The following is a 63,021-nucleotide window of genomic DNA, read 5'->3' on the forward strand; positions in this document are numbered from 1 at the left end:
ATATTTTTTAATAATAATATCCATAATAGTTGCTGCAGGTCAGCGATCTGTCTCATGAAGTTATCTTATCTGTTCTTCATACATCCACTTCCAGAGGGAAACAATATGAATTTTAAATATTAATTGAATTTATTCACCTTTAAATTTGATTAAATTTCATGAAGAAACAGCTTCATCCTATTTCCTATTATTCTTATTTAATGTGTTTCTATGCAGATTCTTAGGATCGAGAGACAACCAGTAAATCCAAACAATGAACTTAAAATTTAGCAGTTTCCTTGTTGATGGTACCGTGGAACAGAATTTTGACAATCACAAAGTGGAAGGACAAAACTCAGCACCTAGCAACCAACAATGAGAGACATAAGATCATGATTAAGAGCCCCAAAGAAGCAGATTTTCCATTAAAACAGGAGGGTCATTCTCAATCAATTACTGATCCTGAAAAGGCAAAGGCTTCAGCGAGCTCAGTAGCACAATGGCCAAGATTGAAAGATCCAAGGATTGTGCGAGTATCTAGAGCCTTTGGAGGAAAAGACAGGCACAGCAAGGTTTTCACAATAAGAGGGTTAAGAGACAGACGGGTGAGGCTATCAGTACCAACTGCCATCCAACTCTATGATCTTCAAGATAGGCTAGGGCTCAGTCAACCTAGCAAGGTTGTTGATTGGTTGCTCGATGCAGCTAAGCATGAAATTGATGAACTTCCACCACTTCCTGTTGTTCCTTCAGTGAATAACTTCACCCTTGGTCATCCATCTGCTGTTACCTCTAATGAAGCTACCACCTCAAATTCTCAGCCTAATGAGCAACTTCTTAATATCAACAGAAGCATTCAGTGGGAAGGTTCAAACCAGAATTCTACATGGAAATTAAAGCCTAAAGAAGTTTCACGAGAAATGATTAGCACTGATAAACCAAATTGGATAAGTAGAAGTGAAGAGGATAAGCAAGGAAGCAATAATGAAGGTCCTAGCACACGTGTTATACCAAATATTAATCTCTTACCAAGAGCAAATCTTAATCATCCTTCATTCTTGGGCTTGCTGAATACTATGCCACATGGTTACCAATGGGAACCTTCTGCTGGTGATGTTTCTCATCAGTTGGGAAACAATGGATTTGCAAACCAAACAGATATGCACAGCATTAACGTTGTACCTTTCCCAACATCAACATTGTCATTATCAACTGGGAATTCTCAAATTCTGCTATGTCCTCCAGGAACAGCACAACCATATTTCCCTTCACATGTTACAATGGACATGGATCCGAGACAAATCAACCACTATCAGATGTTGAGTTCAGGTTCTCAAAATCCATTGGCGAATTATCTCAATCATTCTTTCAGCTTGGCTATGATGACTCATAAACCTCTTCATTCACCCAACAGCAGCAAAAGCCCCTCCCACAAAGACCAAGATTTCCCTTCCAACTGATACACAAAATACAAAGTATGTCTCAATTCTCCTCTCGCAATTTGCATGGATCATGAAGACTGTGAGAAAGATTCTTCAGTTACAAGATATTCCACGGTTACCACGGGTTTGAATAATCATTTTGTTTGTGAATGCATGTTTGGATTTCCTTTTATTTTTTTCAATTATATAGGTAAACCTTAAATTTTCCCTTCAGTTTTTTGAGTTTATATATGTATTCCCTGAATCGATCTAACATGAATAGCTTTCTAAGGGTATAATGTAAGAGCTCTCCTTTAAGTGACAATGAATAGCTTAAGAACTATAAGGGAATGTGCATAACTGCATATATTGTGCGTATCTTTTACTCTTATATACGGTGAGAATTGTTCTACTTGGATTATGTTAAAGGAGTTGGATTTTAGAGGGAAACAGAACCGAGAAGACAAATTTTTCATTTATATATCATAAATATGCCTTATCTTTTTAAAACTTAAGACATAAAATAACATATTAACATAAATTTAATGTCTTAATGTTTTATTCATTTTAATAACATTACTTAAATCTCTTAATTTAAAAATAAAAAACCTTATCCTCGCTTCTCTTGTCATCCAAAATCTCCCTTACAAACACATGCAAACCTTTAATCAAGTACCATCTGTTATGTCTTGTTGTCTTATCATCCAACCTTTAATTTGTTTGTGTTGTTATTCCATGAGATGACATAAAACGAAATACAATACCTAATTTCTTGTTCATGAGCGGTCACCAGAACATTGATCAACCACGGGTTATTGTCTCAAATTAAACCGTGATTATGACTTTCCCCGCCAGTCACTAAAAGGTGGTGACACATGAAAATAACATATCTCTAAAATTGCTGCACAAAGCAAGGAAATTCAAAGAGGACATTGGTCTGCATGATTAGGGAATATTTTGATACTAATCACATTTTTTATGGTACTATGTACTTAAAGAAAAACTGAACAAGAAAACAGAAGTTCAGAGTACTTGCACAGCTTCAGAATAAAGCTTAGTGATGTCTTTCAAAAAAAGTCAACTTTGGAAATGAAAGAATAAATTATTAATTAGAAAAGACGATAAATAATCTCAATCGAAGGATAAAACAGAATACAAGGACGAGTGTTATGGCTATACACTACTTTATTTAAACGTATGGTGGGGATAGTTTTGCAGAATACAACAACCATTTGCTCTGGTTATTTCAAAATCGGTAATTAGGAGTTTCAATTAGCTTATATATAAATAGATAGATATGTGTTCACGTAAATGCTCCTTTATATTGTACACTTAATACTTTATGTTCTGGACGAAGAGTTCGAGCCCAATTTGATAAAATACAGTATAAGTCAATGAGTTTTCCCAACAAATTAATAGGGTAAGCACAGGTTCATAACTCATTTTGTCAGAAGTAGCAATTCTGTTACGATTAACTCAGATTGACACTTGTCAGTTGTCACTCCGTTTCACATAATTAAGAAACATCGCAATAGGCACAGAGGGAAATATTTCGTTTGAATATACCATCTATGAGGATTGAACACTTTAATTATTCAGTTCCATGGCTATTGTAAACAAAAAATTATTGTTGTTATGAATTTTAAAATATTCATTATAAAAGTTTATAAATTTACACTTTCTTTAAAGAATAAACTTACATATATATATAGCAATTTGTGATTAAATTATTGAGTAAAACTATTTTACATTATTATTATATATTCTATTTTCTCTTAATTATTACAAAAAAAAAACAATTAATTCTGCTCTCAAAGCACCTTTTAGTAGTGGTAGTATAAACTATTATAATTAAATAAAATGATTATAAGATATAATTATAAACATGTGAAATTAATTGAGAATAGTTGGGATTAGCTGTAAATTAAAAAAAATGGTGTGAATTAGGATTTCTGGTATATAAAATTAATAAAATAAACATTTATATATATATATATATATATATATATATATATATATATATATAATTTATGAGCAGTTGTGATTTTTTTTATCAAGCGTGTTTACTTTTTGCCTCATTAAAACTAAAAAAAAAGTCAAAATACCAAATTAGCAATTTTGCCTCCTTAAAAATAAATTAATTATTTTATATATTTTATTTCAATAAAAAACTATCAAATAAAATAATTTTTGCGTAATACAGTAATTTTTAAATTAAAATTTTCATAATTTTATAATATTTATAAATGAAATACTTGTTAATTACATTAAATTTTTCCAAAGAAACGTTATACATATGTTCTTGACACTTTAATGTTGTTTTCGAGCATTGGCATCATCATCGCGAAACGTCACCGTTATCATCGTTGGACATCCCTAAAGGTCACCAATTGTGTCAAATTGTCCTAATAGGATTTCTTTTACAAACAATTTCTCAGACCACAATCTGGTCTGTTACTAAATTTTCTCTTGAAGGGTGCTATTTTTACACATGCAAAACGCCATTTGGACGGATGACTTTGCTTTGGATCAACACGTGGAGGAAAACGCCATTATCATTGGCAATTTACGTTGATCCCTCCATTGTCATTGGCGATTTGACCAAGTTAGGTGGGAAACGCCAGTATGACTGGCGATTTGACCAAGCTAGGTGGGAAACGCCAGTATGACTGGCGATTTGGTCATGCATGGCAGACACTTTTTTCAGATATAGCTGGACGAACAACTTGGTCATACATTCGACGTATATTATATCAATCATCAATTATAATCGTATTTAATTTTTTTTCGTTAAAATCAATCATTCCTAATTTAACCACAATCAATTACAATTATATTTAATTTTTTCCGTCTAATTTTTTTTCATTAATATCAACATGCCTAATTTTTTTCCGTTAAAATCAATCATTTCTAATTTAACTACAATCAATTACAATCGTATTTAATTTATTCTGTTTAATTTTTTTCCGTTAAAATCAATCATTCCTAATTTAACTACAATCAATTACAATTGTATTTAATTTTTTTCCGTTAAAATCAACCATGCCTAATTTTTTCCGTTAAAATCAATTATCCCTAATTTAACTACAATCAATTACAATCGTATTTAATTTTTTCCGTCTAATTTTTTTTCATTCAAATCAACCATGTCAATGAACAAAAATAAAATAAGAAAGAAAAGTAGTTGAAAGCATAAACATATTGCATTAAAGTTTGGATAATGAAAAAATTGACATTGGATTTTTTTAATGTATTTACATGTACATAAATATAATTTTTCATTTTAAGAAGAATTTTACAATCCATGACAATCTTTTTATGATTCTTGAGTTAGAACCTCTTACTCCCATTTCTATCTTCAAACGATCCTCTTAACAATATTGATATCATGTGAATAATAAATTAATAATAGTGTGATTGATTAAAGAGAAATAAGGGGAAGTGTTCCTTTGAAAAAAATATCCATCCAAATATTCGATTATAGTCGAAATTGTATTGGCCAGGATATAGTGAATAATAACCACCCATCCCACTTAACCAAATAACTTTTCATTTCAATCATTAACAAACTCTATTATTATAAATACATGAGTACATTGCAAGTTATGGATCTTCCAATTACATATTATTCTAATGATTCACATATTGATTTGAACGTTGAATATTTGAGTAGGAGAATTGATTGTTCATAGAGATCAAACTAGAGAGTATTTTAGAATTTGATAAGAACATGAATCAATTATGTTTTATCTTTTTCAATTATCTAATGTCTTGTCATAGGGTTATTGTTATTAATTGACCCAATTTTGAGGAATTGACTGAGTTAAATTTTAGGAGAAAAAATGATTAAGACATTGATGATGATTAGTCCAAAATGACCCGTAAATATAATTTTTTGATTGTCTATTTAATCAATGTTAGAGTTAAGATTAGTTAAAAAGTTCATACTATCCTCTATTACTTCAAGTTTGAAAGATAAAATAGACTTTTATTAGAAGAAATAAAATTTATATTTATGTTTAAAAAGAAATTAATCTTCAATTATTAGCTAAGGATATCTTTGGTATGAATAAAAAGGGAAAAGAAAATAATATATTAATTAAACAATTTTCAATTATGTTTTAACAAAATTGATTTTATTTTTTCTTAAAAAAACTATTTTATTATAAAAAAGAAAAATTTATCATGATCAAAAACAGATTTGCATTCCATTGTTATGGTTTGCTTTCGAGAGGGATACTATATTTTGCACCGTTGCTTTCTCTCGTTGAAAACGACGCCGTTGCAAGGGAAACTTAACATTATTCTTTCTTCCCTTTCATGCCCCTCCCCCAATTAATCTTTGATTTATTAGAGGGTTCAAATCTCGAAACCGCATCGTGTCCGTAATCCTTCTTCCAAATTTCCAACCTCCCTCTGCCTCTTCTAATGGTATCTTATCTTTCGATCGAAGGGTTTGCAAGGGTTTAAGCTCAACCAAACCCTAAACCCTAAATTTCCCTATTTCTTTTCTCGATCTTCCACTCTATCTCTTTCCATCTCATAAATTTCGAATCCATATTCTCTCACCTCATGCACTCAGATCAAATCCGCACTCTTTTATCACTGGTAAGTGTTTTTTGTTTTTTGAAAGTTTTAATTTCCATTTATGAATCTTTATTACCGATTTCGCCTCCCTTTTTAAAGGACGAGTTAGGGTTTTTGCTTAGTTAATAAATATTGTTGGTGGGAAACGCGGAAAATTTGATCTTGGCATTGAGCTCAAGTTCTGTGTATTCTGAAGCCCGTTTTTTTGTTACAATTTTCTCAGAAGTGAGTGACTTTGTTGAGGTGTGGTTCTTGGTGTGGTATGATGAATGATAGTGATTTGGGGAATGTGTGCTGTTGGGTTTTCAAGTGATATGAAGTGCTGAATATGAGCAATGGCGGTGGGAAGACTGGAAGACAGCTTGAACAGCCTGGCACATGGAGGAGGAGGAAAGTTGGTGGTGGTGATGACTATGCCCGGGCTATAGCTAAGATTGCGGTAGCACAGGTGTGCGAAGGCGAGGGATTTCAGGCGTTTCAGCAGTCGGCTCTCGAGGCGTTGTCTGACGTTGTGGTTCGGTATATTTTGAACGTGGGGAAGTCTGCACATTGCCATGCTAATCTTTCAGGTAGAACTGAGTGCAATGCTTTTGATGTCATTCAAGGGTTGGAAGATATGGGATCAGTGCAGGGGTTTGCGGGCGCTGCAGATGTTGATCACTGCCTTGAAAGTTCAGGTGTTATTCGGGAAATTGTTCATTTTGTAAACGATGCTGAGCCGGTTATGTTTGCACACCCCATTCCTCGGTTTCCAGTTGTTAAAGAACGGGTGCCTAATCCAAGCTTTTTGCAAAAAGGAGAAGAGCCTCCTGGGGAGCATATTCCTGCTTGGTTGCCTGCATTCCCTGATCCACAAACTTATTCTCAGTCACCTGCAGTGAATGGAAGAGGGACAGAACCTCGTGCGGTCAAATTTGACCAAGAAAGAGAGAGTGGCAAGGGGGAGTGGCCTGCGTTGAATTTGCAGCAGCAGATGGTCTCAAATATGTTTGAAAAGTCTGCCTCGATTGACCCTGCAGATGCTAAGGCAAAAAGAGTAGCAGCAGAAGGTAACCCGTTCCTTGCTGCACCTTTGAAAATTGAGGACAAGGAAGTTGCTTCTGTTCCCCCTCCGGCTAAGCTTTTTAATGATGAAGCTCTTGATAATCCTGTTGTGGAAAATCTTGTTGAAAATGAACCGATTTCAGCATTGGAGACATTTGCTCCAGCAATTGAAGCAATGAAAAGCACAATCTGTGATTCCAAGGAAGATCAGACAAAATTTTGTGCCAATGAGAAGCCTACGGTGCGTTTTAAGATTGGGATTAAAAACAAATTATTAGGAAAATCCATTGGTTTGATCCCACAAAAAGAGGAGCATGAAAAGACTTTGCCATGGTTTGCAATGGAAGATGAGAAGGATGACAGAAAAAGAAGGGCTGAGAAAATTCTAAGGGAATCTTTGGAAAACCCAGATCAGCTTGTTCAGTTGTAAATTAGATTGCTTTAATTAGAATCTGTATACTTGATCAGGAGAATGTCAGGATAGCTAGTTCTGGGATATTCAAATTTAGGTAACTGTCTGTTTATGGGCATTATAGGATGGATATTACTATTTTGCTCTGACATTATCTCCCTTTAACAATCTTTCAGGTATGTGCATGTCAATTGTTTGGTAGATCAATTTATGATTCTTTCTATTGAAGTCTTTTGGCACTCTGTATGATCTTATGCTAAATATAGCCATATAAAAACATCTCAACTTCTGACTTGTGGCAGTTACTCTGAATTGTGTATTGAACACTTTTACTTTGTAGTTAATGCTACATCTACAACTAAATTCCTGCAAAAAATCACTTTCCTTTCTGGTTAACCTACACACACTTGTGTGTAAACATCCTGTCAATAACACTAAATTAGCTCCCACCATTTCAGATCACATGTTATATTAACTAACAGTTGAGAGGTTTCATTAAGTTAGTTAATGGTGGCAGATAATTCTCTGGGCATTTTCATTTTGCAGTATTCTTTTGTATAAATCATACCCGCTGTTTCAAATCACATGTTATATTAACTAACAGTTGAGGGGATGTTGCATAAGATTAGTCAATAGTTACAGATATTAATCCCTTGCGCTCATGTATAAACAAGTAGTTTCTGAGAATGTCCAGAGAGAACTTTAGTCATAACTTTTGTATTTTCCATTATTTCTTTCTTATTAGCATTAATTGTTTGTTATCTTGGAATGCCCACATTTTTGCTGGTACGAAGAAATTGAGGTTTGCACTGCTATTTTATCTTCATTTTACATTGTTTTTTTTTGGATTTGCTTTTAATTCTGGTGAGGGCAAGCCTGGTGCAGCAATAAAGTTGCACCTTGAAGACCAGTTGGTCATAGGTTTGAATTCAGAAACTGTCTCTTTGCATAAGGGTAACCCTCTTCTGTACCTTCGCATGGTGAGGAGTCTTGTGGCTTGGGTACATTAGTTTGCTTTTAATACTGATCATCTATAAAACCAGCTATACTCTATGCTCAGTTAAGCACTGACGAGAGCAAAAAAAAGTGTAAAGAAGACTATAATGTTGAGAGGAATAATTGGGCATGCAAGACAATTTTAGATGAGGTATGAATATTTTGGGCATGCAAGAAAATTTTAGAGGAGGTATGATTATTTTGGACATGTGACCTAATGATTTATGCCTTAGCTTTCATGTGCAAGTGACCTCATGATTTTTTAGTGCCGTGTGAAATATTTAATGGATATAATGGCAATATATGACGAAGTTTATGAATTTGCCTAAGGCTGCTTGGTTTTGATCATGTGAGAAGGTCAAGAAAGATTTTCTAGTGAGAAAAAACGAATCAGATGGAAGTTAGTTCAACTAAAATGGTACAGTAAGACCAAATAAAAACTTGGTAGAAGAAATCATTAAAAATGATCTTTATCAAAGTTTTTTGAAATGTGGTTTTTGCTAGAGTCCAATGACAATTTTACTTCATTGTTAACTTCATCTAATGTTTTATTAAGTTCTCGTAGCTAAGGCGTGGTTGTCAATACTGTTGTTGCGATTTTGTGTTTATCTTGTTCTCCTCGACATGTGTTGAGTTTGACTTCTCAATTTTTGGTTTGTTGCAATTTTGAGTGGTGTATTCAACTGCTGCTTTAGCTTGCAAAGATTTTTCGTTTATTCTTAAGAAACTTCATTTGTGTTCCCTTTCCCTGACCTTATATGGCCTTTTCTTGCCAAGTTTTTGATTAAAATATTTTCTTTAGATAACTAATTGACATGAAATGCATGACCAACATGTAAATGCAGCTTGATGACAAATTCTGAATTTGAGCAATTTGTTTTTGAAGTAACGTGCTAGTAACACAAATCCAATTGAAACATTTGTTTGTACTAAGCCTCGTCTGTTTCCGCGTATATATGTAGGATCTGATATGCTCGATTGGTCGTTCTGCATTGTGGAATTAAGGTTAGACATGAACTACCCCTCCCCCATTCTTTCTCACCTCTTCCCATTGTTCTGAAATCATTGTTAATCTTTTAACAGTATCTTTTTACTAATCTTCCTGCTTGCATTATAAGTATTGGATTTTTATTTGTATTTGCAACATATTATATATTTTTTCAATTATTACTTTTTTTTTATAAAGTAGTAAGCAGATTTGTTGAAGGATTTATATTCTTTTTTATGGTGGTGCTTCCTGGAATCAACGTTATCCTGTAGAATAAAAGATGTGTTGGCGTGGACAAGTGATTGAAGTAGTTCTGTACATTTTGCTGTCAAATTTATGGAATGACATCTTCTTATGGAATGCAAATTTATGGAATGACATCTTCTTATGGAATGCAAATTTAGGGCTGAAAAATGAGCCGAGTCTGTTCAATCCAACTCAAATTTTATACAATTTTGTTTTTCAGCTCAAAGTTTGACTTAATTTAAGCTTACAAAGTATCTGGCCCAGTTCGCAAGTTTTTGAAGTCTTTGAATTTAAAAAATCTCTTTTACTCTACCATTTTTTCTGTGTAAAAAGCAATAGTGGAAAACAAAATATAAAAGGATTAGAATGAAAGATTTTTTTTGTAAGATCATGAATATTTTTGGTAAAGTTAAAAGTAATTGAGGGTTACAACCTTAAGAAATAAAATGGAGTTTTATTCAATAATTTACACAACTCGCTCTTTTAATATATTTAGTATAAATATTTTATACAGTGTGCGCACACATTCTTGTTCACTTGTGTATCAAATTCATTAATAAATTAATCGCTTATAGTTAATTCAAGCGTAACTTATTTAGTTCTTAAGTCAAACTCATCATGTTAATTAACAAGTTGAGTTTTAAATCAATGAGTTGGTTCAATAATTATCAGTCTTAAGTGCAATAATATGAAAATGGTTGTAGGTATATGATTTTCCGTTTTCCCTTTCGGGTCTAGATAAGTATTGTTCAAACTCAAACTAATGCACAACCACTTTTGGACTGGGTTGCTTTGCAATTTTGTTTCAGATGACCTACGTGACTTAACCCAACATCATTCATCTTACCAAATTTATGAACTTTTTTTATTATATTTTTACAGTATTTTTTTTAATTTAATGCACATGCATGATAATGATGATTGCATTAAATGCTCATGAAGAAAATGAAGTGACAATAAAAGAACCGGTGCATCTTGAAGCTATGGCTGTTTATTGAAAAAACGAGACCATTTTTTTATACAATATTGATCATAAGATTTTGAAATTGAGATTTCATATAAATGATCCGAACTTCTATATTATTAGGATGGTTTTAGTAGGTTAAAATGAGGCCATTTTATTTTAAGACATAAGAATAAAAATCATAAGAGAGAAGATGTAACAAATTAATAAAATAAATTGAGATGAGGGAGGGCAGCGTTCTGGAAAGTGGAATGAAATTTTTAATTAAAATAAAAATGAAAATTGAGATAATTTGAGAAATTCATTTAATGAAGTTTTAGAATCACATCCTTGTATAAAATTATTTAAGTTGGATAAAAAATAATAATGTTATAATAAAGCTCGTGAAAAAATTAATAAATAATAATTTATCCCCCAAAATTAAATGGTTTAAAGGATAAGTATACTTAATAAAACTTTTCGTAATTCAAACAGAATTTTTGTTACCAATCGGACTTATATTGTTAATAGATTCTTTCATGGAGAATGAGTGGGTGTTTGATAAATCTACAACTCATGTAGATTTATTTGTTTATTTTACATGATTTTTGCATTAACTCAGAATTAAAGAGAAAACAACTCAAAACAATTTATAAATATTTTTTTTTTGCTGAAAAAAATAATAAAACGAAAAGGCACTTCCAATATTATCAGGTAAGACGACAAAGATCCATCTAGAGGATTATTGCATAGCTCCTGAACTACATGAGAAGAATTATCCACCAAACAAAAAAATGACATTAGGGGATTATAAATTATTGATTAAATTAGTAGTGTCACATATTGATGACGTAATTTAATTATATTAAATATTTGACAGAAAAGTTTATCACCTATAATGATTTTACTTGATTAAGATTGTCTCTTCTAACCGAGAAAGGTGGCATAGACCATAAATCAATAATTGAAGATTTTATATCACTATGATTTTTTTGTACATATCACTATGGTTTGTTAGGATTCAATTTGAATTAAAAAAGAAAGAAAAAAAAAGGACAAAGTGATTCGGTCCATAAATTAAACAGAATATACACAGAGGAAGTTGGATTCTACCTATGGAGATCGTGTTATGTTCGTGCAATATGTAAAACTCGTTGCAATATTTTCAACACCCTGTGAAAAACGATACTGATATACGTTTATCTGTGTATTTATTCATGTATTTATAAACATTGACTACAAATACATGAAGAAAGACAACAAAGATAAACATAAATGTGCAACAATTTATACAAAACACGTGAAACTGCCAATTAAGCAGCTTATTACCCATCAAACTATATCATGTGTAGCTAGATTAGAAGGGTGAAATATGAAAGCCTAGAACTAGAATATACTTTTTTTCTCCTCAAACTGCTTAGCCAAAATTCCTACTTGTAAAACACCAGTTGCCTGCAATGTGTACCAGGATGGTTTGCTACTTCACCTCTCACAACCTCAGTTATCAAATCTTTAAAGATCAAACGTTCAACATCCAACACAATATTTGGCATCTCATTGCAGCAGTTAGTCCAAATTGCTTGGTGATGCTTCAAATTCTCCTCCTCATGAACTAAACTGACATTCCTATTTTGAGGTTGCAACTGATCAATTTCTGTGCATAGCTCATCCAAAAGCTGCTTCCCTTTTAATGTTGTGCCTGCTAACTCATTTGGTTGGCACCACAATGCAGAAGAACTATCCAATATCAGCTTTTGAACTAAAATGTCATTGACAACATCAAATATGAGTTTTCTTTGCATTTGCTCAGGGTTAATATTCCTGGGAATCTTCTTGGCACTGCCTTCAATGTTCAAAGGCCTCTTTCTCTTCATTTGTTCAAGTGCAAAAAACAACTTTGGATTAATCAAATGACCCGGCGAATGAAATATCTGGCTATAGCTGTGGCCACTGAGCAGACCTGATGCTAACAGTATTTGCGCTATATACTTATGGTCAGGATCCCTATTATTATTGAAATTGAAGAGTTTCTCATCAATCCAGTCAATTTCTTGAAGAAGATCCACTGAGCTCTCTTCACTATCCTCATCAGTGCTTAGAGCTTCACCTGCAGCAGAAAATTTGAAGAAAATAAAAAATGTAACTTCAATCTTTTCCTTATTATTTTATAATGCCACTAAAATGAATGTATATTGGCTGCAGCAAGTTACTTGAATTTGATAAATTATTTTAGATTATCTAGGATTCAATCTTTGTTGCTTACCTAAATTTTTTGAGATGTCTGATTTATTTTTCACTGGAGATGGTGGGTCATCCTTATAGAATGCAGCATCAAGAACAGACACAGGGCTTGGTTGTTCTGCAGTAATCATGGTCTCAGCCTTCCTCAACTCTTCAAATGCATTCTGATCAACAAAAGAATGTTAAATGCATTCAGATCAACAAAAGAATGTTAAATGCATTCAGATCAACAAAAGAATGTTTAACCAATTGATATAGATGCAGAATCTTGCTATGCAAGGAAAAAAATTCTTACATTTTGACTCATGCCACTCAGCTGGATGGAGGAGCTAATGATCTTTCCAGATTGATCAATGCGAATGACTTCAATGTCACTATGACTGGCCGAGCTGCTTTTGTCATCAAAATCCGAAATGATGTTCACATGATGCTTAAAATCCCTCCAGTGACAGCTGATCTCACTGAAGCGTTCATTTCTTTGCTGCAAAGTGGAGAACTTATGTCTTGGTGTTGAACTTGGAGAAGACAATTCCACAGGTTGCCTATTGTGCTCTCTTCGGTTAATTCTGGAATCTGATGATGGACTGGTTGGTCGCGAACACCTCTCCAAACCAAACTTCTTTTGAGGTCTGGGGCTCCCAGTCACATTTATATAACCATAGTTGGTGGTGCATTCTCCATTGCTGTCTTGAGAAACTTTCATGGATTGCATCAACTTTGAAGTTCTCATGTTGTTTTTATCGGATGAACAAACTTCTTGTCCAAAAGGATCCTTGATATTTTTTGTTGTTGAACTGATACCTCTAGCAATTTGCTTGTCAACCAATCTTCCATTTGTGGGATTACTAGGGGAACACTTGCTGAGACCAGATTTACCATGAATTGACAATTCTGTAGACGACAGATTATTGGGTTTCCTAGTAACTTTTGCTGGTTTCATGATGACAATTGGCAATTTACTACCCTGGGTTGAATTTGACATCTCAGCCGTTACAGATGCTGTGTCTTTTTGTCTTACTCGTGGGCTTTGTATTTTTGAGCTTTCGTTGAGATTAGTATTATTCCTATTGTTAGATGGAGAATTTGAAGCCTGATCTCTAGCAATGTCTACTGAATACTTATGTCTCTGCATTGCTTCAAGAATCTGTTTAAGGGCTCTGAGATCCTTTCCAGACTTTTTGAACTCAAGTTCTGCTACCCTTTTCTCAATTTCCCCATACACAGTGAGAGAGGACTTTGAGGCTTTTATATCAGATTCACTTCCCTTGGAAGCTTGTAATTGAGAACTTTGAATCGTATCAGGTTGCCTCCATGGAGTTGATTCTATCGCAAATCGTGAATATGGCATCATATTTGTGATTGAATCAGCCTTTTTGGAGTGTGGCAAGGTGAATCTTTGGCGTTGCTTGTCTTCATCACTTGTACAAGATCTTGACAAGAGCTCATTCTTTTTGGTAGAACTACTAGAAGTTCCCTTTGGACTCCCACAAGTTTGTGTACACTCAGGGAGGGCTTCAAGTCCCATCAACTTAGCTACAACACTGGAAGACCTTTTGGAAGTTTCTGGTTCTTTCAATTGGTTAATCATTGTGCTGGAGGTTCTCCCGTACCATCTCGGTGAACCCTTCAACTGGTTCTGAGACTTGTTTCCTTCATTGAAACCTCTATTGGACCCTTCTCTGCTGTCCAAAGAAAGTCTTGGAAGTTCCTTATGCTTTGTGGCAGATTTGAATGTTTCATCATAAGAGAGCCGTGGTGAGTCCCAAGGTTTTTTTTTGGACTTGGCAAGAGAATGTAAAGGTTCATTGGCAACTGTTTCTCCTCCATTGACAGATTTGTGTGACCGCAAAGGCCGGGGGGAATCTATGTGTTTCAAGGCATTAGTCTGACCCTTCTTTTCCTCTTTAGCCCCAGTTTTCACTGACAATCGTCTAGCTTCTTTATGCATTGAGTCATTGACAATATGATGGAAATGAAGGGATTGCTGGTGCGGCTTATGAGGTTGCTTCTTTGCTGCTTTTGAATTTGTGTTTTCTGGAATTCTGGTTTGATTTCTTGACGGTGATTGTATCTGAATTGTTTTGTTAAACTCATGGGATGACATGCTAGATGAACAAGATGACGAAGACAAAGAAGTTATGGATGATTCTGTGGAGAATTGTTGCTTTTCTCTAGCAGACTTCAGATTCTTTGCCTGCATTCATACAAAACTTTAGATTGATTTTGCTGAAATTCCTCAAAGAGTTAAAACTACTGCTATAGTGCTATCTTACCTTAGCTTTCTGCATTGTACCATTGAGCTCTTGGATTTCATTACTGCTTCCACCTGAGAAGGGAAGGAAACTTTAGGTAGAAGTTATTAGAAGTAATACGGAATATTTTCTCAAAGGTTAACTTCAAATCCTGAGTACATTTTTTTAGAATTCTTTTTCAAATGTCTGTTGCCATGTTTACATGTTGAAGATTCATAGAAAAGTTAGAAATTAGTGATATAGCTTTCATGGATATGAGTCCAGCATAAACCTGGAAGATGTCAGTGAAAGAAATAAGGATGTTGAGACACAAAAATCTTCAAATATCCACGGAAAATCCAAAACATAGAATGATTCTATTGTAACTTCAAGCACCCATGTTGTATTTAATGAGGAAAATGCAATAATTCTAATTCTATGACTACAAGGTACATAAAAGATATATATTGATTGGTATCTCTGACTCTGAACGGTGTACCCCCATTCTAAAAGAATCGATTTTTCTTTCAAATATATATAAAACCTTATCTGAACATCCAATATAAAAAAATTCATATAAATTTTCAAGTTTCATGTCAATCTTCCATCTTTAGACATCAAAATGTGAAAAGTCAGATTCATATCTTGGAATTGATTATATAGATTACAGTAACTACAGAGGAAATTCCCAACGGAATTTTTACCAGCCAAATTAAAAAAATGTACATATAGAATATATTTTTGAAAAGCATAAGAAAAAAACTTCACTCCAAAATTAGTTACTGGCATGATCAAATTTAAAGTAGTGTACTAAATTTATAAATTCAATAGACAGATGAAATGTACGAAGTTTCATTAAAATGTGAATACTTACATCGGGAACCAAACAAATCCAAGTTAGGAAAACGGGATGGAAAAATTGCCACATTTATAAATTCGCTTTGTCTTATAACTACATGCAGTGGAAGAACTTTAACTGCCCCTCAACAAACCAAAATAACAATGAAGTTGAATGAAAAAAGAAAAAAGAAAAAGAAGATAACTCTGTGCGATGACAAGTTACTGACACGTTGAAATAGGTTAATTGTATCTGTACATTAATGTAGAAGAAAGCGAATTCTGATATAAAAAAAATGGTAATTCATACAACATTTTTCACACACATACTGATACTCCAGACATGACGAGAAGCAATTGAATCAGCAAGCCTACAAAATTTCTCTATCTCAATATATGAGAGATATCAGAGAAATTTGTACGCACAACTAACTCTTTTAATTTTAGGGTATGATTAAAAATCATTTAATATTTGTATTAAATACTTTTAATTATTTTTAAAAAAACCAAACTAAACAATTTGTGTTTTTTATATAGCAAAATCACTTTCTATGTTATTTAAAAAAAATTGTTTACTTGACCATAACTTTACATCTTAATTTTGATATGCATGACAATAATTTTTTCTCAATCAAACATACTTATCCCAAAATCTATCAGAAAATATTAAAAATATAGCAAAACTAAAAGTAGTACTAACACCCAAGGTTTTTAATTTGACTGCAAGGTCAAGTTTTTTTTTTTTTTTAAAGATTTCTTTTAGTATTATAACTGTGATTGCATCGGAAATGTGAATTGCGACTAAAACCGCAATTTAAAACCTTGTAACGCCATTATATCATTTTCAAAATGCTGAACAGAAACAAGTATATCGCAGAATACCTGAAGTAGGCCTGTGCTGAACGTAGGTGGCAGAGCGTTGGCCTGTGAGGAAACGATGGCGGTCAAAGAGCTGAAAAAATCCAGTGATGCAACCAATTTGCTTCTGCAAATCTGGGTTTTCATCCTTCAAGGATTTCAAAGCCTTTCCAGACATTTTTGCTTCCTCAAGCTTCAACTTTGCAGAGTCCAAAACTAAAAGGCTTTGAATCGTTAAGCAGTAACAACAAGAACCATGTTCCTAAGAAGAGAGAGATCTTCTGTTTCTTGGATTCAATGGAAGCAAAAAGGAATTTGAATGGTGAAGGTGACTCAGAGTCAGAACAAGACCTGGTCACAAGAATTAAAAGCTTCAAAACAAGATATAATGACAAGAATTTGCATGTTATGTGCTGGAATATGAAGACTTGGTCACGCAAATTTCATGATGTGGAGGTTATTTTGTGCGTTACATGCTTGTGCATGTGTGTACAAAAGAGAATGTCCTTGGACAGAATCAAAGAGAGAAGAATGAGATGCTGTGGAGAGAATATTATTATCTACTGCAGAAGCAGAGGGAACAAAAGAGAAGTGGAAACAAAGGAATCAGCTTGCTACCACTAGCATCCACCTTCTATTGTTGACTACTAACAATGCACAAACTGAAGAGAGAAAAATTGAGCAGCCCAAGAAGAAAGATGTGTCTTGTTAATTTTCTCTGGGTTTGCCTACAGAATGAAAGGATTGGTTTTTGTTTTTTTGTTATTATCTCAGCAGGTGCAGAGGCCAGAGTGTGCTGTGTTGGGTTAGAGAGGCGTTGAGGTGTTGTAATTATTATATATGTAAGGCAAATGTCGAAAAACAGGTTGCTTAGAATATAGTATAAGAAGTAGAGACAACCTTTTAATTACATTACGTAAGAGAGAGGGAAAATGGGTGGAATTTAGGGTGTCACAAATCTGAGTGTCTCAGAGAGAGAAAGAGAGTCGCTAAAAGTTAAAGGACAATACTCAATTTATGAGATTATTGTATATTGTGGGACTATTATGTTCTTAATTTTCATATGATATAAAACTGAAGTTCTATTAAAAAATTAAATTGAAAATTTCTATTTATGTAGAGATTAATTAAAATTATGGATATATGATAGCTTTGAATTATATAATAATTTGTCTTTTTTTAGAATGAATAAGGGGAAAAGAAGAGAGAAATAAAAAACTGATATAGGTGATATAATGAAAAGTAAAATAAAAAAATAAATACAATAAAAATGAGATAAAAAATGAATATATATTTATAATTTATAATAAATTAAAAGTTAAATTCTTAATATCTGTGTGACACAAGTAACAAATAATTTAGGCTTTTTTCTCCCTCTCATTATGACTAAGTGAATGAAATAATACATGTTGATCGAAGAATTTATACTTCCTCTAATATCAAATATAAGATAAAAAAAGATATGTTGACTAAAAAAATTAAATAATTATATTTAAATACATAAATCTCAATTGAAATTTGATACTAAGAATATAAAAGAGTCATTGACACTAAAATTTTAATTAAATCAAAATTATTTTAGAAATAATAATATTAAAGAAATAAAATTAATTAAAATTTTCTCATATTTATTTATATTTCTTATATTTAAAACCAATAATCTATTTTTTCAAGCGATTAGTCTTTCTGGTTGTAAAGAATACCTTTCTGTCAGAAAAAAAGGTTAAATCCTCAATAAAGAAACAGAAAGGAGAAGTGGGATAGGCGTGTGTGAATGTGTGGGGCAGGTAATCTGGTCTGCTCTTTGGTCATTTCCTACCACTTCCATGTGGACAAAACAACGTGGGTGGGACTGTGACTTGAACCTCTCTCCATGAGCATGTGGAGTTTGTCAGAGTTGAAAAGAAGAAGAAAAAAAAATGTTCAAGGAAGTGGATTTTGTACCAAAATAAAAAGAAATTTGTAGAAGAAAAGTGAATAGAGATACTCAATGAAAGCCTGCAGGATCTAAAGCGCTTGTTCAACCATTCCCATACACATTCCACTTTTCACCAAATTGCCCTTGATGGCTCCTCAGCTTTTTCTCCATACTTGGGACCTGGCCTCAAAATGGACCTGATATCATATTTATTCACTTTGCCATCCAAAATGCAACAAAAGAGCCTTAATTAAACTTTTGTTTAGATAGCCAAGTATTTATTACATGAATGTCACATATACATTTACCTTAGTCCTGGGGAATTGCACTTGCAAGCCACAGTGGCATAAATGAATATGTCTACATTGAATTCTCTGAAAGGGTCCTCACATATTTAACCTAACACCTTACACATCATCATGAAAATGGGAATTGAAGAACGTTATAGGAAATGGATTATTAATTTTATTATTATTCACTCTGTTGCATTTGCTAACCTAGAAAGTAACAAGACTGGTCACTCCCACTGCAATATGGTGGTTTCATGCTTTTTAGTTGATACATTTTCAGCACAAATGTGGTCCTGCTCTAATGTGTGTCACAAATATCATGCAAAGCTAGACAGTTACAAACTCTATGAATGCGTTTGGACCATTAACTATTCCAAAATAATGAATATGGGGAGATTAGGATAAAATCTTGAGGGGTTCCTTTTGGAAACTGTGTATTGTTTCCGCCGCAAAATTTTGGTGTCTTGCTGCCACATTGCTCTATAGGACCACGTTGTTAGTGCATCATCGCTGTCATTAAATTGGTACTAGATGAGTTGGATTTCACTTAGCTATATGCATATTTTCTTTGATGAATTAAAACACTATTGGTCAAGCTGCTGTTAGAATTAAAGAGTAATCACAAAGAAATAGTTCAGCCATCAAATGTATGAAATTGGTTTCCGTGTCTTTTTCAGTTATCCTGGTACTGTCCACTTAGTTTGTGTTAATATTTAATTTTGTAATTCAATTTAAAACTGTGAATTTTAAAAGACAGCACGAGAACAACTAAAAAAGAGACAACAGAAAGGTCAGGTCCTCAAATATATACATCAATTCATATAAAATTATTTTAATATAATTAATAATTTTATTGGAGGCTTAATTACATGGTTACATCAAGAGTATTTTATCATATTTTAATTGTGGTTTTATCTATCTCGAACAAAATTATGTGGTCTTTACCAAATGAAAAAAAATAGGTTAAACAGCTTATTGGGATTTTTCACTTCTAGGTTTCATGTTTTTTTTTTTCTGAAACTAGTACAAAGACTAGACATATTTTCTTCCCTGCGATGCTGAAGCAAATTTTATTTGCTAGTAAAATTAAACCATGAAAAAGAATAGGTCTATTGCTGAAAGAATTCATCCCTTCACTAAGATGGATTGCAGCAGTATCATGGAAATGCTAACGTGCATGTGATTATCCATTATCAAGATCTAAATCTGGGAAATATTCTATCTTTTAGTTTCTAAACTTGATAGGAACTGAAATGTTACGTCTTAATTCATCACTCTACTTAAAATAAAATTGGCATTAAGTGACCGACATATATAAATTAGGATGAATATAGGATAGATAATTAGGATGAATGCTATATTAGGATGGATTATTAGGATAGATTATTAGCATGAATGCTATGTTCCATATTTAATCTAGGATGTGGAGCTTCATGAAGTTCTGGAGAAAAATATAAATTGGTCCTCACAAGCTAATGGTATGCTCGATTTGAATATTTATAATGCGATAGATTACGTAACAACCTCTAGTTATATATGCATAACCTCCTCTCACATGCATCAAAGAAAAGTATAAGGTTTACATGGCCAATATGCCTTTTATTAACAGTAAGACCCATCCTATGCCTCACGAGCACAGTTGTACAATCGATGGTTCTCATATGTTAATTAGAAATATAGGAGGAATTCTTAGACGGCCTGATCAACGTCTTATCCCTTTGATAGATTTTATATATATATATATCATTATTAACTTTTATAATAATTATTTTAGAAATTATATTTTGGATATTTTTAATTAATTAATAGTATACAAATTTACACCATGATAATATATACAAATTAAACTCTATTATTTTTTATTATGAAACATCAAATACGTGAATTAACTAATAAAAAATTATTATAATTTAATTAGATATTTTGAGTTTGACTTTGAATCTTAGAGTTGGACTTTGAAAAAAAATTTATTTTTCTATTTTCTTCCTATAAATACTTAGGACAGAAAAATTTATCCAAACAATCTGAAAATGTATGAGTTCCCCATACGCTTATAAAGGTGCAGTGTATTTGGACAGCTTAGCTTTCCATAATTCTGCATAGTATAGACATTAATGCTTCATAGAGACTCTCAGCTCAAGCCCTTCTATTTGTGGTGTAGTTTATTTCTGGTCTTCAAATTTTGTCGCTGAACTAAAACTGCTGCTCGATCTGAATATTCGTCTTACGTATGTGATGGTAAATTTGGCTATCAAATAATCATAATGGAGTTGCACATTGATCGTTTTAGACTATTAGTGGTTGCATCCACCTAATTAACCACTGACCTATATGTTATAGGTTTTGGACCAAGCAAGTGCGTAGGATAACTATATAAGCTAAATTCTGCGTACCAGAGTGCTCTTCATCAAAAAAGCATATATTATATGTCCACGAATGGTATATTTTCCTGTAAATTATAAATGCTACTATAATAAATTTTAGTATCTAACTTTATTTTTAGCATTATTATAAATTAAAGGTGAGAGGGAAACTGTAGTTTTCCTTAGAAGTTTGAGTCATCCGGAATTCTAGATAAAGTAATTTATATGGTGATGATCATAATTTTGCACATATATAATCGACTATAATTAGGTTCTATTTTTAATTGGAGATCTGCACGCATGTATATCCGTGAAGGCAATAATTGTCCTCTTGAATCTTTAATTTGATGACGTCTAAAATTAAATGATAGTATTCTTCAATAATAAGTATATATATTATGGTGAAAGTCTCGTATCACGAAAGAGTTATAAGAAAAAATGAGGTATGTTAAAATCTCACATTAAATAAAGATAGTGTCGAAATAAATTATGTAAGAGTAAATATTATTTTAAAGATTAATTTTGTAGGGTTAAGTTAAATTCATAAAAATCTCATTATTTATATATATATATATATATAAAGTCAAGTTTTTACCTTTTAGCATTCATAGTTACCTCTTCTCTTCAATCCAAGATATAGCGTAAATAGATATAGGCGCCAATGCTCCATATATACTTATATAGGAATAGACTTATGACGACCAGGTAAGAAGAAATATCAAATGCTAGTATATATTTCACACACACACATAACCAATTCATAAACTAATTAAACAAATAGTTAAATAAATTCAGCCCATTTCTATCAATCTCGGTGTTCACTTTTCAAGTTCAACTGATTAATTTGATTGATGTATTAGTTGAATGAACTAATAAATTAATTGAGTCTTCAATTAATTTTGAGCTGGTTTGATTATTACCAATCCTAAATGCAAGAACTGTGACTTGTGATACACTTATTGTTCACATGACAATGTCTAGAGTCCAATTTACGGTAAACGGTGGTTGGGAACGCATAGTAATCATCTATGAAATGGGAGCCAATATATATTTATTATGCACGTAATGAAAAAAGAATTCAGCCAAATTTTTTCACCAACAAACCATGAAATCATATGCTGATATATATGTGCAAGAAAATTATATTAACGACATAGAAATCATATAACCAAAAGTCCAAAATGATAATGATCAATATATCTAAGCATGTCTTTTAAAAAAAAATATAAGCATGTGTGTGTATTTTGAACTGTTTTTAAAAATTGCAATTGACTCAAAATAAAGAAATGTAAGTATTTGTACCCATTAATAACATTTTCATACATTATTATGTTATTATTAGAAAAAATCCAAATTCAAATATCTCAATTAACATTGAGGTATACGATGGAAGATGGAAAATTTGGAGTATATTTTTTAATTGTATTATATCTTATAATTAACTATAAAGGATTTATCGATTTTGTCAATAAAAATCTTATTTAATGAATCTGAGTTTAATTCCACTAAAACATTTGCTTAAGGCTTAATATAAAATAACATTTTTTTAAAATAAAATATAAATACAACAAAAACACTTTTTATGGAAAACATGCTCATATATTTGACGAAAAATATTGTACGTGGTAATTACTAATCAGCATTTCTCTTAATTTTTTCAACTCCTTGTTCATATTAGGTTTTATATCTCTTTGTAGAGAGAGAAACGTGTAGATTCTTCAAATTTTATGATTCATTTTAATTTTATTATTAAATGCAAAAGAAATAAAAAAAAGTCGTGTGTTGTTATAAAATTCATATACTACAAGAAAAACCTAAACTAGTGATAAAAACAATTTATTATATTCTTAAAAATTCATCACACTAATATTGTTGTGAGTTGTGGGCTTGTGGCTCAAGAATTAGTAAGAAAAAAAATAATTCTGCCACTATTTTATTACTTTTTGTAGTAATTTTATAATATATTAATTCAGCATGACGATGACCGTGTGATGAGTTTGAAGTATAATATCTTGACAAAAATAGAATGGTTGAACAATATAATCGATTTAAAGATGCTGCAGCACACCACTTGCATGGAAAGATAAAAATTATTTGATTATTGCTGCATATACCTAAAGAAAAGGAGGTCAAGGAGTACGAGGGATGAAGTGTAAGTTTGAAAAGTGTTGCACAACCACATGGAAAAAGTGGAGCATCACGAGGTACCTTACTTTTCATTGGGGATGGGCTAACAAAGCAATCTACATCATCTTAATTCCCAAACCAAGGTTCCAAAAATCTTTACCCTCCCGTCATGCTGGCACATGATCGATGTTCCATCGAAGTCTCCACCAATTAATATGTTCTTAATTCAGCAAAAAAGTTAGTTCAATTTTAAGCTAATATGCTATATGGGGCTGACTTAAATATTTGAGGTTTGATTTCGATGGAGGTATTTATAAATATTATATAACTAATTATCAATGAGACATATATATGTTTTGAAACGTGGAATCCTCCTATACTATATTCTTTTCTTAATAAAATTATTAAGAAAGATGAATATATCCGAGTAGTCTAATTTATATAGGACATATTTTGTTGAGTATCAGCCAAGTACAGAGAATATGCGAAAGCGCATTTGGGAATCTGAGATAATTTTCTACAAGCTAAAATCCGGTAGAATATTTGTAAAGAATTTAATGTTCAAGTTAATGTTTGTAAGAATAAATGAAGATTGAAGAGTGTAGGTTAGAGAGTTTTTTCACCTAAGGCATGTTACTTGTTACTTGTTAGACTTACTTACAAGGCTCTTATTTAACCAAAGTAATATTTCTTGTGTAATGAAGCGCGGAGGTGCCTCTGAGACAAATCCTTTGATTTATGGTATTTGTTAATTATTAATGAATTATGTTCATGATTCCATATACTATGCGCCTATTCAGGTCATGATGCATAGTAGGAAGAGCTTGAGCTTTGAAGGGATTTAATTTAAACTATGATATTAGATTATTGGACAAGCTAGGTAGCATTGAGCTAAAATACTTGCTTATTTACTTGAGTCTCACATATATATATCTAATCAACTTAAAATCAAAGTACCCAACATCTTACATCTCTTTCAACTTTACTTCACATGTATATGAACAATGTTAAAAAATTAAGTATAAATGATAAAAAAATCATTAAATTCAAAAAAATTAACGGTCATAAATAATTAAAAAGGTTCATAGTCATTATCTTAATTATGAATAAGTGATAAAAGGAATTAATTTCACAATAAAAGAGGGCCGATTTAATTTTTATATGGATAATGGATAGTGTGAGTGATTTACTGATTTTTTTTTAAAGACATAGGTTAAGTAAAATTGAAATATGTTTTTTGTGCTTTTTATCAATGATAAATAAGAATTAGATAGGAGAGAATCACTCAGAAGAAAAGAAATCAGTCTCAAGAAAAAGGAAATTCAAAAGGGAGCTAAAACTAGAATCTTATTCCCATTTAAAGGCGTGCCCAAAAGGGTCCCTAGATGGTGTATCATTAAAAAAATGGACACACCATATTGTTAGAGATAGGCATATTGAATCCTTGATTCTATCTTATCTTATATCATATCACATGAGAGGACAGCCTTTCAAATCTACCATGTGGAAGATATATGCGTGGTTGACATTGAATTAGAACTCATAATTAATACTTATTTCTCTTACACGTTCATTAGACAATTCCAATAATTGAATCTTACTAGTTCCTTTTCCCAACATTTTAAGGGGAATAGGATGAAGATCGAAGAGAATGAGCTTGAGTACTTGACAAGTGGCAAAATAAATAGCAAAATTATCATAGGTGCATGGAGGATTCTGGACCTGGCCGGGTAATTTGATCACTTGCAGACGTAAAACTTCTGATTTTTTTTTTTTGACAAATTCTTTGTTTATGCAAAAAGAGAAAAGATCGAGAGCATGAAGTTGATCTCAATAATAGGTGTCACATGGACTAAGCATTATTTATATTGCGTTTAAACAAATGTTTCTATTTAACGCAATTTTTAATAAGAAATTAGAAATAAATAAAACTATACATTTCATAATAATATATGTTTGTAGTAAAAAGTTAAAAATAAATCATACTACCCAATCGACAGGTCATCAGAATCAAAAGTGCTCAGCTTCACATGCCCAATCGCAATATTTTTGGCTCAAAATAAGAAGATTCCATTCTGTTTCTGGTCTTGTCGTTTCGAATTTCAATTGTTCCCATGGGTAGCAATTTAATTCATTTCTGTACCAACTATTCAATATATTTTGTGTAAATTTAATTAATTCATTCAATTATAAAATAAAATTAATTAATTAAGTAGAGATGAAAAAAAAGATAAATTGAAGAGATATATAATTAAGAAGATAAAGTTCACATTTTTTTTTCTTCTGAGTTCACATCTAAAGATAAAAGGAGTGTGATGTGAAATAATTGAAAAAAAACTTGTTAGCTAGTTATTAGCAAAATCTAATATTAATCATGCCTTCAACTACTTATGCTAATATTAATCATGCTGAAAAATGTAACTGTTGTAAAAAAAAAAAAAAAAAAGTTACTGTGATAGTATTAATCATGTCTTCAACTAGTTCTGCAAAGTTTATGTTGCAAATTGCAATAATTATGTCAAAATGGATCGACTCTCTAGACTGGCTTCTTTTTGCACTACATCATCATCCATACTCAACTCCCATGCAAATGTGTCCACTGGTATATGGCATGATATCAGCTTAATAATATTGTCAATTTATGGCATGAAAGTTAATAACTACCTACCTCCTAATAGTAGTGGTTTTTCTTTTATCCAAATTTGAGATAATAATGTAGAATTTTGTTTTAAAAATAATAACGATACAGGAAAATAACAGCCAAAAATTGTATGTATCTTAAAAGTAGCCAAAGAATTGGTCTAAAACTAATGTATATATACTTGATGCCAGCCTGAACATGATTATGTGATTATATATGTATATGTAAACGACAAATATGATAACTTTCGTCAAGTCTGTATAGAAGTCAGGTTTGTTTGATTTTAAAGGGTACAACAAAGTTCAAACTTCAAAATAATTAAAATTAATTAATTTGATTTTATTTGGATTAATTTTTTTAAGAAATTCGACAAAGAATGAATTGATTTGTTTCGAATCATTTAAGATCTTAATTCAAGAATATGAAAACATTTATAAATCTATCACAAAAAATACCTAAACTTTAAAGGAAATTATATACATACATATACATATATAGTTGATTTAATTTATTGAATTCGTCCTGCTAACCAACTTTAACAAAAATTCCTAATTGTGAAAAATAGATTCAGTGACTTTGAGAGAGAAAAAATACTGTAAATTTTCTTCCTAAAAGATTCGTGTCTCTAATCACGGCTCATAAGTGTTAATGGTTTCATATTTTGAATTTATTAATGAAATATATGAAATATTTATTGAAGTGAAAATAGAGTATTAGCATCTTATTGATTCAAGTAAAATAGATTTATATTTCTTAAACAAAATCTTAACTTTGAATTTTGTGAACAATAATGATATAATTAAATGAAAAAAAACTCCACGAAATTCTTATTTTGTGAAAATTTCATTAAATTTAAATTAGTGAATATTTTATAAAAATGAAAGTGAGACTATGGTTATGGGAAATGATCCTAACACCGTAACAAAGTTAAGAGAGTCATCCCTAGTCTGCGGCAGGAAAACCGTACGAAGGCGTGCTCAAACTCAAAGGCAGCCATCAATTCCAGCTACAAGTTAAAACTGCCACTATGATGGCCAAGCAAGAAAGTCTTGTGTAGTCATTATCAATGCATTGTGAAATTAGTTTTAATAAATATACGATTCTGTGTTATCAAATTCGATTTTAGAAAGGAAGATTTTGCATTACCCTAGGCTTCCTCTGAATTCTTCCCTATTTTCATGACAAGGGTTGATTTTTCAGCTGTAATCCTGACATGACTAACTTCAATTCAATGAATTCATCATGACTCTGAAAGCTTCGGCATTTAGGTGTTAATAAGGGTAAAATCTGAACTAATTTGATACTAAATTTTAATTAAGAAAGATAATAATTTATTTATTTTATTATTATTTTTAATGAAATGATAAAGAAATTAACATTTTTATCATTTTTTTATTAGCAAACGTCAAAAGAAGATTTCAAACGCTTTAGAGGAAAATTGATAAAAAAAATTTGAAAGAAAAAGCCTGGAGAAAAAATTGGAAGAAGTAGACAATTTGCTCAAAGCATAATCCAGGCTTATCATTTAGACTTGGCGCGAGAAAGGCCCAACTACCTTAGGCCTATAAAAGGAAAGTAATAGGAAGTAGAAGGAAAAAATACATCTAGTCTCAAAACTCTCTAATAAAGAAATCCAAAGTCTGAGTCTCTCCCTTAAGGGAAATCCCTTTTCTTTAGTCATTCCCCCTTTCCTTTCTTCTAGTCATCCAATCCCTTTTTCTATCCTTATTAGTCCTTGAAGTGTGAAACCTCTCATAGCTATGAGAGAGGCTAAACCTCCATTGTTGGAATCCTAGAGGTCAAACTCTTGTTATATAATTCTCTATCTATTATTTATTTAATACAGTTCTGTTTCCATTATTCTTCTTTGTACTTTTATCTTATTATGGCATGATCATCCATATAAAGTTGAGAGGGTAATTCATCCAATAATAGTTATTTTCTAAAAAAATTGGGAAAGGGTATCCAAATAAATGCATTGCTAGTAATAGATTGTCATTTGATTTGCCTAAGAATTTTTGCATCTCTTATCTTAATGTGATTTGTTATTTTATTTTTGCAAAGGAATTTGGGAGAAAAGGATAAATAAATTAGATTCTTCGTGCGGGAAATCAAAAATAGAATAATTTAGTAGATGCAGGTGGAAATAAGAAATTAAATAGAGAAAATCTTTTACATTGCATTATAAGTAATTTTGACATGCTAGGACCCAACATCATCACATTCTGATTTCATTGTTTTGTATTTAAATTATTATTTATTTTTCTTGTTATCTTTCTCTTTGTCTTACTCTAAATTTTACACTTCTAATTCCTTATCTTTTCTTATTCTACTCTTTCTCATTGCTTAATAATTGAACTTGTATTACTTAAGTACAACCAAAGTCCATGTGGATTCGACACTTAGACTTTCATTTTAATCTTTACTTTTTTTATAAAATAGGTACATTGACCAATAAGTTAGCAATTGTAGTTAGCTAAACCTTTTTATTCATTCAAAAATTGCACCAAAATGAGTAAGAATGTGTAAAGGTGTTTGAAGATTGTAGATTAGTTTGGATCAAATTTGATTAAATTTAAGATTTAATTCAATCAAATTTGATTAGTTTGATTATGTTTAATTTTTATAATTTTATTTTTGAATCTCAACTTAATTCATTTATGAACGGTTTGGTTCAGTTCAACTTAATGGATTACCTATTTAAATTTAATTTTTTTCATCTCAAAATTACTATTTTATATCATGATTCATCCAAATATGAAAATACAATTAACACAATACTATCAAATGTCTAAAAGTAGTAAAATTGATTCATTTAATATCATTAATATAATATTATAAAATAGACTAATACAAATTAAAAAAAATATTTTCAACGAAATTTACTATAATAGTTTGAATCATAATTATTTCCTACAAACTAATTTATTCCAATAAATTTTGCAGATTTATTGAAACAAATAAACAAAATATGCATTAATATTATAAACATGATAGAAAAAATAAATATAAAAAAATGTATAACAAATAACAATTACTTGAAAATAATACCTTAAGAAACACTTGAGTCCTAATACAATTTTGATTGATGTAATTCGATTCGACTTTAACTCAAATACACAAATGACTCAACTCAACTCAACCTATTCGAATTAATTTGAATCAATTTGAGTTCAAGGATAACCCATTGCGGTGAACACCCTTAACAACAGTTTTAAAAAGATTTTCGCATGCACAATTTAACAACACTTTTAAAAACATTTTCACATGCACAATATAAATTAATGGTAAGACAAATACATGAAACAGGACCATTATTTAAGACTCATTAATCATAGTCACATTAACAGTGGAACTCGCCTCCTTTCTTAAGTATCTATCTTCTGCATTCGCGATCATATTTGGCATAAACTGATCAACATTAAATTGGAAATTCTGTGCTTCCGTCCTATAATTGAATGGAGTGAAAGGTTTCCGATAAATTTTTGGCCCATTCCACGTGAAGTGGACCAAAGAAACTTTACGGCCATATACGATTTGGCCTATCTTAAGAGCCCTAATGCGACATATATAGCCCCCAAAGTAATTTACGAACAGGCATAAATCCACCCAACAAACTAAAAGAAATCCAATGTATTGAAGCAATTACAAGACTAAAGATTTCAGAATTTTAAAGATTTTTCAACTCACACATTTAGTTCATTAAAGAAAACAAATTACCCGTGATCAAAATGCTAAAGTAATGGATTACTTTCTAATGAAATCAAAATGAATAATATTGAACATGAGACAACACACTTTTTTACTTTTTAGTGTGTGTTCATTTTTTTAAAATTTCAATTTTGTTACCTAATAAACAGGTCACTCTTTAACAAGGGTGGTCTTTTTAAAGAAGGAATCAATAATATAATGAGTGTGTTGCTAACATTCTTATAATAGAGCAATTGAAAAAATACTAACAGAAACAACATTAAAAATGATAAACATTACTTCAGTTTTGACTGTTGAGGTCTCACCCTCCTGTATTCCTTCCAATAGCCAGCTTGCTGTTACAGCTTTTCTTACAGATGTTTTACAAGATGTTCAAAAATGAAAAGAAAAAAAAAATGCTGCACTATTGATGAGAAAAATAAGGGTTAAATTACTCAGTTGGTTAAGTGTTTGATAATTTTCAAGTCCCTAAATTAAGTTTTTTTTAGTTGAATTCCTAAAACTTATAAACTTCCATAAATTGCCATTTTCTTAGCTGGTATAAACTAATCCTAGGGACCTGCTATTTTAGTCTATGGATCCAAAAAAAGAACTTTAGGGACTTGTTTGAAATTTTCCAAATAATTTAGAGACCAATTGAATAATTTAACAAAAAATAAAAAGACTTTTATAGTTCCATTTCTTTGGAAAACCACTGTGACTTGTTTAGCTAGCAAAGTAAACATTGATATCCAAGTTGACGAACACGGTTTTCACTCTTCAGGTTAACAGGTAGAAAGACTATCAATAACCTTGAGGTAGAAGTTCCAACTTTGACTTCTTTCATTGATAGCTTCTTGACCAAATGGGTGCTGCTCAACATACTTCACCATATTTTCAGCATTTGCTAATCCATCCAAATATTGTCGCAGATCACCTCCAACAGCTGTCATAATTCATTTATGTCAATAATAAAGCCTTGCATAAGCTTTGGAAATCATAAAAAGGGAGTACACACTGATCAGTGCTCACCACTAGATAATAGTGCTTCAATCAGAAAACAAATGATCCATTAATGCATATTGTTGTGGATGCAAAATTATAATGCACCAAAAGGAATACGTCTCTCATAAAAAGCCTAGTTTAAGCTAAAGGAATAGGGAATCACTTGATTATGTTTCTACGTATGCCATACAGATCCTATAATATTTATTTTCCCTTCCTTTTTCCTATGCCTCTATGACTTGAAGCCAAATGCTAAAAGAAAGCTAAATATAAAGGTTAAGTACACAAGAGAAGCAATACAGAACGATCAAAATCAGTTAACTCTCCCTAGTCCATTAGCAAAATCTAGTCCATTAGAAGGTCATTTTGTAGTTTGTACCATACCTAGTGAATTGTCACTTTCATTCTGAAATCTGAACGTGCGCGGGAACACTGAGTTGTATGGCTAAAATGATTTATCAAAACATTCAAGAGCAAGTTAGTAAACAGTCTAGAAATGCGCAGGTGACATAGATACTCTAAAAATTGGAAAAAAAGAAAGAAAGAACATTTTGTTTACTGGATTAAGCAATGCCTTGTATGGAGAATCATCCAACAGCAATGTATTTGATTGATTGAAGTATCCCTTCTCCCATGGAAGATTAGAATCATGTTTCTCCCAAATTTTCCTCAAATCCTTAAAAACCAGTGGCTTCTGCTTGTTTTCAAGAGTTTTGAAACTTGTTTTGGTACAATAAGAAAGATCCTACGAAAGTCAAGAATATTTAACATGAAATGATAGGCCTCGAGGTAACTCCATCGAAAACAACTAGTTAGGTTGAAACTAATAAAAGCATCAATCAAGAAAGAATTCCCACACCATGGCATGATAAAATAACATTCTAAATTGTACAGAAGAAGTATAATGCTTGCAAAGTTAGTGCAATCTCATCCCGTGTACAAAACAAACACCCTAGACAGGGGGAAAAAAAGAGAAAATTAATAATTTAATTTAATTTCCATGCAGTGGCAAGATAACTAAGGAATAGAATTGTACAACTGAAAACCTGTATAATCCCTATGTATAATATCAAGTATATAAAAAGAAAAAAAATATAAATCACTGTTAGCTTTTATTCAACATGGTCGATCAAAATCCCACAAGCCTACACATATATGATTTATACCAAATTTACTAAAACAGGTTTTCCAGAGGACAAATTATTTGAAAATGAGGAACAAAATAACATGATTCAGAGATAATGGATAAAATACTTACCCAACAAAAAAGCAACCTTTCTTTCATGTTTCCCATCAAACGATTAATGACATTGTTAATATTTTTCCTATAAAATAATAACACCCAAAAATTAATATGCCACCACTAATTGCTTATAATATAAAAGACCCCAATCGGAAAATGGGGATAGCTACTGAAACAATAATGCAGACAAAGAGAACACCAGAAGTTTTTAAGTGACATTTTAGAAAAGATGGTTGAAGAATACTTGGTTCTTGAAGACCATACAGCCACTTCAAATTTCTCAAAGCAGAAGTTCAGAAACTCAAGATAAAAAGGCCTCTTGAACACTGAAATGAAACACAAACCCTATTAGTAAAGAATGCAAGGCACAGACTTTTAGTATAGAAAAGTAGAATAACACAGTTGTTTCTCACTTGCTTTCTTTCCTACCATTGCATCTGGTTTACGGTACTTTGGAGGGGGAGAAACTATGTCCACAAGCAGCCCATTTAGATCAAGAATAATAAGCTTTTTCTTCAAACACACAATTGATGGTCTAACTGTAGAAATTTGCAAAGTTTTTTGCCTATATAATTTCCTCAATTCATTACTACGAGAAACTTGCTTATCACTATTTGTTTCATCTAATACAGATGACTCAGTATTCATAGTATTTTTTATACCTTCCTTTGGTATGCGACGAACTAATTTTTTTCTTTTTCTTTTCTCTCTACGGGGTTGTTTATCACTATTTGTTTCATCTAATACAGTTGACTCAGTATTCATAGTATCTTTTATACCTTCCTTTGGTATGTGACAAACTAATTTTTTTCTTTTCTCTCTGCGGGGTTGTTTATCACTATTTGTTTCATCTAATGCAGTTGACTCATTATTCATAGTATTTTTTATACCTTCCTTTGGTATGGGACAAACTAATTTTTTTCTTTTTCTTTTTCTTTTCTCTCTACGGGGTTGTTTATCACTATTTGCTTCATCTAATACAGTTGACTCAGTATTCATAGTATTTTTAATACCTTCCTTTGGTCTGTGACGAACTAATTTTTTTCTTTGCTCTCTACTGGGTTCCATCCTATGTGTCTTGTTATCTAAGTAAATTAATAATGCAAGTAACACTATAATCCCTGTATAGATGACAGCTCCCAAGGTTTATAGAATCCTCTACTCCCCCATTGTCTTTTGTCCAAATGAACTCTGCAAATACAGACATCAGAGGATTCAAATGATGTAATAGAATTATATTTTTTAGAAAAAACAAGCAACTAAAAACAAATACTAGTAATAGATCAGGATTACAATAAAATATACATACTGCTAGAAGCAAAAACTCAATTTTTTCCAGAACCAAATAAAAAAAATTCTAGTCTTCCATCACCCAATTTATGAGACTGGCTTCTTCAATATTTTGAAGCATGCAAGTCCCCTCTATTCACTTTCATTTTTCAGTTACCTAATACCTACCCAACTAGGTGTGCTGCATTCTCGATTCAAGTGGTGCAGTAATCAGCTGGAATTGAGAAGGCACTTCAAAATATAAAGTTTTAATTAGCCTAGCCATAACAAGTTCAACATCTTAAACAAGAATTAATTCTGTTGCACTTACAACTCTAGCAAAATCTTTACAAATGACGCAGCTTGCAGCTATGGAAAGGCATGGCTTTGTGGTCGGCAAAGTAAATGCAAAAGATTTTTACACTATTATCTAATAACAAATCATCATAAATTCATAAATGATAAGAATTTTTACAATAAGAGAGTCATACATACCAACGATCGAATAATATAAAGTGGTGATTGTATTCTTCTACTAACCTGGCAGTGGCAGACGGTTGACGGCGGCGGTTCAAAGTTCAAACAGCCCTTGCCGTGAGAAAGTGGTTACCAAGTTAAGATCTATTGAGTGTCTTAGGTTTTGTGGTGACGATAAGGGGGCGGCGCAGCGGAAGAGCGGCAAATTGAGATACCTAAATCATAACTAGATCCAACCTTCACCCTAAGAAATCTTTTTTTTACACGCCCACTTCGAATCATATTATTGGAAAAACAAAAATCAAGTAATTAAATAAATATGTTTAATGAAGTCAAGTTAATATTTAATAATAATAAAAAATTCAAAATTTATTTACCTCTCCATCGAATTTTAAATTAGATTAGATTTTTATTCCACGTTCAACAAGAAGATTAAGACCACAAAATATTATTGAAAAAAATTATTTAATTTCTAAATTATATTAAGAATTATATTTAAAAAGAATACAAATTAAATTAAATACTCAATATATTATTTTGTGAATAATCAATAGAGGACTAAGCAAATTAAAAAACATGATATATACTATATCATCATCCAAGGCACGTTTGACCAAAACGTCTGCAACTTGATTTGATTTGCTTATCTCAACACCTGATTCTATAAAAGATTTCCAACCATATTATAGAAAGGATGGAGACTGGTATAACTTCCTCCCAACAATATCATTTCAGTAAGTGAATCCGAATATGATACATAACTTAATGACTCTTAAAAATATTCTTATTAAAAAAATCTTCTAAGCATTTTCTCTATAAAAAAATTGCTCCAAAAAAATATTAATCAAAATGAGAATTTATATTCATAACCAAACTTATACATGAGTCATTGTTTAAGATCACCAAACTTAATTCTATTCCGGCCAATAGCATGTTGGTAGTTACATGTTTCATTTTAAGATCATGTATTGAATACTTATTTATTTTTAAAACTTGTTCCCTTTAAATTATTTCATGATTTTAATATCAAATTTAATTTGATTTAATAAATAACTCAAAAAAAATTATTTTTCAACTTTCCCAAATCACTATATTTTTTTTATCTATATATTTGATTTTATTATGTAATTATCTCTTTCAATCAATTTTGTTCATATTTATTTCCAAATTAAATTTTAATATTTTTTTAATAAATTATCAATAGTTGAAAAACCTTATATCACAATATAAAATTATTTATCATAAATCCAACATAATTTATTTGTTAGAAATATTGACTTATTACAAATTTTAATTATAGTATAATTTTTATATTATTTTTTTATAATAAATTTGTTATATAAAAACAAACATATATCTTCTACATTACATATACTAAAATACCTCATGTACCCAAAAAATACTAAAATACTAATATATTTGGTTTTCAATTTATATAATTTTTACAAAAAAAAAATCATTTCAAAATGGACTACGAAAGCCTAATTAGGATTATGTTTAGGACTTTTTAATACAAAAAGAAAAGGAATTTTGTCATAAATTAAGGCATATGGGTTTGGGCTTTACGTTTCTATTGGAACCGGACTTGAAGATTCAAATCCAAGTAATAAGAGGGCTTTTACATCTTGCACCTCCAGAGAACTTGAATGGACACAAATACCCCTGCACCACCACCGAGCCCCCTCCCCTCCAAAGTGGATGCCATCAACAAATGCCTCCTATGAAAACTGCAATAGCAACGCCAAACACGACTTAACTTCGGATTACACCACTTTGTCAAGGTCACAATTTTTTTTATAAATTAACTCTATTCTGAAAAGACCTTTCCATAATTGTAAAACATATTTTTTAGAAGGTCTTTCTAGAAGACACTAATCTTTTTAACACTTCTAGAAAGGCCTTTTCAGAAGTGTTTAAACATGCTTTTGGAAAAACCTTTCAGAAATTATGCAAACATACTTTCGAAAATGTATTTCTATAAGTACGCAAATATACTTCCCAAAAGGTCTTTTTAGAAGAACTAATTTACATAATTTTGAAAAGATCTTTTTGGAAGTATAAAAAAATTAGTGACTTCTGGACATATTTTTTGGAGTAGGGTTGCATTCTACATCTCTCTTTCATCTTTGATTATGTCTGCACCTTCTTTCCAACATTAGAGTTGCCAATGGTGGTGTTGAGTGGTTGGGTGGAGGTGAGACAAGGTGGTGATGGGTGGTTAGCTGCAGGGGTAATTTTGTATGTTTGAGTGTTTTTGGAGGTGTACGAAGCAAAAATAGAAGTGGAGGAAGTAAAAGCCCAATCAGTTATAATACATTTTTTTCTTGTTTTAGTTTCTGTTGTTCACCCAGCAAAGCAAAGTCGTGCTAAATCCTAACATCCCTTTGCCCTTTGAAAAATTTCGAAGATTTTTATATATAGCATGAGAGTGTGCAAACACACACACGCACAAGAGTAAAAAAGACATTTGTAATTTTGTACAGATAGTAAGTTTATCTTTTACGGAAATGTATTTTTTAAATAAAAAAAAGTGTACAAGCAGAGAAACTTTTTAATTTTGCATGGCGACTTTTTTAAAAAAACATTAATTATATTCTATCGATTTAAATGAATGAAGTAAAATATCTCTTGTGAGGTTATGTGATAATAATTGTAGACGTTGATTCTTTAACAAGAAGCACAACTTCTTCACAGAACCACAATTAAGTCGAAATTAATGTTTAAATTATTGGTAGTACCTCCAAACTTCAATTACTAGGTGGAGCTATGGCGGGACAGATAAGAAGAATGAAAGTTAAAACTTACCATCACTGGCAATCTGGCATCACAAGAAAAATTCTTCCGTGCAATGGTTGGTGCGTGGAATATTGAGTCAAGAATTTGTGTTCCTTGTGTCTGCACCATAATACGACTCAAAACCAGGTCTCTTGCTTCCCCCAAATACTCCCTCTATATTTTACAGAGTAAAAAATTATTGGTCTTACTTAAATATAAATAAATTTAACTAATTTTATTTTATATAATATTATTATTTTTAAAGCACTCTTTATTTAATTTTAATTTATTTTCAATAACTTATGATAATAAGTTTTAATAAATAACATTTTAAAAATAATCTTATTTTTTATTTAAAATTAGAAAAATTAAATAATGTTAACTAATTTCTTTGTTAGTGTAAAATTAATTATTTTTATTTATATATAAATATAAAAAGAATACTTGTGAATTCTTTTTGGTGAGGAAAAGTACTTGTGAAATCGCCATTATTAACTCATATGCTACGCAATAATTATATTTTTATATAAGGTGATTTGACATTGAAGAATTTGACTATGCTGGAATTTCCAAAAAGAATGAAGAAATATGAAGAGTTATTTAGTTTGAAAAAGTCTCTTTTATTTTAATTTTTTATTATAAAATTAGTAATTTATTTCGATGTTTTAATAAGAAATAGTATAAAATAATTTTCTATTGTTTCATGTTTTATTTCTTGTTTCCACTATTTTTTATATGAACTTTTTAAAATTGTTTTAAGATGTGCTTTCTCTGTTAGGGTTAGAGATTGCTTATCGAGAGTCTCAAAGTGTATTTTGTTATACATTTAGGTTTAGCATGTGATATATAGAATTCGTTAGATTAGAGTCTTATCATATTTTTCAGAGAGAAAATATGATAGAGGTATTAATGAGATATCATTAGATCATGATGAAATATGTTAAGATATGACAAGAATACGATTAAACACATAATAAAAGTCAAAACAACAAGCAAAGGAGTTGGGGGAAGGGTGATGCGTGCATTCGAATGGAAGTGGGTTGGTCGGGATCCAACCTAAATGGAACACTATGTTTGGTCTAGCTATGGCAATGGACCCCGAATTTGAAGGGTCCACCTCGATTTTGATGAAAAAAACTCGAGTTAACTGAGGTCGGGGTCAAGTTCGAATTTCCCCCTATAGTCAAAGTTGGGTTCGGGGTTGAGAATTAATACTCGTCCTAAACTCGCCCCTGAACCCGTCCTACTAATAATTAATTTACAAAAATATCCCTACATATATATATAACACACTAAAACCTAAAATTATTGGATAGGATTTCATGTTATTGTTGGATTGAATTTTATGTTGTAATGTACAATCTAAAAATAGTTGTAGTTGTTATTTAAAATTGTATTTTTCATTCTATAAAAAATTATATTTTTATAGGATTTTATAAGCATGTCAAGGTAGGAATAAGGGGTAAATCTAGAGTCCCATTGGATTTTGCGAGTGGGGGTAGGGTAAGTAAAATTCGACTCCGACCTGTCTGGTTGCCATGCCTTTGATCCATGGTTAGCTGAATAGTCCACAACCATTCAAGCTTGAATTCATATGCATTCAGAGGATATAACTACAAAGTTGATAAATTAATACTTGAGAGAGATAACCTCTGAACCTCAACTATGAAGTGTGAAGAGGCTAAGATGAATTGCCATGAAAATAATGTGTTTGACCTTGACACTAGGTTGACCAAAGATGCAAAAATAAAATAAAAAATATTATAAAAAATTCTTATTAATGTTCTAAATATTTATTTAAAGTTTGTAAATGAGATATGTACTTCTCTAAAACATGTTTGACAAAATATACAATAATTGGCTATCCTCTAGCCAATAAAAACAAGAAAAAGTTATGAGAAGCTTCATAGAAAAAGCATTTAGTTATCCCAATGATTAGGCCTTAGGGATCAAACTTTATTAAAGGACATCACTTGCCACCCACTACTTGCAAACAATATATGAGGAAAACTAAGGTAGCTATGAATATGGTGCCTCCCTCATCTCATGCATCATCAATTGCCACACTGTGCTGCCCACCTAACCTAATTTCCAATGTACCGACCGACATGTCCGTGAAATAGTTCGGACCACGCATCAAATGACACAACCACATTTTCATCCGCGTCTTGCTACGATTTAAATAAAATTGTTATTATTTTTTAATATCGTTAAATCAGCTGTTTTCAGGTGAACTGAGATTAAATTATTAAAGCCTCACGCTCACACAAACTTGGCGAATTTACAATGTATAAAATCAATTTTTAACCTTTTTATTAAAAAACTTTAACATTTATTTGATAGACTGTACGTGTATAGCCACATATATCTACATATTGAAGAAAAAGGAATCGCCAAGACTTAAATGGAACTCATTATAGCTAGGTACAGTGAATCATTGCAAGTATAATGCAAATAGCGGTACTCATATCCCTATCTTTAAAGTTGTATGGAGAATCAATAATCATATACGTTATAAAATCATTTACCAGAAAAAAAAAATATCATATATATGATATCCAAGTTACCGGCAGTCTTAATTGACCAGATCCTTAAAGCTAATTGGTCGTGCCAATAAGTTCAATCAATTTATAATATATATTGTAACTTGTTAGTTGCTACTTTGCAGAAGGGATCACTGGGATCATGTGCATTTCATGCACGCCATGATTGTAGATTCACATGCTTGAGCATATGCAATGTTCGTCCTAGCTATTGGAAGTTTGTAAGATACGAAATTTTTTATGGCCCTTTGATGCATCCTTATGCTGAAAAGCTATGTACAAGAAAGTAGTGTAAATGTGTAATATATAGTGGTCCTGATTGAGAAATACTGTTTAAAGAGTGGTCCTGAGTGATTTGAAATCTGAGGAAATGGAATTTGGTTTGTATGTGGATTGCTAAATCTGAAGAAAAGTTCTGCCTTCGTTAACAATTTAGCAATCAATTCTGCCTTTTTTGCGTATAGCAAAGTTCTGCCTTCTTTGCTTATTTTCAACACACACTAACTTTAGAAACTAAGCTTTTTTTTCTGGAAAAGAGATGTGTCATTACTTAATTCGCTATTGTAGGAATTATTATTTGTTGTCATTTGTGAAATACGATTTAATTACCTTGTCACTTTTTATGAAACTCTTTTATCTAATTTACACCCTTTAAAAAATTGGTTAACTTAGTGAGAGAATAATTCAAAAATTTAATTTCAAATATTAAAGATGTTATTTGGATAAAGATAAGGATATGTAAGTTGTATTTAAGGGAGTCCTTGTGAAGAAACAAGGCACTACCAAGTAAGAGGGCGTTTGTCTAGTGGAAAAAAGAAGTGAAAATTAATGGTTCGAACGGGAAAAATGCTTAAAAGGTTTTTATACAACAGGCAAGTCACCGCTTAATAGTATTGGCTTAAGCATTGTCTAGGTCGTAGCTTCTCATTTTTTAGAAATTCAAAAGATAAAAAAATGAGAGATTTTTTCAATTTTGACGCTTAGATTATCAGTGACAGGTAGGTCATTAATTATCAATCACAACATAGTCATTACTTATATTTTAAAAAAATTAAAAATAATGACTAGGCCATCACTCACCTTTAAATGCATTTCTTTTCAAAATTACCAGCAGTGACCTAGTTGTTGCTTACATTAATTTTTAAAAAATAATATTATGCTTTAGCATTGCATTTATTGACCTCTTGGTCGTCGCTATGTCTGACAATTTCGTGGTCATCGTTGTTATTGATTGATATGCTGCTATTTTGGTGACTTGTTGTAGTTACATATCTCTCTTGGGAATTTGTTGTAGAGACAGATAAAAAGAAAAGAAAGCTAAAGTGATAATATAGAAATGAAACTACATTCATTAATATTTTTTTAATATTTTTCTAGAATTAATTATACATTGTCAAAGAAAACTGTACAAAAAAATGATAAATAAAGTTTTTTTAAAGGTAAATGCCGTCAAATAAAGTTAATATGAAAGAAAATAAAAGAAATATATTTGAATTAACTCAAGTTCATAACCAACAAGAGAAGCTCTACGGAAAGGAGAAGAAATATCACAGCCCTTGTTTTTGGTATAAAAGATTGAACTTTTTTAAGGGAAAAAATACAAAAAGTAATAAACTTGTTGAATATTTAAAAGTTAAAGATGACTAACTTGTTGAACGTTCTTGAGCCAAATTAATAAAAAAATAGTTAACTTTAACTTTATCATAACTGAAGTTAGAACTGACTAATTAACGAATTGAAATAGACCAATTTATTTTCTTTTATTGATAAATAGACCAATTTTTTTGACATTTAAAAACCAGAGGACTGAAATGAAATTTAAACGAAAGTTAAAACACTAAACAAAATATATAGTTAACTCGGGATGGATGCAACATGGGACTTTAGCCGTTCCAGTGTTTTACGAGGTTTTTTTTAAAAAAAAAATCATTGTTTTAACTTTTACGAGTTTAATTAAGGAGAGGAGTATGAAAAATTTGTCTAAACTATTAATAATAATGCTCAGTTATAAAACTAATTTGTACAAAAACTGTTAAATTATTGTTAAGAGAATTAAATTGCATGAGATTCATTGTCATTGTTGATCATCACAGATAATGTGAATATATGCACCTTAATGTTAGAATTGAAGAAGATTTATGTGTTTTTTAGTCCTCTAAGTATCACAATTATAAATTTTTTGATTTTTAATTGCATCAATCGAGTTTCTTAAGATTTTTCTTATTTACAATCAGGCCATGGTATCATCCAATATTTAATAAAAATATCTAATATAACAAATTAACAATGCATAACATGATTGTGAGTAAATATAATATGCTAGCTAAAAAATATAAAATATTTGAACTACAATGACCTACAAAAGTACTTTAAATCTGACTATATGTATTATTTATAAAAAAAATAAAGGTATGCCTTTCCTTTCTAAAAAAATAAATGATTTAAATATCAGATGAAACTATAATAGAAGAACCAAATTATAAATGAGAGAAAACTTAATAGACCTAATTGATGCAATCAGAACATGAAAACCTAAAATTGGGCCATCACAATAAATAAGAAACTAAAAATGTAAGTAAACAACGAAAGAAAGAAGATGAATATTATCTCTTTGAAATAATAGTAGTTATTTTAGGTTATGTTGGTAAAAATTAATTGAAAAATTAGTTGGAAATTAAAAAATTAATTAACAGATAAAAATTAATTAAAAGTTAGAAATTTTTTTATTGAATCATAAGTATTTAGTAAATTATTTACGGGCTGAAAACTATAAATTATATAAATGAACATAAAATTTTACCTTATAGAAAAGATTAAAAATAAAATATAATAAATATTCAAAACAAAAGTAAAATAAATATAAAAAATAAAAGTTAATGTTTTAAAAAATACTATAAACTATGAAAAAAAATTATTTACCAAATAATCAAATAAAATTTTTAAATAGTGAAAAAGATAAAAATTAACTAAAATATCTTTACAAACACACTCTTAATGTTTTCTAAAATCAATGATCATCAAACACTCTACATTTTAAGAAATAAGCTATTTTAATTGACTAATAAATTATCTTTGTATTCTATTAACATTGATTTTTCTCGGTTGACTCAATAAAGATACAATGAGATGATGATAAAAAATCAGAAAAAAATAATTTCTTATATTTTTTAAAGAATAATAAATAAATAAAATTATATTTGTCTAATGCATAATCGATATAATAAAATGGATGGAACACAGTTAAAAGTTGCGTCCATTAATCAACCATATATCGATCAAACTAGGATAAAAATTACCTCAATTTATAGTATATATATATATATATATATATATATATATATATATATATATTATTAAATGAAGACTATTCACATTAACATTTATGTAGTTAGAATTTACTTGCCAGAAGGTTCAACTAGTTTTGCTAGCCCTATTTATTCTCAGGGACATGGGTATATTTATTCAATATAGTCACCTGCCTTCATCATTGTATACAAGAAAAATGGCTAAAGTAGGTGGGAAAAGCATTCGTGAGTGTGACACGTGCTATTAAAAATCAAGTGCTACTACTAGTACTAGTACGTGTCACCAACATTTATTATCAAGGAATTAAAAATAGAAATATATTGATTTATCATTCACCTACTTAAAAAAGGATGAAAGAATTTATAAAAAATAATTATAATTTCTCATATTTCTTTTAATAAGTTTGTTAGCATTTTTTTTAATGAAATATCGTTTATAATTTTTTTAAAAATAAATTTCATGATTAAATTTGTGACATAATATTTTATATGATGATAATTTATAAATAAATATTTAATTAAAATGTTTATTTAAATGTATATCCTTGAGATGGATATTATGTAAAAGTTAAAAAATACTATTTAAATTTTTAATTAATATATTAAATACTTTTTGTAAGTTAATATTTATTTTATTCTTTCTAAAGAGTCTAAAATTACTTAACAAAATCTCATAAAGAAAAGAATTCCAAAACAATCTCAAAAAAAGAAAATGTAAATTGTTAACCTTCTTACAAAACATACAAAATTATTAGTTTATTTTTATTTAATACTATATTAATATTTGGAGGAATCATATGTAATTTTATTATTACTTACTGATCATGTGGGAATTCTAGAAGCTGAATTTTTTTTCTAAAATATACAATACATAATATTTTTATAGTGTGGAAACTTTGATAGTCAATGGCGTTGTAAAATTGTTTCTAAAACTTAGAACTGGCGGCACGTGGCAATAAGTTGTTTAAGACTTTAAATGTTAACAGTTCTTCTATAAAAAAAAAAGAGTGTTAACAGCTCTCTTGTCAACCATTGTAAAATCATTTTGAAAATAGTTTATGCAGCAATTAGTTTCATACTTTGACCATTCTCATGTATCAACAGTTGTAAAATTATGCTCAAAACATAGAATAAATAATACATATTTAATTATTAGCAATTTCCTTGTTTCTAAAAAATAGCATAACATTTTTTAATGTCCGTTTCTTTCTTAACTATTGATAATATTTTTAATCTCTTAAGAAAAATATATTACAAATCAATCATAAGAGACTTTAACTTTAATTAAATGATTTAAAATGTTATGATAATATAAATTGTTATAATAAATAAAACCAAGACTTAGAGACAGAATCATTTTCGTCTCTAAAGTATAAGAATTTAAGAAAAAAAATTTTAAATTTTTTTTTAAATAATAAGCGACTGAAAAGTATATATATTTTGTTAGTATAATAATATCAATTAATTTCTTTAAATCATTTTTAATTATATAATCTTATATCTAGATACATGCTTCTAAATTCTTTTCATTTTGATTTGATTCCATCGAAGTAGTATAATTTTCACCACCTAAATTTGTGTTGGGCAATAACTAGACAATTAAAAAAATAATTCTTGAGACAAAATAAAACACCGACAAATTATTTCATCTCTAAATATGATCTTTGAAATAAATTTATTTCAGTCTCAAAATATGATGTTATTTCATTCTTATTTTTTTTTTATTTTGGTAGTTGTGACTTTTGTGAATTAATTAAAATTAACTTATACTACTATATAAAATAGAGGGAGTATCATACATTAATTTATCCTTCAATCATGATCTATAGTTTTATAACATTTATTAATTTTCTTAAACTTGGAAAATAAAATTAAGGATACTCACTTTTCTATTTTACTGCAGACAATTATCTATATTTTTTCATTTTAAAGTAGTGATGCACTTTTATCTTCTTATAATTATTTTTTAAAATTATTTTTATAAAAATAGATATATTCAAAAATGTTAACTTTTGTAGGAAGACGTAAATTCATTCCACATTTTATATGATATTGAACTTATATTATTATAGTCTAGAATTTACTCAGCCACAATCTAATACCCTTATTTATGATTTGGGATTTCCTTAATCACCATTTAATACTCTTTTGACCATAATTTAATATCGTTTTTGTCATGACTTAGGATCTCTTCTGTCATGTCTTGGTACTCTCTTAACCACCACAAGAAGATTAAGGAATTTAATTTATCTTAATACTATCTCCTTCATATATTTTTTAATGTTTAGAGTTATTGCACATAAATTAAAAAATGTTTAATGGAATTAAAGATTATTATATTTGGATTAAAATAACCTTATCTAATAATTATATCTTTGATACTTATGCCACTAGTGGGTATTAAATAATGTTATATTTGAGAAAAATACATTAATAATTAGACTTTTAAAAATTCTAAAACATCAAATATTTTTGAAAAAAATAAATAAAAAACTGCTTAAAAGATATGTAAATGAGATAGTATTATATTAATATTGTTAGATAATCTCATATTATATTTTCTTAATTAAGAAGTAAGACCTATGTACCTTGAGGTCCATATATATATATATATATATATATATATATATATATATAATTAAATTCTCAAGCTAACATGTACTATTTACTTTGATTTACTATATTCATTATTCTCCTATATATGATGATCGAAAATCTAATTTAAGTATCTGAGTTTCTTTTGTGAGTATCTCAATACTAGTGAACTACATATATATACCGAAGTGAAGAATACAAAAATGAGTAAAACATTCATGCATCTTTAAACTGAAAGAACTTTCAACTAAAGTAATTCCATTTTATAAATTGCAAAAGACATGTCTATAGAAATTTGCATTCAGCAGTGCAATAAATAACGAGATCATTTAAAGCCAATAAAGATGCCTTCCTCCTAAGCCATTTTTTTAAAACTGAAAGCCACTTTGTTAATCAACGTGTTCCTCCTATAGTCTAAGTACGTATACCTAAGACTGGGACCCAACAGGTTAACAAGGAAATCGAAACCCAAAACTTTGATCCTAAACGCTAGCAGAAATCGAAACTCAAATATTGCCAATTCTTTTTGGATAATATTGGTAAATAAAGTACTGTGCATTTTACAATTTCTGTTGAGATCAGAAATACCATATTGATAAATAAAAAGGTATGTACCATAATCGTTTAAATCATCAATTCATTGGCTTTCACTCCTTGTTGGGTAATAATGAATTGAAATGGCAATGTCACCATGTTCACAGTTATATATATATATATATATATATATATATATATATATATATATATATATATATATATATATATATATATATATAACAAGTTAACAACAATAATAAACATACTCTTTTTTTCTCTCCCTGAAACTTCATGATGATTCTTACAATTTACAAATATCTCATATACCTGTAGATGTATTTAAAAATTAATATACAATATAAAATATAAATTATGAAGTATGAAAAAAATTAAACTTATAAAATATTCATAATTAATATAATTAACATATAAAAATTAAGTATTAAAAATATATTCATTCTGTAAAATGAGTTGTGTATTCTTTAATTTTAAAAACTTTTTAATAGTTAAAAAATCTAATTAATTTAAAGATTTTGACTTTAAACTTAAAAGAAAAGAGATAGTTAACACGTGTATTTTATAAGAAAGAATAATTTCTAATTTAATATATAACAAACAATTATATATATATATATATATATATATATATATATATATATATATATATATATTTTATGCATATTCATTGCAATGCAGATAATGAATTGTAAGTTTGAAAGCAAAATAAAGTATTTATGTGAAAAAAGTTTTAATATCTTAAATATGTATTAGTCTCAAACCTACTATTTACTAAACAATATTATAGCATTAGAACAAGAATGACATAAGATAATCTACTAGAGTTAGTCTAGCTAGTTATAAAGATTTGACTAGTAGTCAACATGAGATATAGTTTAAACTTTATTTTCGGAGAATAGATTGAATGACAATACTAATTTAAAAAGTCAATCCAATATTTTACTCTATTTTCCCACAATTGGTCATTATATCACTTTAGTCATCTAATTTAATCTAGTGTGTTTGCGTTAATACGTGCACATCCTTTGTTCTCTTTTATAATTTTTTTTTATTGTTTCTTGTTTTCATATAAATAAATCTCACTTATTTTTATATTATTTAATGAAATTATTTTAAAAATATTTTTATTTAATATGAAATTTATGTTTGTTATCAACTTTAAATGAAACTTAATTTTGAAAAAATATTTTTCAGTTAAAATTCATACTATTCTGTTTAATGAAGTTAACTAATTTTTGTTAATAACTGTGAATTTAAATTTTTTAATAAAAGAGAACGGTTGAAGTATATTTATCAATATTTTGACATCGTATTCTAAACTTATGTAAAATTTAATGGATAATATATATTAGAGTAAAATATGTTGAAGATTTCTAATAAATATTTAAATTTATTTATTTATTTTTTAATAAAACAAAATTTTTATTTTTGATATTTATTGGTACTGAATAAATTAATAAATTTAAGGTTTATTTTCTGATAAATTTTTTAATTTGTTATTAATTTCTTTAAAAAACTAATAAAAAATAAAAAATAAACATAAAATTGATTAATTTATCAAAAGATTAAAAATAATGTTAAGAATAAAAAATAAAATTATTATTTTATTAAGAACTCAATAAAAATTATAAGAAAAAATTTAAATATTTATTAAGAATAAAAGCATATTTAAATTTAAATATTTATTGTTTAGGTCGCAACTAAGATACCTTTGGAAAAAATTTCAAAAATCTCTCTTCAATGCAAATGACTCTTTTACCTTCCAAAAAGAATAATCTTTAAAGTGTTGAAAAAGTGAACAAAATTTCGTCACAGGAAAATAGATACGTTTCCCATTCGAAAACGAAATTGAAACTATCAATTCAGGATCATTATTATAGTATTTATTAACAGATTTAATTCTGGGCAGACGTATTTTTTGAAGCGTACGTCAAATGTTGTTTCCTGTTAACTAACGAAGACAACAAAGTCTGTTTTGCTGGCAACTACACCTCACTGAAGCTTCCTCAACCGAACCCCACGCCACGCTACGACGCGTCGTTTCATTATTATTCATAGTCTTCTTTTGCATGCGCCACCAACACCATCAATTCAATTCCAATGGGTAATATCTGCGCTCGTTTGAAGTCGAAGCCGCCGCCGCAATCCTCAGCCAAGAAGCGTTCCTCTTCCCGCCGAGAGAGGAGGCTCGACGACGCCGCGATTCGCGAGCAGGCCATCGCCGCCGCGATTCTCTTCAAGCAGCACCAGCAACAGCAGCAATTCGATCGCTCCACTTCGCTTCGGTATCCGAATGGAGTCTCCAAGAAGAATAACAGCAACACCTTGCCAAGGAGTTCGAGTTCCAGGGCAAGGTCCCTCACCGACCCTCTCCTTCAACCTCACCAGCTTCTCAATCAGGTAAAGGAAAAAAAAACACTGTTTGCATTTTTTTTATTGTAACTCGATCGTCACGGTCTTGATTTGAAGCCAAGGTTTCAAATTGCGGCTGCAGATCCTTTACATCGGAACCGAAATCGAGACAGTTTTTTAAAAACTTTTGAAGAAAAAAAAGAGTCATCGTGTGTTTTTTTCTGTTGATTTGGTTTGTTGCTGTACTCGTGTCGGGTGATATTGAATTTTTTTGACGATTTAGTTAATATTTTTGTGGATTTGGTTTGTTATACTCGTGCTGGGTGATTTTTGGAAATTTTGGTGATTAAGGTAGGTAATTTTGGACTTTGGAGTAATGAAATTATTGCTTTCTTTTTTGGTCACAACGTGATCATTGTTTTCTGGTTATTAGTTTTTTTTTTTTAGTGTCTAAAATCTAATTTGATTTCAGGGGCGTTGCTACGAAGTGAAAGGAAGCCTATGCTTCTTGTCGGGTTTGATGTTTGTGACATTATCTTTTTATATCCAAATTCGAGTTTTGGTTGATGACGTGGTCTTGATAATTACTGGATGGAGTTTCTATGATGATGATGATGGAGTTTTCTTAGAGTTGAAGTAGAAAAAAGATGTGAGAAATAGAATGAGATGTTGTAGACAGTGTTAGGATTCTGGAATGTATCATCTACACCCCATACTATTATTAGTTCAAGAGGAAATTGTGCAGACATGTGTTAAAGCATTATTGGGGTCATGTGCTATAGGTACTTAAAATAGAATTTTGGACTAGAATAATGTGCTTTAGACTTGAATAATGGAAGGGCGTGTGAAGGAGGTGAGGTTTGTCCTTTTGAAGTGTTTTTTACTGAAAGTTTGGTATAGCTTTGAAGGGAACCTTATTTTGCTTCTTTCTTGTCACAACAGAGATGTCAGGGTTTCTGGAGTGACATTGAAATTCAGATGGGTCTAGTACTGTTCTTTCTGAATTGAGATTGTAAATGTTGCATCATTTTCTTAATCCAACATTTATATTAAAAAATCCCCATCTTTTAACCCTGATAAGGTGATATATAAAACATGACTTCATTCTTATTTATTTATTTTTGTAACTATAGCAAAAAAATTGGTATTCTGTTTATACTTTCATGTTATCTTTGCCAGTTATGTGGTGAAAATGTAAGTGCAATATTTGTTTTTAGTTCAGATACTAAGAGTTCTTCACATCATTCCATCTTTGTTGGCGTGTCTCCTTTAGCTTACACATACAGCTTTTCAAATTGACAGGGTGTGAATGTCGATGATCTTGAGACAAATCATATTGTCCTTGTTCACGGAGGTGGCTTCGGGGCCTGGTGTTGGTACAAATCCATAGCACTTCTAGAAGAAAGTGGTTACAAAGTAGCTGCCATAGATTTAACTGGTTCGGGCGTGAGTTCATTTGATACAAACATCATTACAAGTCTGTCACAATATGTGAAGCCACTTACTGACTTCCTTGAAAAACTTCCGGAAGGCAAAAAGGTATGTGTATAGCTTTCTGATTTTATAACTAATGGATTGGTTTATTCTATCCTTATTATATATCTCTATTGACTGTGTTCTAGTATTTAAATGGAAGTAGGATGCTTGACTTTTAGCATATATGATATTAAGCACACACAAAAACACATGTAATAGTTTGTAGTGTAGTTATGAATTCCAACGCAGGTTAACTTCCAAGGAGAGAAGTTAAGGAATGGATATTCCCATGGATAAAGATATCCTATATGTAATTTTGTAGTTTAAAATGAGAGAAATTTGATTTAATTGTGGAAACAAATTAGGACAAAAAAAGGTGCTGAAAAGCAAAGAAATGGATTTATAGAAAAAGGTGTAAATGGATTGGATGGATTGCAGTGTATAATTGCAAAAATCATTTAATGAACACATAAAAATTAGTACAACTTTCCTAAAATTGCTTAGGATATGTGGTGACTAGTGAAATTCTTAATAGTGTTGCAAAATTTAGTTTTTTTTCTCTCTATATTTTTACAAGGGTTAAAAGATTCAATTTAGCTTGGTACTGATTGAACTAATTGTATTTGGAAACAGACTGTAGTTTTCATCTATTCCATTTAAATCACATTGATGAAAATCTGTTTGAAATGTAAATGTTTCACCCTCAGTTCACTCCGTGGAGGACACTGATGGTTTACTATTGGGCCATTTGGCATTGTTGCTTACTAGGATATGATATTTGGTATCACAAAATCTACATCTGAGAACAAGTTCTTTGGGAATTTTCTTTCCATATATTTCTTACTTTTCTTTTTTGGATTCTTGTGAAGGTTATCTTGGTTGGGCATGATTTTGGAGGGGCATGTATATCATATGCAATGGAGATGTTTCCTCTTAAGATTTCCAAGGCTGTCTTTGTTGCTGCAGCAATGTTGACTAGTGGTCAAAGTACTCTTGATATTATTTCTCAACAGGTTTTTTCACTGCTGCTGCATCTTCATTTTCACTTGTTCTGTAATCTGAAATCTGAAAATCTCTACCAAACAAGTTACACAATGGAAAAGGCAGTGCATTTATGCAGCCATTTTACTTCAATTCTATTTCATGGTTTATGTTGAGAAGTATCTATAATTCATAAAAAATACATAGGTTCTATTCCACCCATTTGAAAGTTAAAAAGCCATTTGCCAGACTTACACACATTCTTTATGGCTGGTGCATAATAATATGCATTAACATTTTGCTAAATTGATAATCTTACTATCATTTATAGTAAAATTATGATATCATACTCCTTTGGAGTAGAATGCTTATAATTTTGAAGGAACTAGAGATTGGAAATAGATACAAAGGGCATCATAATTATTATATAATTTTTGCTGGTTGTATGCAATGCAGCGGCATTGGGTATAAATTAAGAATTCTCATATCCTTTTAGTAATGTCTTGATTGTGGCTATCTGATGCAGGCAGGTTCAAATGATCTTATGCAACAAGCTCAGACTTTTATATATGCTAATGGGAATGATCACCCTCCCACTTCTTTTGATATGGACAAGTCATTATTGAGGGATTTGTTATTCAACCAAAGTCCCACCAAAGTAAGTAGTTTGGGTGGTGCCAAATTTCCCCTTCCTCTTCCCTGTCAAAGGGAACAAACAGAAACCTTCTATTGCTACTACTGCTACATGGACATTTTTTTAAAAGTAAAATGACAATACCTGAAAGTGACTAATAAATTCTTCATATCCGGTCTCTTATTCAATCTGAGTTGATACAGATATGCAAACTATTTGTTGGCATTTGATGATTTGATTTTTGTGTAAACCATTTAATTAGTTGATCATAGATTTATTGGGGACTCAACTGCTAATCAGAGTGAGAATTTTTACATTTTTTGTTTTAATTTGATCTCATAAGTTTAAAAAATTTCACTTTGGTCCCTTAAAGAGTCTCTAGACCAAATTGGTCTTTTTGTCAGTTTTTTGCGTGGTTAATTTTGGCTGACATGACAAACATCCATCTGACCTGACATTTCTCAGTTTGCCATGTGTTATTTGTTTCAATCCTTTTCATAGTCTTGTGAGCTTGTATCTATTACCTTAACCCTCCTTGTTTGTTGTTTGCTTTCTAAATGCAGGATATTGCACTAGCATCTGTCTCAATGAGGTCTGTACCATTTGCACCAGTTTTAGAGAAGGTTTCCCTTTCAGACCTGAAATATGGATCTGTAAGGCGGTTTTATATAGAAACTCTTGAAGACAATGCCATACCCATTTCACTCCAGGAGAACATGGTAAATGCAAACCCCCCAGAAAAGGTTTTCCGTCTGAAGGGAGCTGATCATTCTCCTTTCTTCTCTAAGCCTCAAGCGCTGCATAAGTTATTGGTAGAAATCTCAAAGATCCTCTAAGAACATTCATTGGCTAAATTGTTTGTGCAGCCTACCCACGATAAAGCTTCAGTAACATGAAATAAGAATGTGCACTTGCCTTATTATTTAAGTCTTTTATTATGTGCAAGTTAAAATTTTGAAATCTAGCTTGTATACCCTGTAATTTGTAACTGGTATTACTTGCAACATAAAACTCACGTTAGATATTGAAGTACTACTAGTCAAAAGGTTCAGTATCGATTAGTTACCCCTAGACAGAAAATCCGTAACTTGTTGAGCCAGCAATGCAGGTTCACGTTGGTAAGATATCATAATGCAGAGGCACATTGCAGGAAGAGTTTTGAGCATCAAACGAGGAGCATCTTGAGAAGACTCCATGGAGCTACTACTTTTCTCTACACCCTTCCTTTTTTGTTTTAGGCAGTTTTTTTCCAATATTTTTAATTGCTACTCTAATAATAAGTGTTTTATACGTTTAGCAACTCGAGTAAATAACCTCTGCTTTGCTAAGTTACTGGAAAGCAGATATGCTGAAATTTTGGTGACTATAGTGATTGGTGATTATTATCGCCATCCCCTAAGGAGGAGTTAATGATAAAATGTAGTAAGAATAATCATTAAATCATGCTTGAGGGTTATGTGTTTTTGCCCGTATATAAAAGCATTACATCTCTATCAAACAATTATTCTCTGGAATGTAAGTTTGGGAATGCAGTATTCCTATGTTTGGTACAAGATATATAAATATATTCTCCGACATCATGTATTTATAAAAACATATTGTCCGACATCATGTATTTCCAGAAATCTAAACCACATGTTCTCTCGTCTTCCTTCTACCATTTGAAAGGGTGGTAATCATGTATTCTCACGGGAATGTAAAATAACTTTCCACTATCACCTTATTTTTATCTCATTTTTTTAAAGATATATTTATTTTTTAATTAATTTTTTGAAAACAATTCCAACGGTCGAGTGTTTACCAAAACATCTTGCAATAGAAAAATGATATAATTTAATCACGAAACAACTGCATTGTGTGCACGTGCGCGAGTGAAGGAAGGTAGGGATTAGTAGAGAGAGAATAAGGAATTTGTTAATGAGTAGTGGGTGGAGATACTTATCACAAGAGTCCTAGAACATTTGTGATAGAATATCATAAGCATGATTGTGTAAATATCGAGAAATATTTCAAAATCTCACGATCTTATGATTTTTCACATGAAATCCGTCTAGGATCGCATCGATTCACGACCTTCCACATTAAACTTCTTTATAGGAAAATCCGTGATAATGATATGGTATGGCCTCGAAGAGTTTTTACGCTGGAGATTATAAAAATTTAAAAATGGAATAATATAATGCAGCTACGAATGAAAGAAATCACAAGGAAAAAGTAGTAAGCATCCATTGTTTCTGAACTAATATATATAAGAAAATTAATGGAGGCAGTAATTGTACAAATCTATATGTATATAACTAATGCTTACCATCTTACAATGCATTCCAAACATAGTAGCACAGTGAAAGATGGTATGAATCTAATGTAGCCCATGCACTGCTCCTTCGAAGATCTTTTAGCCCATGCATCCACAATAGTGACTCCATTTTCATATCATTACAATTTAGGCAATTATGGGGAGATCCATTAATTGGCAGTGTATTTATACACAAGTAACAGCAATCTTCATGATTTCCCATTCATCTGCTCTACTGTGACTAGGGGTGCGTAAAAAAACCGATTTGGATTGAATCTATTTGTAATCAAACCTAAATTGAATTGGTTTTTTCTCGAAGAAAAAATGGGTATACTATTTTATAAAATCAATTCGATTAATCGAATTGTTTCTACAAAATAAATTCGGTCGAACTGGTTTCTTCCTTGAAAAGATATAAATGTCTCCTTTAGAAGGGTTATGCACACAATAAATGATGGATTCATCTGCTGATAACAAATTGCTATGGGGATCGTGGGGCATGAAAAGAAACACAAAAAATTGCTGATATTGGTATGTTGCATTAATCAACCAATTAACTCATAGATAATACGAGAAATTATAAGGTTGAATCAGTTGGTCAAATTCTTTAACACAAACTTACAAAATAAAAAATTTACCTGCAGATTCAGATTGGTTTCGGTAATGTCTCGGACTCAAGAATCAGTATCTGTTAGAAAAGGCAAAAATCTGAGTTCTGGGACCACATTGTTATCCAAAACCAGTAAGGATCCTCTCCTGCCTCTCCATCAAAATTTCTTCTATAGCTAAATAGGAACCATTCATTATATTTTTCTCTCCCTTGATTTTCTTTGCAATGACTAATGAAGGCCTAAGATGTTGCAGGATATAGGCTGCATTCTGGTTGAGGAGTAGGACTAATTAATAATGGTCATAGATAATAGGGTATAATCATCACAAGAATTTCTCATATCTGCTTCTTCCTGCAATGACAGAGCAAGCTCAAGTTGCACCTCCACTTCACCCATTGCCGGCCGCTCATCTGGATCAAACTTCAAGCATCTTTCTGTGATATCAATAAATACTTCCCAACACTCTGGTGCAATCTTGCCTTTGAGATTCGGATCAATATTCTCCTCAACAGGGTGCTTCTGCCTCTTGTCAACATTTTTAAGCTTGTCTTTGCATACTACTTCTAGTAGCACTACACCAAAGGAGTAAACATCGCATTTTTCTGTTAATGTCTTGTTTTCTGAAATCTCAGGAGCTACATAACCATATGTACCTATAAGTGAAAGTATCAGTTAAACTATTCAGTAAATTTATTTTCAGTAAACTAACAACAAAACAAAAATAAATATACCTATAAAGCCGTCTTTTGATATTGTCTTGGGTTTTGGCTTTGATGCATAATGCGGTCCTTTTAAGGAAAGCCGGAAGTGGCCACCATGTTTCTATCCAAAAGAATTTTATAAGGTGTTATGTCACGATGAAAGATGGTTTGCTTGGCACCTGTGTGAATGTAGTGTAGTCCATGTGCTGCTCCTATGGATATATTTAGCCTATGCTTCCATGTTAGTAGTTCCTTTTTCACATCACTACAGTATAGGCGATCATGGAGAGATCCATTGGCCATGTACTCATATACCACAATCTTCTCGTCTTTGTGGTCACAAAATCCTAATAGAGTGATCAAATTAGGATGACGAAGCTGGCAGAGCAACTCAATTTCGTTCTTGAACTGCTTAAGTGTTTTTTTGGTGTTCCCACATATTCGCTTCATTGCAACTGTATCCTCAGTAACACCATTGTGTTGGAGAAAACCTTTATACACAATATAAATATCTCCAGTTCCAATTATTTGGTCTTCATCAAATTTTTTGGTTGATTCCTTAATATCGGCCAATGAAAATTGATGGCACAGTTCTTCTATCACCGTTGGATATTGCCTATGACATGAACTTGCATGCTTCGACCAGCAGAAGCCCAAATATTTAATAAGCATTATCCCAATTTTAGATATCTGTTTCATTTGTAATCAGAACAACATTTAACTTTCATTCATGAGCTTGAATACCGAACTTAAATGCATAATGAACATGAATATTCATCTTTTAGAACCAAAACTAAAAACAATAGAACATACTTCTAACTTATTCTTATTACTCCCTCCGATCTCTATTATAAGTGACAAAACTCACTTGTTTTTTTTTCTCTCAAATATAAGCAAAGGTGTAAATGTGACGCGCTTCTAATTTACAAACAATGGAACATCTTTTGGAGTGATTTGTAAATATGAATTTACAAAGTTTTAGAGTAAGTAAAAATTTCTTTGGTGCAATTTATGGTTTCAGGGAAGTGCTTTGAAGGAATAGGCGTAAATGTGTGGTTTATTGTACACAAACATACACTGCACTCAAGATCCTCTCTCACTTTCTTGTTTTCTTAGTTCTAACACTTTCCTTTTCAATCTAAGCCCGCCTCTGTACCACAAGTATTAAAAACCAAGTTTTGATTTTGTATTTCCCTGTGTTTCATTTCAAAATGGAAAATAAAGAAAAGATAAGGGAAGTGTTTCTTTCATTCTCATATTTTGCGTATTACAATCAAAATCATTTGTTATGCCAAAAGCGATGATAATTTCATAGATACAACTTCATATCCCTTATATCAGTAAAAGTGGTATGCCAATATGCCATCCATCCATTTAATGAAAAAAAAATAGAAAGAAAATTTCATATGTACGAGTGTTTAGTTGCAATCAAGCGAATATATGAGTTGTAGACGTAGCAATATAGATACGTCAAAAAATAGAGAAAAAAAAACAGTTGAATGGGAGATTGCCTGTTTATAGAAGTAGAGAATATATTGAATATCACATAAGATTTCAAAGGTTGGGATTTGGGAACCTGGATATAAAGGCAAGGCAGAAACAAAGCTTCAAAAATATTCTGTTGCTTCTTTATCTGGTTCGGCTCTCAATAAGCTTGTCAGAGTTAGTTGAGTTGAGTTCAGATAATTTAATATTGCCACCCTCAACCTTTATGACAAGACAAAACAGAACCTTTTAAGGGTATGTGTCCTGAAATTGCATCTTTTATTTGGGATAAAAGAGTCTGCCTACTAGTATGCCATTTACCAATGTTATAAAAATCGATCCCATCATAAATCTGATCCAGACATTGGATCAGAGGTGCATATGATGAATAACTTATTAACTCGTTATATATTAAAAAAATAAAAATATGTATATTATACTATAACTAGTAAAATGGGATTAAGTCATATTTCTTATTCTAATAGTATAGAATTTTTTAACAATATAAGATAAATATTATTTTTGTCATCAATTACCTAATAATATACACTGGTCTAGTGGCAAGTTAACATTTTAGTAACTTAAGAGACCTTTCTAGACAAAAATCTCACTTTTATTTTTAAAATAAAAAGTATAATGTCGTGACAAATTAGTTCTTAATAGATGAAAAATATAAATTTAATCTTTGAATATATATTAAAATTGTCAAATTAATCATACATACAATTTAATAATATTATTTTGTTGTATTTTTTAGACTAAATTTAAAATTTTTATTTTTGAGGAATCCATTGATCAGAGTTTGGTACTTTCATGGACAAAATTAATCATTTATCCATAATTTAATCTTGCCACGGTACGACTGGACAGAACTCTTTAAGCAGGGATGCTAGTGGAAAAAATTCACTAGCCTCTTTAGAATTGTAGCTTGTGGTGCAGATAATTCTGAAAGCTTTGAAAATGTTTTTGTTTTTGTTTATGGCAAATTGAACAATTGTTCACACTATCTTATCTCTTCTATAAATAGAAAACATTGGAGGTGAAGGAAGCCACAGATTGCTGCCACCGGTGAAGCATCGTCGATCCTCTACACTGCTGCTGCTGCCTACTCAGGTAGGTACTGTCTTTCTTCCTATTTCCTCTGCTTCACTTGCTATGCTCCGACACACGGTTCTAGCTGCCATTGTTATTGTTGAAGGGGGATGGAGAGTTGTTTAAATGAGAATTTTGGAGTGATTTTCAACAATTGAGGAATATGTGAACTTTCTTGATATTATAAAGTAATTAAAGATTGAAAAAAAATTATAAGATTGACACATGAGAAAAGAGGGAATAGCTTATATGACGCCTTTCTTTCCTTCCTTGAAAAGATATAAATGTCTCCTTTAGAAGGGTTATGCACAGTAAATGATGGATTCATCTGCTAATAACAAATTGCTATGGGGATCGTGGGGCATGAAAAGAAACACAAAAAATTGCTGATATTGGTATGTTGCATTAATCGACCAATTAACTCATAGATAATACGAGAAATTATAAGGTTGAATCAGTTGGTCAAATTCTTTAACACAAACTTACAAAATAAAAAATTTACCTGCAGATTCAGATTGGTTTCGGTAATGTCTCGGACTCAAGAATCAGTATCTGTTAGAAAAGGCAAAAATCTGAGTTCTGGCACCACATTGTTATCCAAAACCAGTAAGGATCCTCTCCTGCCTCTCCATCAAAATTTCTTCTATAGCTAAATAGGAACCATTCATTATATTTTTCTCTCCCTTGGTTTCTTTGCAATGACTAATGAAGGCCTAAGATGTTGCAGGATTGGCTGCATTCTGGTTGAGGAGTAGGACTAATTAATAATGGTCATGGATAATAGGGTATAATCATCACAAGAATTTCTCATATCTGCTTCTTCCTGCAATGACAGAGCAAGCTCAAGTTGCACCTCCACTTCACCCATTGCCGGCCGCTCATCTGGATCAAACTTCAAGCATCTTTCTGTGATATCAATAAATACTTCCCAACACTCTGGTGCAATCTTGCCTTTGATATTCGGATCAATATTCTCCTCAACAGGGTGCTTCTGCCTCTTCTCAACATTTTTAAGCTTGTCTTTGCATACTACTTCTAGTAGCACTACACCAAAGGAGTAAACATCACATTTATCTGTTAATGTATTGTTTTCTGAAATCTCAGGAGCTACATAACCATATGTACCTATAAGTGAAAGTATCAGTTAAACTATTCAGTAAATTTTTATTCAGTAAACTAACAACAAAACAAAAATAAATACCCATAAAGCCGTCTTTTGATATCGTCTTGGGTTTTGGCTTTGATGCATAATGCGGTCCTTTTAAGGAAAGCCGGAAGTCTGAGAGTTTGGCCACCATGTTTCTATCCAAAAGAATTTTATAAGGTGTTATGTCACGATGAAAGATGGTTCGCTTGGCACCTGTGTGAAGGTAGTGTAGTCCATGTGCTGCTCCTATGAATATCTTTAGCCTATGCTTCCATGTTAGTGGTTCCTTTTTCACATCACTACAGTATAGGCGATCATGGAGAGATCCATTGGGCATGTACTCATATACCACAATCTTCTCGTCTTTGTGGTCACAAAATCCTAATAGAGTCATCAAGTTTGGATGACGAAGCTGGCAGAGCAACTCAATTTCGTTCTTGAACTGCTTAAGTGTTTCCTCGGTGTTCCCACATATTCGCTTCATTGCAACTGTACACTCAGTAACACCATTGAGTTGGAGAGAACCTTTATACACAATACTAAGGACTCCACTTCCAACTATTTGGTTTTCATCGAAGTTGTTGGTTGATTTCCTAAGATCAGCCAACAGAAATTGATGACATAGCTCTTCTTGGATACTGTCGCTGAGATGAACTTGTATGCTTCGAACAGCAGAAGCTCAGATATTTGATAAACATTTTCCCAATTTCAGATACCTGTTTTGTTTTCAATCAAAATAAGATTCAACTTTCAGTCTTAATAGTTATCTATATCTGAACGTAAATACATCACGAACATGGATACTCATATTTTGGAACCAAAACTAAGAACAATAGAACGTACCTCCTTTGGGGGATGATTTATGGGTATCTAATTTAGACTTTAGTGTATCAGGATTACAATTATGAATTTGCAAATTAAGAGTAAGTCATAGAGTACCATTCATATGTGTTGGGAAAAATGTAAGTTCTACGTCTGGTAAAAATAAAGTCAAATTAAAATATTTAAATGAGGGATAATCCTTTCTCCTTAAGCTAATTTTTGGGGTTGAGATAAACCTAAACTCACATGCCGGTGAATATGTACAAACTTCATTGACCTTTTATGCGTGATATGCCATCCATCTTTTTATTGAAAAAATAGAAAGCAAATTACATGTATATCATAAGACATAAGACATCTTTTTATGCGTCATAAGACATCTACCATTAAGGCTGCCGGTGGATGGCATAGCTCTTTATATGCCATCCGGAATTTTTTATCCACCAAAAGAATTGTAGAAAAAAGAAAATAAGAATTAGCTTCGTAGAGATTCAACAAATATATTTTCCTTTATATATTACTTAATTTTTGCAATAACTTACTAATTGACCATTCGTTTCCTTAAAGCATCCGAACATTTTTTCCCTATTTTGTCTGGGAGGAGGGGATGAAGCAACTGAATTAATTTTTTTTTTCCATATCTTCTTTATAACAACCCTTAAAATTGGGTCAACAAAAATGAAGCTAAATTAGTGCATAAATTATGACCTTTTACTATTTCCATACTCCTGTATGACCTTTTACTATTTACATACTTCGTTAATAAGTATCCAGCATTTGATTTGTTTGGACGAGATTCTTACAACTGTAGCAAACAGAGGACAAGGCTAAGGCTAATTCACTAGTTCACACCAAATTCTTTTATGGGGATTGTTTCTATAAGGATACAGTACACTCACGCAAACTTTATGCCACAAGACTGAAAAAGCAGATTCTGGGCCAGCTTCTATGCTATTAATGATATAAAGCTAACGAAAAAGCAATATAGACACCTCAAAAAATAGAAGAAAAAAAATAGTTGAATGGGTGTTTGCAAGTTTTTAGAAATAGAGAATATTGAACATTGCATAAGATTTCATAGTTTGGGAACCTGTAGATATAGGGAAGGCAGAAACAAAGCTTAAAAAATATTCTATTCAGCGCAGGGGAGCCTGTTGCTTCTGTTACTTTATCTCGTCCGCTTCTTGTTAAGCTCATCAAAGAGTTGACCGCAATGATTCATTCTTGCCACAGTATTACTGGACAGAACCTTTTAAGGTTGTCCAAAAATTAAATCTTTTATAAAAAAAAAAAAACAAAGAGTTGGACTTTTAGCATGGATGTCTCTCTTATTCAAAGTGTTCGTGTTGGACACGTTTTTCCTTGACAAAAAAAAATTGTTTGTTTATTTTAAGCTGTTATTCTATTCTTCATAATCGAGTTTGTTCTTATTATCTTTTTTATTTGAAAATTTATATATAATTTAAATAACATAATAAAATATTTTTTTATTGTTTTATTAAGTGATTTATGTACTTGATTCCATTCATAGTGAAATATTTTAACACTTGTATGATATTTTTTCATTAAGTGTTTGATTTAAAAATGGCTTTTTATTAAGTTGAACATTTAAGCCATTATCTTTATACAATTAATACACTTATAAAAACATTAAAAAGTTAGTTTTAAAAAATAAATATAAAAAAATAAATATACCATCAATTTATATATTTTGTTGTATATTACTCATTTTATGTAATTAAAATCTCTCTGTTTTTGTGTCTATATGATGTTCTCTTTCCTATACTTTACACATTAATTTTGTTGAAATGTTTGTGATGTGTTGGAATCGGTGCTTCATAGGTCTCGTAGCAGTTTTGATGAAATGCTACTACTGCTTCTTGTGTTTATTTTCTTTGCTGGTACATTAAACGTGGCTACCTTAAGAAAAAAAATTAATTGTAAAAAAAAATTAATTGTAAAAAAAAATATACACTTTAGGAATGAGTAGATTATGATCAACTAAAATTCTGATCTATTTAAATGCAGATTTATTTGACTCTAATAGTTTAACCAGCGAGTTATTTGTAGGTTACCAAATCAGACCCCGGCCAATTACCTTCTTAATATTAATTGTTATTTTAAGACTACTTATTTTATAGTTGAGATTATTAAATATTTGAATAGTTATTAGTTGATGTTTGATTAATGATAAATAGTCTATTTAGTCCTTCAATTATACATTTGCTTATGATTTAGTCTCTATATTTTTAAAATGATCAATTTAGTCCTTAAATATATAAATGTTGCCATAAATTAATCTAATCGTTTAGTATAAATTATGAATGTCATGGCCTAATTTGTTGGTAAGCAGTATAATTTCAGCACCACTGACCAATTAACTTATAGCTGGGGGAGGGTGAAGAAAGATCTATAGGAGAAATGATTGAGTTGAATTAGTTGGTCAGAGTCTTTTGATACAAACTTACAACATTAAAAATTTACCTATAGATTTATCATTTGATATTGGTTTTGGTATTAGCTCTGACTCAAGAAACGGTACCTATAAGGAAAAGCCAAAATCTGAGAGTTTCAGGCACCACGTTCTAATCCAAAATCCAAAACAAGGATCTCTCCATCAAATTTTTCTCTAGAGCTAAAATCAGAACCATTCATTATAGTTGCTGTCTTCCTTGATTCCTGTGTTATGACTAAAGAAGGGCTAAGAAGGTGTACGTGACTCCTGTGTAAAAGTAATGTAGTTCATGCACCGCTCCTTTGAAGATCTTTTAGCCTATGCACCCACAAAAGTGACTCCATTTTCATATCACTACAATTTAGGCAACTATGGAGAGATCCATTGGCTGTATATTCATACATAAGTCATAACAATCTTCTCATCTTTGTGGTCACTGTGACACCCTCTACCCCTCACATATATATTAATAAAGGAATAAAAATTCAAATATTAATTAAAAGTATTTTTAAAACATTTTTAAATACAAGCTTTTCAAATGGGTAAAAGGCTCACATTCACTTTCTTCTACATCATATTCAAACTTGTCCAAATAAATAATAAAGTCATCTCGACTCAAAGAAAGTTATATAAGTCTCATACAATTAATATAGAACCTATATCCTAATGTCATATCCTATCAGAGCGTGGTGTTCCCGTGTCTTCTAGCATGAGGTTCTTCATAGTCATCCACCTATTCATCTGCTCCCCCGAACACAAAGTTCAAGATCATCACAGGATCCAAACACAAACAGCAAACCGGGAGTGAATTATCACATTGCTAACTACTAGAGAGAAACAACACAACATATAGTAGCCAAATACAATTTACTTAGCATATCTCACATTATTTCATCACTTTGTCATTCATCAATCACACCTTTCAATCATCAATCATTATACACAAGAATCACACACTCCGATCAAAACATAATAACACATCAATTTCATAATAAACAATTAGCAAGCGTATGCGACAGTTATGCTAAGACTCAAACCTATATGCAATGTGGTACCATGTCAGTGAAAAACCACCCTGGGGCGCTTAGGAGTACATAACAAGACACACCACACAATGAGTTTGTCAGGTCACTCTCACTAAGTAAGATCATAGGGAGACCAGTCAGGGTCACGATGTTTTGCGAGAATGCTCCAACCATATGGGATCAACATAGGCTTAAAGAAGCACTCAAACCCGGTGACCCCCAAGGCCTACACTCCGAAGAGTCCGTCAGGGCCTCTCCCTCCTGATTCAGGTCCAACCCCTAAAATTATTTTAGCACACAGACTCTATCTATGAACTGTACAAAACACACGACTCCTCAATTGTTCTCAAAATAATTTTAACTCG

General features: G+C 30.9%; 6 protein-coding genes, 1 long non-coding RNA gene and 1 pseudogene across 17 annotated transcripts in view; 4 read left to right on the forward strand and 4 right to left on the reverse strand.

Moving 5' to 3' along the window:
* Window positions 1–1,778, forward strand: part of LOC100816424 (transcription factor TCP13) — a 4,681-nt gene extending 2,903 nt beyond the window's left edge. For both annotated transcript variants that reach the window (XM_041012190.1, XM_003552535.4), the window contains exon 2: window positions 217–1,778. In XM_041012190.1, coding sequence (XP_040868124.1) covers window positions 285–1,439 — 1,155 coding nt within the window. In that variant the 5' untranslated portion in view covers window positions 217–284 and the 3' untranslated portion in view covers window positions 1,440–1,778. The remainder of the gene's footprint in view (window positions 1–216) is intronic.
* A 3,902-nt stretch (window positions 1,779–5,680) lies between these two features.
* Window positions 5,681–9,899, forward strand: LOC100815889 (transcription initiation factor TFIID subunit 8). 4 transcript variants are annotated; one of them, XR_005889754.1, is made up of 4 exons: window positions 5,703–6,008; window positions 6,211–7,540; window positions 9,402–9,444; window positions 9,629–9,899. XR_005889754.1 is itself a non-coding variant. In XM_003552534.4 (2 exons), exon 2 carries the CDS (start codon window positions 6,316–6,318, stop codon window positions 7,459–7,461), a length of 1,146 nt encoding a protein of 381 aa, XP_003552582.1. In that variant the 5' UTR covers window positions 5,681–6,008; window positions 6,211–6,315; the 3' UTR covers window positions 7,462–7,671. The 4 variants fall into 4 exon arrangements, 1 of the variants encoding a protein (XP_003552582.1); XR_005889753.1 differs by having other exon boundaries at window positions 9,700–9,899; XR_005889752.1 differs by having other exon boundaries at window positions 9,402–9,899.
* A 1,849-nt stretch (window positions 9,900–11,748) lies between these two features.
* Window positions 11,749–17,661, reverse strand: LOC102660880 (protein LONGIFOLIA 1). Of its 3 annotated transcripts, none has more exons than XM_006602881.3 (6): window positions 17,415–17,661; window positions 16,808–17,134; window positions 15,131–15,183; window positions 13,153–15,051; window positions 12,880–13,021; window positions 11,749–12,723 (listed from the first exon to the last, which is right to left on the reverse strand). In XM_006602881.3, exons 2-6 carry the CDS (start codon window positions 16,959–16,961, stop codon window positions 12,047–12,049), a joined length of 2,925 nt encoding a protein of 974 aa, XP_006602944.1. In that variant the 5' UTR covers window positions 16,962–17,134; window positions 17,415–17,661; the 3' UTR covers window positions 11,749–12,046. The 3 variants fall into 3 exon arrangements, with proteins under 3 accessions (XP_006602944.1, XP_014626646.1, XP_014626647.1); XM_014771160.2 differs by having other exon boundaries at window positions 17,402–17,661; XM_014771161.2 differs by lacking the exon at window positions 17,415–17,661 and having other exon boundaries at window positions 15,131–15,200; window positions 16,808–16,927.
* A 12,451-nt stretch (window positions 17,662–30,112) lies between these two features.
* LOC100817297 (ubiquitin-like domain-containing CTD phosphatase 1) lies at window positions 30,113–34,089 on the reverse strand. Of its 4 annotated transcripts, XM_041012191.1 has the most exons (9): window positions 33,870–34,080; window positions 33,661–33,759; window positions 33,519–33,581; window positions 32,474–33,251; window positions 32,305–32,386; window positions 32,076–32,142; window positions 31,377–31,562; window positions 31,202–31,262; window positions 30,113–30,758 (listed from the first exon to the last, which is right to left on the reverse strand). In XM_041012191.1, exons 4-9 carry the CDS (start codon window positions 33,126–33,128, stop codon window positions 30,598–30,600), a joined length of 1,212 nt encoding a protein of 403 aa, XP_040868125.1. In that variant the 5' UTR covers window positions 33,129–33,251; window positions 33,519–33,581; window positions 33,661–33,759; window positions 33,870–34,080; the 3' UTR covers window positions 30,113–30,597. The 4 variants fall into 4 exon arrangements, with proteins under 4 accessions (XP_040868125.1, XP_003552584.1, XP_006602946.1 ...); XM_003552536.5 differs by lacking the exons at window positions 33,519–33,581; window positions 33,661–33,759 and having other exon boundaries at window positions 32,490–33,251; window positions 33,870–34,089; XM_006602883.4 differs by lacking the exons at window positions 33,519–33,581; window positions 33,661–33,759 and having other exon boundaries at window positions 31,392–31,562; window positions 33,870–34,089.
* A 13,229-nt stretch (window positions 34,090–47,318) lies between these two features.
* Window positions 47,319–52,465, forward strand: LOC100818550 (putative methylesterase 11, chloroplastic). The gene is made up of 5 exons (XM_003552538.5): window positions 47,319–47,979; window positions 49,234–49,470; window positions 50,277–50,420; window positions 50,915–51,046; window positions 51,586–52,465. Exons 1-5 carry the CDS (start codon window positions 47,680–47,682, stop codon window positions 51,856–51,858), a joined length of 1,086 nt encoding a protein of 361 aa, XP_003552586.2. The 5' UTR covers window positions 47,319–47,679; the 3' UTR covers window positions 51,859–52,465.
* Window positions 52,466–54,214: 1,749 nt separating this feature from the next.
* Window positions 54,215–55,302, reverse strand: LOC100819625 (receptor-like protein kinase ANXUR1). Its single transcript, XM_041011856.1, has 2 exons — window positions 54,810–55,302; window positions 54,215–54,582 (listed from the first exon to the last, which is right to left on the reverse strand). Exons 1-2 carry the CDS (start codon window positions 55,300–55,302, stop codon window positions 54,215–54,217), a joined length of 861 nt encoding a protein of 286 aa, XP_040867790.1.
* A 1,790-nt stretch (window positions 55,303–57,092) lies between these two features.
* LOC106797191 (uncharacterized) lies at window positions 57,093–58,190 on the forward strand. Of its 2 annotated transcripts, none has more exons than XR_001386358.3 (3): window positions 57,093–57,228; window positions 57,716–57,813; window positions 57,935–58,190. It is a non-coding gene; the product is annotated as an uncharacterized lncRNA (long non-coding RNA). The 2 variants fall into 2 exon arrangements; XR_001386357.3 differs by having other exon boundaries at window positions 57,094–57,232.
* Window positions 57,965–60,406, reverse strand: LOC100820158 (receptor-like protein kinase ANXUR2; annotated as a pseudogene).
* Window positions 60,407–63,021: the final 2,615 nt, after the last annotated feature.

Source organism: Glycine max, chromosome 18 (assembly GCF_000004515.6).
Source record: "Glycine max cultivar Williams 82 chromosome 18, Glycine_max_v4.0, whole genome shotgun sequence".
Lineage (NCBI taxonomy): Eukaryota > Viridiplantae > Streptophyta > Magnoliopsida > Fabales > Fabaceae > Glycine > Glycine max.

Coding starts and splice junctions, on each gene's coding strand:
- LOC100815889 (XM_003552534.4), top strand. CDS start 6,316: ATGAGCAATGGCGGTGGGAAGACTGGAAGACAGCTTGAACAGCCTGGC.
- LOC102660880 (XM_006602881.3), bottom strand. CDS start 16,961: ATGTCTGGAAAGGCTTTGAAATCCTTGAAGGATGAAAACCCAGATTTG. Junction 15,052..15,130: donor GTACAATGCAGAAAGCTAAG/GTAAGATAGCAC, acceptor GTATGAATGCAG/GCAAAGAATCTGAAGTCTGC. Junction 13,022..13,152: donor TGAGTGGCATGAGTCAAAAT/GTAAGAATTTTT, acceptor TTTGTTGATCAG/AATGCATTTGAAGAGTTGAG.
- LOC100817297 (XM_006602882.4), bottom strand. CDS start 33,128: ATGGAACCCAGTAGAGAGCAAAGAAAAAAATTAGTTCGTCACAGACCA. Junction 32,387..32,473: donor AATGGTAGGAAAGAAAGCAA/GTGAGAAACAAC, acceptor GTTTCATTTCAG/TGTTCAAGAGGCCTTTTTAT. Junction 31,263..31,376: donor ACAAGGCATTGCTTAATCCA/GTAAACAAAATG, acceptor AAATCATTTTAG/CCATACAACTCAGTGTTCCC.
- LOC100818550 (XM_003552538.5), top strand. CDS start 47,680: ATGGGTAATATCTGCGCTCGTTTGAAGTCGAAGCCGCCGCCGCAATCC. Junction 49,471..50,276: donor AACTTCCGGAAGGCAAAAAG/GTATGTGTATAG, acceptor ATTCTTGTGAAG/GTTATCTTGGTTGGGCATGA. Junction 50,421..50,914: donor TTGATATTATTTCTCAACAG/GTTTTTTCACTG, acceptor TATCTGATGCAG/GCAGGTTCAAATGATCTTAT.
- LOC100819625 (XM_041011856.1), bottom strand. CDS start 55,302: ATGCTTATTAAATATTTGGGCTTCTGCTGGTCGAAGCATGCAAGTTCA. Junction 54,583..54,809: donor ACTACACTACATTCACACAG/GTGCCAAGCAAA, acceptor TTTCACTTATAG/GTACATATGGTTATGTAGCT.